The 67,984-nt window shown below is 38.1% G+C and overlaps 1 protein-coding gene across 2 annotated transcripts; it reads right to left on the bottom strand.

Moving 5' to 3' along the window:
- Window positions 1–20,244: 20,244 nt before the first annotated feature.
- On the bottom strand, window positions 20,245–42,321 carry EIF3E (eukaryotic translation initiation factor 3 subunit E). Of its 2 annotated transcripts, XM_038174812.2 has the most exons (14): window positions 42,163–42,321; window positions 40,510–40,624; window positions 38,535–38,585; window positions 37,559–37,676; window positions 34,593–34,635; window positions 34,032–34,136; window positions 32,267–32,392; window positions 30,666–30,790; window positions 29,897–30,023; window positions 27,925–28,026; window positions 26,848–26,957; window positions 21,874–21,976; window positions 21,521–21,655; window positions 20,245–20,420 (listed from the first exon to the last, which is right to left on the bottom strand). In XM_038174812.2, the coding sequence occupies exons 1-14, from the start codon at window positions 42,250–42,252 to the stop codon at window positions 20,382–20,384; spliced, it is 1,389 nt and encodes a 462-aa protein (XP_038030740.1). In that variant the 5' UTR covers window positions 42,253–42,321; the 3' UTR covers window positions 20,245–20,381. The 2 variants fall into 2 exon arrangements, with proteins under 2 accessions (XP_038030740.1, XP_038030741.1); XM_038174813.2 differs by lacking the exon at window positions 38,535–38,585.
- Window positions 42,322–67,984: the final 25,663 nt, after the last annotated feature.

Raw genomic sequence — 67,984 nt, 5'->3', positions numbered from 1 at the left:
AAAATGAACAATACCAAAGTTTATTTGACAAATATTCCTATATCACTCCATATTGCTATACCTGGGAGATTCAGCTCTCCCACACTTAAATCACAATCTGTTCCAAGACCAGAGTATCAACAATAACATGAAAGTCTACACAGCTTTATGCTGCAGTAGAGGGGATGTATCTTTTCAGTGAAAGAAATGAGTGAGCCTGATGAGCTTTATATCTAAAGTTTAAAAAGAAATAGTTACATACAACCCAGCTCTGTATTTTCAAGTCAATCTTTCTCTCCTTTAAATTCTTAAAATACACTTAATTCACAAATTCTTCAAAACGTGATCTGAAGCAATAAATAATTATACTAGAATATTGTGCTCTGTTTAATTCCTCCTGAAAACTGAGCATAGCCATGGGAGGACCACCGACATCTCTGGGGGCTGGAGCACTGTCCTGTGAAGAGACACTGAGGGAGCTGGGCTAGTTTGGCCTGGAGAACAGGTAGTTTTGGGGAGATGTAGTGGCTCCTTCTCGTACCTACAAGGAGGTTACAGGGCAGATGAACCCTTTATGGGTGTGCCAGGCAGAAGAATGGGAGACAGTGGTCACTCAATGAAACAGGAGGGGTTTGCACTGGAAACATGAGTGGAAAAAAATTTCCCTGTGAGGACAATAAGCACTGGAAGAGGTTCACCGAGAGAAGATGTGGAATCACCCTCCTTGGACAAGACCTTGAGCAACCTGCTCTGAACTCTGCCTAGCAGGAGGTTGCACTAGGGACCTCTCAAGGTCCCTGCCAATGTTAGAAAAAACATGAGTTCCCAAAATAGGGTGAGAAGTCTGTCCCATGCACCCTCCAGACACCCACAACGCTTCTCTTCAAGCCGTATCTGGCCACCTGGTTTCTCTACAACATCCATCTTTGTGTACAACAGTACACAAAGAAACAAACACTCATAAATCTGTCTCTTGGGTCTGAAGCAAAGGGAAGGATTCCAAGCAATCCATTTTTAATTTTAAGCTGCAATGAGCTTTTATTTATTTATTTATTTTGTGTAAAGCCAGTGAAGCAAAACTATCCCAAATTCTTCTGTCAGGCTATGGAGATTACAATAGTCTAGGTGGAAAACTATTTTCATTTTTAAAAAATGTTGGATCTCAGCAAAAATACCCAATGCCTTATGGAGGAAGACCATAGATATTAAGAGACTGTGACTAGAAGGAAATCTACCTAAATTCTCTTCCATATTGAGTAAGAGATCAAAGATTGTCACCCTACTGAGTCTCCAACCCCTTCAAACCACCACCAAACTTCACAGTTTTTGACCTGATTGTGCAGGCTTTCCTCAGGCAAAACTTCCAGCAGTATTCATGAGCACTTTGCCTGAGCAAGAACAAAATCATTAAAGCTCTATGTTTTCATTAAGGGTTCAGTGAAGCAAATGGAAAGAAGAGGTAACATCTCTAAAATAACTTTAATAGCTCTCTTGAGTTTAATTTCCAGCTACATCTGTTAAAAAATAAAATAAAATAAAAATAAATAGAAAAGAAACACAAAAAGTAATAAGAAAAATATGCTCTAAATTATGTGTATCCTCCTCTCCCAATTTGGACTGGCACAAGACAACCAGTTCCTGTCTGCCAGCTGTGGACACCATATTTCTCTTGGAGAGTGCATGCTCCAGTTTGCTCGTGTGTGGATATCGCATTCTTAAGGTGAGAGTTCAAATTCCAGCTCTGCAGCTGCCGATAATCCACTTCACTTGGAGAATGGTGCTTTCAGGCTGCCAGCATATAGATCAGAAAATGACTAAAAAATTAATGTATATACCAAGCCTGTCAGACTTTGTGTTTTGTGATACAATTCATCACACCCTAACTTGTAGAGTTGAGGTTTGCAACATGCATATGTGAGTTCAAATTTGCTCTAATATGGCCTCAAAAATGGCTTCACAAAGACCTGTAGAATACAAAGATGAAAAATGAACTTTTTTTTTACATATTCTTTTGCATACTTTTACGTAGATGTTACATCTTCTGCCCCCACACTTCACATGATCACTGTTTTCTGTCTTGTACATATACAAACACACCCACACAGGATCACAGAGTAACCCCATTTGGAAGGGATCTTGGAGGATCATCAAGTCTACCCTCTTGCTCAAAGCAGAGCTGACGTCAGAGTTAGGTCAGGTTGCTGAAGGCCTTGTCCCAGCTGAGTTTTGAAGATTTTCGAGAATGAAGATTCCACAGCTTTTCTGGGTGACCTCTTCCAGGACTTGTCCAACCTCATGGTGAAAAACCATTTCCATGTATCCAGAACAAGCTCTAAAGACTGCCCCTTGGCCTTTCTCTGTGCACCCCATCTTCATCTGTATATTTATATAATTGTTTATGTATTCATTTATATAACTATTTATACTTATATATCACAGGGATATTTTTAAAAATGTTTTTCTTTTATTTCTACTTTTCCACTTCCTCCATTTCTTTGTCTCCCTCCATGTCATTTTTAAATGACATTCTCGAGACTAGCCCTATATATGAGACACCTACCTTGTGTTTTCTATTTCTCTTGATAAGAAAAGAAAATAGGAGCAAGAATGATTGAATACCAATAGAAACAGAACTGTTAGAATCATGAGCACTGATAATGAGTGGCTGTGAAAACGTCAGTTTGCAGATTATTTTCTTGTAACAGAGGCGTTGTTCAGCATAGACATATTTTGTATTCAACAGCTCATCTGAATAGCCTGCTAATTTAGTAACTGCTTTTGGAGATGTCTTCCAGTACGACTTAGAGACCTTTACTATTTAATGTTAACAAATGTTAAGTGCTAAATATTGTGATGTTAAGCACATGCTTTCTCCAGCATATCTGTTTAGCAATAAAGTGATTGCAATATTTGTTGGAATATAGAAGAAGCATTTCTGCCAAATGATAATAAAGAAGGGAGTTTAAGAAGAATTTTGGACAGTTAAGAATCCCGAGATAAAATCCTAACAATTTGTGTAGTTTATCTGCAGTGAGTTTCAGAAGTAAAGTTGCCTGCATTAATACAAAAGCATGTTCAAGATACTTGTATAATCTGTAGAATATTATACTTCTCCACTGCCACCTCACTGATTACCCCTTGTCTTATTTATCTAACAAACAAAGCTGAGGGAAACAAATTAAAAGAGAACTCATTAACATCCTCTCTGAAACAGTCATCTTTTTTAGCCTAGCTGAAAAGAAAGCCTGGATCAGTAGACAACCCTACACCAGAGGAGCCAATGTGTCACACCAGTGGTGACATTAATGGGATACAGATGTAAGATCTTATTGCGCTCAGGATGCCAGCCCATGACACACTGTTGGGACAAATAACTACATACAGAAATGAAGGTTTCCAGTGAAAGGGCAAGAAAAGAGCTTACATTCAGTTTTGTCAGAGAAATTCCACAGATGCACCCAAGGAAGTGTTTTCAGAATTTGAGAGCCACAAAATACTACTTTTAATTTAAAAAGTGCACAAACCACACTATAATCCTGTTTTGTTTAGACTCTATACTCTGTTAATGACTATGGGAAGTGAATGCCAGCTTTTGCTCCATTACAAGTTTTGGAAAGGCAAATCACACCTTTCTGTCGAAACAAACATTTGACCCATTTCTGTCCTTACAGTTAGATAAAGCAAAACTACGAGAGGAAAAAGGTATGATTTTAAGGTCATCTTTCTTCAGAGTAAAATGAAATTATAAGATGGGGTGGAGGAACTGCAATGTCTGCCATTTCTACAGTCCCCCAGGGCAGAGAAGAGCACTGCTGGAGCCAAAAGGAGGAACAACAGTATGTAAGTAGCTTTAGCCTTTAACCATGCCTATCTTCTGCTGATCAGCAGAGAGCCCATAGATCATGCTCCCTAGGGACTGAAAGGCTTAAAGAAGTATTAAAGGACTCAGTCCTGCACTGGCAAAATAATACATATGGTAATCTAGTAGATGATGTCCATGATTAATTTCTACTTTCCTTTGGATTGTCCTTTTTTTTTTTTTTTTTCTCCACAGAGCCCTTTAACGCAGGAGAATAAAAAAGCCGTGCCAAACAGAGATATTTCACTTTGTTTTCCCAGAACTCAACACTGAAGTTTTATCACCTCTTTAATGGATTTTTTGGGTCAGATGGAACTCAGTGTTGATTTCCATGTTTAATGTCAGCTTCTCTCCCTGGATAAAGCACAAGGTTTGAGTTTTCAGGCAGCATGACAATTAACAAAGGGAATATAACAAATCACATGGCTTAGTCTAAAAACAGCTACTGATCATCTGCAATGCCCTCATGACACTCCCAAACCTTCCTTCACCCCAGCCCTGGTTTGGCCCACAGCTGGCAGCTGAATATTTTCTGACTGATAGCTGGCTTGGTGAACACAACTAATAATAACACTGGGCCCAAGTCCACCCCCCGCTGTTTAGTCTTTCTGTGGAACAGCATCTTGCACAGTAAGCAGTCGTTGCGGTATCAAAATCCATATTTTATCTGCCCAGCATGGGAGATGCAGAGAGATGTGGCTGGGACAGTTTCAGGCAATGGATTTTAAAAGTGAATTCAACTTGGGCAATTGCTGTCCCCATAGCGTTGTCGCTATCTTCAGAAATCTTACAATTTATTTTTTTAACAGTAGGAAAATATGAAACACTTTATATCTTATACCTTGCATACGTGTGGAATAGAAACTAGGGGCTAAACCCCTGAAGAACCTTGGTTCAAGAGGAACAGATCTGAATGTCTGCAACTAAATTTCACCCAAATTGATGCACCTAGATCCAAAAATGAACTAGCAACAATAAAATTAAAACTGCTTTAAGCTTGATCCTCACCCTGAAGGCTGTGACCTCAGAAGCAACCTTTAGATTGATTTCAAGGATACTTTAGTAGCAGAGCTTTGGAGTTACGCCTCTGCCTCAAACCAGCAAATGTGAAAGGCGGAGATCTCTCACAGCAGCATTCTCAAAGCCCAAATGCAAAACAAGCACAAAATGCGTATTGTTGTTTTCACTCTATCATCCTAGTCTTTTCAGTGTGCTTTTTTTGGATGCATTCTGAGAAAATATCTTGGAACGGTCCACTCACAGAATGCATCAGAGGAAAATGTAAACCTCCAGGCCTGAATATACAGCAGTTAGGGAAGGCAGGCGGGGGGATATAATCTCTACCTTCCTCAGTGCAGCATGCAAAACCATTTCAGAAGGGGTTGCTTGGAGTCTCCTTTACATCTGCTTTGGAGCAGTCAGACCACAAATACTCTCTTTATGGCCAATAATGATGAAGTTGCTGTGACTGAAAGAAGCAACACATCTCTTGCTAGCCTTCAGTGAGGAAAAAACATCAGGCTACCAGCCCGCTGGAGGCAGAAGTGGATATGGACACAAAGGACAGGACAAGTCTGAGTACCCTACTCTCCCTCCCTGGGTAATTTATCACACAGACAAAAGATATGAGTTCCCTGGCCTTGTTTTATAATAAAATTGTCAGATTTGAACTGTTCTTTGACAGTGTGGCTGATAGTAAGGACACATGTTGCCTGTGCTTTCCAAAGGTCTTGGCTGTCTGGGGCAGTGTCTCCCTTATGGTGGTTCTTTGGAGATCAGAAGGAACCCTGTGCTGCCTCCCTGGCACCCTCAGTCACCAGGTCACTCAGACAGCTCCACCATGACTTCAGCAATTTCCTGAGCAGCTCTTCATGCAACAGATTAGGGAAGGCTTTTAGGTTCTAATAAACAGAGCAGAGATCTCTGCAATGCTGGCTTGCAGCTACCTACAGTTTCAAGACTTTTAAAAAATACCAGACCAATAGGTTTTGTATTGATATCTGCTTATCTGGTATCATTTACTTGATATGGCAACTGCTTGCTGGGTCAGCCAAGGAGTCTGCTGTTCTGTGAAATGTTAGGTGAGCACTGGCTTGCTACCTCAGGTTAAAATTCTCATTTATCACCACAGATGTTCTGTCAGATGCTTGATGATTAAATTATGATCATCTGCAGGGAAGGGATGGAATAGAAGGGCAGGGAACAGCACAGAAATCAGTCTAGCTAGATAAGTTTTTTCACACTTTCTTTTTGTAATAAACAATGTTTGCTGTGTCTGTGTCTGCATTTCAATTCTCAAGTGTTCCACCAGGTGCTGGGATGTGACAAACTTGGAGCAAAAACAGTGGGCATGAAAGAGGCCTAGGACCAGGTTTATTGAGTCACAACGTATAGTTTTGTCAAGAAAGCCTGTCCTGCTTGCTGCTTTACCCAAACTGCTCGCTCACTGTTTGGAAGAGTCCTGGAGAAAGGCAAATGGTGCTGTCTCCAGGTGAGACACAAGCAGGAGCTAGGGCCTACCAGCAGCAGTGCACCCATCACCTGCCGAAAGAAAGCAAACCCTCAACTCACAACTGTAAAATCAGCCATAATTAAAGAGGGATGCGGAAAGAGAAGAAAACTTCTGAAGAGCTAAGCCTAAGCTTATCAGGTGGGAGGGCAGCAAATCATCTTTCTCACCAGTGGTAATATTAGCAATACCCTCTATTCTTGTTCATGCCCAGGGTATGGCTCAGATGTTCAGAGCAGAAGCAGGACATTCCTGTCTCCAGAGGACCCATCAGTGTCCTTAAAATTTCTTCTGTCAGAAGTCAGCATTGGCCAGATCCATGTCAGATTCCAGCCACACTGATATTACAGTTGTTGGGTAGGGACCAATTTATTTTAGACATTCCCAGCTATTGCCCTTGTGCAGACAGTTTGTGCTGATAGACATCTTGGACCTCCCTCCAAGACAAGAGGGGAATGCCATGTGAACCTTGAAGAATGAACACATAGCATGCTCTGTGACCCTGAGCTGGGACTTCAGTCCTGGCATAGACATCCTGACTTTAAAGAGTGGGTAAATTGTGCTATTTGGTACCAGTACATTTCCATTCAGCTGTCCCAAATATAAAGAAGATTATCACAGAATCATGGAATGGCTGAGGCTGGCAGGGATCTCTGAAGGTCCCTCTGGTCCAACCCCCTGCTCAAGCAGGGACACCCAAAGCAGGGTGCCCAGGATCCTGACCAGTCAAGTTTTGAATAGCTCTATGGATGAAGATTCCAAGACCTCTCTGGGCAAGCTGTGCCAGTGTTTGATCACCTCCTTCCCATCAGGTATTCATTTATACACTTTGATGATAATCCTCTGAGCCCTCATTTCTGCAGGCTAACCAGTCCCATCACTCTCAGCCCCTCCTTGTATGAAAGACATTCCTTAATAAACGTTGTGGACTTTCTCCCAGCTCACTTCTGTAAGCCCATCTCTCTCTCAAGTTAGGGAGATGAATGGTGGTTCTTCTGAGCTGGCATAGAAATGCAAAATAAGATTGGCAATTAGGAAGCCCAAGGACAAAAAATCTGAGCCTGGTTATGGACAACTTCAGCAGGCAGGCTGATAAGTCATCATGAACATAGCATCTACCTTGATAGCATTTGCCTGTACAGAGTCAGGAATCTGGCTGATGTAGCTGCAGCATGCCTAATTAAATCTCAAATGGTCTACAACTATTTTTGCTCTTGCATTTGATACTGCAATGTAAATGTAATATTGACTGAGAAGTTGAGTCATTTTTATGATTTGCTTTTTCAGTCTTCCAGCAAGATACTCAGGAAGCAGAGTTTTCATAAAAGCAAGCAGTACCATAGCAAATAAAATATGCCATAGCAGCTAATGAAAGTAACTTAATCATTTTAGTAAAATATATAACTATATATGTTGTACATGTCCAGGCTAAGACTGTGGACATAAGCAAAATCCTGTAATACTGTGTAAATTATTTGAAAAAGCACTAGAACAAAGCTATCCTTCCAGCCAACTAACTACCTGACGTCCTCCATTAGAATAGCTATATTAAGAATGATTCTCTTCATGGATGTCTCAGAGGCCTCCAATATCACTAGCTGATATCTCTCAGTCAAAAACATCCACTTTGTCATTGTGTTTACCCTGGTGGGGAGTTTTGGCTAAACCAGAACCTTTCCATGAACTGTACTGTCTTGTACATGAGGTATAAAAAAAGTATTTGTGGTTGGGTTACTGGCCTGTAGATTAATAGTTTGTCTTTTTCTTAGACATAGTTGTTTCACTTTGAGTAAAGCACTTAAACATTGATTGTAAGGGAATGACTATAAAACTTGCTGGAGCAGAACTGCTCTAAATAGGAGGCCTAAAAACAGTGAAAGGAAAAGCCACTCTGATGCTTTCCTGAGAGGCGAGATATTTCTGTTCAAATCCTTGTTCCAAATCAGCAAAAGGTGGACTTCTGCCTGCAGCCGAGTGTCTCAGGCATGTGCCCAGACTATACACCAGACATACCTTTCTTCGTCTGTTTTTGTTTTCCTGCTTGGCCAGATCTGAGGGCTATGCTCCTGGAGTACCCATGGTGCAGGCTGGACGCTGCGTGCACGCAGGTCACACTGTGAGCTCTTGGAAAGCTTTGCCTGCACGCATGAAGTTGGGAATTCAGCCACGTGGGAAGTTCAAGAGTCTCAAAGGTTAGATTGCAGCTGTGAAAGGTTTCACAGATTTAAATTTTGGATTTAGGCACCTGAAAGCAAAAGTAGGGTTTTCAATCACTAATTCATCCTATGGTGTCACATGGCAACACTGCTGGTGACAAATGGTGTAATGGTTATCAACGAGATTCCCAAATTAGTGTGATCCCACTGGCTGGCTGAAGAAAGATGATTGAACACTGACTGTTCTTACACATTTCTGCCTGCTAAACTAACACATATAACATAATATACTAACTAACACATTTCTCCCTTCTGGTTTCTTTATCAACAGAGTTGTGGTTAAAAACAAAAATTAAAAATGAAGAAAAAGCCATACTCTCAGTCTTACAGGATCCAAGCAAAATGTGCAGTAAATCTCTCATATACTTGACACCAGATGTAAAAGTATAGTTAGCTACACTGTTCACTTCAAAGCCAGACAGAAAATTTCAGGAATGTACAATGTGGCTAGGACAATACTGCTGTAGCAGCCTTGGCATAACCCGACTTTTTAATACGTACTGGGCAATCCTAACACTGGTATAGTTTGAAGGGTTATGGCAGGTGTTTTTAACACAGATTAAATATGCACTGCAAGCAGATTGTTTTGCCTGGCAGGCAAACATTAGAAAAGACCTTTGGGGGCTGGAACTAGGTGATCCTTAAGGTCTCTTCCAACCCAAGCCATTGCATGATCTAACAGTGTGGTCTTCACCATGGGCTGTACAAGCTGCCAAGGACGCTGGGACCTTATGTAGATACTTCATCTTTGCTGAGTCTTGAAAGGTAGCATCCACATTGCTTCTGGTATCCAGATCAGGTGTATATCAACTAGTATGGGGGTACCCTCACGCGGTATGGTTACACTTCCATTTCGTGTGTGTGCAGGGGTGACCACACAGCTATCTCATAACATTTTTATGGGCAGGTCAGGTGCATTTAAAGAACAGGCTTAGACCCTATTTTTTCAGTTAACTTTGTGCCTTTTTCATTCAGCAGTTTGGCAGATATATGTGAGAGGGCACTTGTGGAAGGATCCTAAAAGGCAGCTCTGGGGCTAGCAGATCCTGACCAAAATGACGGCTACATCTCTAGTTTGATATTCCAGGTCATTTGACAGCATCAAGACAACAAGCCACCTATAGTGCTTGGAACAACCACGCTCCATAATTTTTTATCCTCATTTCAGATCAATCTAGCAATAATAAACTGATTCTTATGGTTCCTGGCAGGCTGCCCCAGAATGAGAAGTATTCTCTCCTTTGTTCAAACCAGTGATCTCCCAGCCAGACTGCTCCTCTAGCTCTGGGAGGTTTGGACTCTGGCAACTCCTTGCTCTCAGCCATCCCCACATGATATTATTTATTTGTGGCATTTTGTACAGGAGCTCCTATGCAAATTCTAGCTTGGAGCTTTTGTCAGATTGATAGCGAGATCTGCTGTGTGCCATTCCCCCAGCGGTGAGCCTGTTTCGGTGTCACTTAATAAATCAGCCTTCCAACACGAGAGAAAAAAATACAAGTATGTTGGAAATTTAAAATTGGACCTTTTCTGTCATTCTTCTCTCATCACAAATAAACCAAAAAGGAAAGAAAGAAGCTTGTGGTACTAGAAGCCTTTGGATTGTTACAGCTACTAACCAAAACCTCCAACCAGCTGCCAGAGACTACTTTCCTCAAGCTTATTATTCCATTGCAGTTTCTGCCATTTAACTCCTCAACTGTAATATTTCCATGCAAACAGCATGGTGTGCCTAAAATATCTTATCTTACATTAGAGAGAAAACAAAGTTTTTCAAGGAGAAACTAAACTGGTTTCTCTCTTGGAAGACGGGTGGGATTCTTAATGAGCCAACACACAGAAAACGGATAAAATTAAGAGACAAACACTAGAGCCTATTTTATCCTCTCTTTTCCCATCCTGTTTTGCCCATCTCTTACAGACCCATTATTGCAACTAAAGCAGACAGAAATTTAGAAAAAATGTTGCAGTGCCACTTGCCAACAACCTCTTTACATTGGTTCAGATTTAACACTTCTGCATATCCATAGCCGTTAACAAATTTTTTAACAACTTTTTATTGTGTCCACATCTCTGCTCTGATTTCCTCCTACCATTGCCTAGTACTTTTTGATTCTTCTTATTCAACAGCTTCTTTCTTTATCTCTCTCCTCCATAACACACCTCCTGCTGTTTCATGCTGTCTTTATACTTTCCCCAGGATTCTCCATCACTTGCTGTGTCCTGTTTCTTTAGACATCCCTTTCAAACTCTCCTCTGGAACAGAGGCTTTCCCCCATGGCTTCCCTTTGCATCCTTCCTCTGGACTCACTCATACAAGTCCATAAAATTTCATCGGTTCAGGTATATCACAGAGCTGAAAAAAAATCTTAGATTCCCCACTGTGGTATAGTTGGCGATTTTGATGCAATCTACACAAATTGATGGATACCATCAGTTAAGTTGATGGATACCATTAGATAAATAGATGGATACTGCCAGTTTATAGATATCTTTTTAATATCCTATTTACTTTCCCGACACATATAGAGATAACACATAGAGGGAGCGAAAGAGACAGAGGCTGTGCTGACCTCCTCCACAGGATAAAGTCAGATTCTGGTAGAGAAAGCAAAGGTATAAAGAACACAGTGGAATACTGAAATCCATGTGTTTAAACAATGTGTACCACTTTGTGGCTTCTTCTGCCTATATGTCAAACAGTCCCATTGAGTCTAGCTCTATAAATCACTGTATGTAGATCAGGCTATAAATAATGTTTAATACAATTTTATTTTTCCCTAGGAAATTCAATTTTTAGCACTTTATCAGCATTCAGTTCTGCTGACTTCTAACAAGCCTTTTTTGGGGATTTTTTTTTTTCCTGAGATGGTTTTGGTGGTGAGTGGGAGTGAAAAAAGAAATTCAATAAGCCCAAAGGCAATTGCTGCACTGGCAGTGTGCGTTGCTTTTCATTTTAGAATTGGCATGAAGGCCCTCCAAGTAACACAAGCTGTCTTCTTTGACAAAATTGACACAAATTATATAACAAGATGCAGTCAGATATTGGTGGGGAGGGCGGGAGGAGAGGATTGCGTGAAGTCAAAATAGAAAGCTCATTTCACACCAGGGGTATTCCTTCACCTTACTATTAAATAAAGCACCTTTATCCAACATGCTCCTATGGCACTTTACACAATATAAACATGACTTGAAATGGCACGTCTGTCTGAATTAGGTTCCTCAGTCTATAGTTGGACATACCAATAATAACTTGATCACAAGTGCTTGACCTCTCACGAATTCTGTTTACTTTGTGGGTGGGTGGGGGCACTGCAAATTATTACTACCTTTGAGTTGTGTGAGTAATTATAGCTCTCAGAACTGAAACTATATATTCTTTGAAAACACCGGTTGAATTAGTACTAGAAACTAATACCTAACCATGCTGAAAGCCAAAATAGATGAGTGTCCTTGTTTTTCCTAACTTGATTTGAACCTTCTGTAGTCCCATGGAAATTGTCTGACATTTCTCATTTTTGGTAACACTCCCTTTATACTGAAATCATACAACATATTGAACTATATTTTTGGTACTAATGCTTTCCAATAAATGTTTTCAAAACTTTGGAGGCTGTCTGCCTTGAGCGAGTTTCAAATCCTTCAGGCAGTATGCAGTGAGGAATGGAGAGGAAATTACTTGAAATAAGCCTTTTCCTAAATATAAGGTAAGAAAAGCATAACACTAAACAAATAGTCCCTAGTTAGGTAAAAAGTAAACCTGCAGGAAAGAAATAAACAGGTTATTCACTGTTGTATATATTCTCAACAACCAAAATTTCCTCCATTAAAAAAAAAATTCTTTGTTCTTTCCTGAAAATCATTAGGAGAAAAGTTTTCACATCAAGGAAATTATACATCACAAGGAATAAGATAAGATAGAAGGATGAACTATAGCTTTATGTAGGATAAACTCAGTGTGTAAATTTTGTCACCATTTTTCTTAGTCAAATAAATATATCCATCTGGTGACATGGGAAGAAAAACGTTCCTTAAAGCAGTAAAATTAGTCCCCCCACCCCACATAAATAAATAAATAAATAAAAATTAAATATCATCTGAACTAATAATACCTAGCATTTCTGTGGTCCCTACAGAGTACCAGGAAATGAAAACATACTGAAATAATTAAATTAATTAACATCACAAAACTCAAAAGAGGTGCTTTAAGTGCAGACACAAAGATTCTGTGCTTCCTTTTCATCAGATTAAACAAGAAATCCATGTCAAAGCCATGTAGACGGTCTTAATCCTCTCACATCCAGTCTCATAGCTTAACCACAAGGTTGATACTTCTCTAAACACTAAGTAAGTGGCATGAGTTTTCCATAAATACTGTAACCTTTGCTCACCAAAGTACATCAAATAAGCGTTCCCAACATGGGTATAAAAAGATTGTTGTCCTAGTAACTTCCATGTATGCTGTCTATGGTCATAATTAGAGGAATACAACCTGCACTCCCCCAGCTCTTATAAGCTGCCCCAGCACAGCTTCCAGCCCGCTCAGGGCAGAGCAGCAGGGCTAGCACCTCTCTGCACTTGTACAGCTCTGGGTGCATTCCCATGCCAAATTCTTCTGTGTATATTGGCTTATTGTAACAAAAAGTTAACCTACTGAGGGAAGCTTAGACTGTGGTGTTGTTAGCACTAAAATTTCTCTGTGTAGCCACCTTAATATAAACAGGTTTGGTAACTAGTTATCCCCAGGAAGACAAGTGCCAACACCACAGCCGAATTCATACACACTTTCAGATTCCTTAAGCTATGGAATATGTTCATACTGCATCATGATTTTACCTGGTACTCAAGTTCAAATTTGTCCAGTGGCTATAACATATGAATGCAAACTCTCACAAAAGAGACATCTGGGGACACAGTGGACACAGAACTTTAGTCCATACTGTTAGAACAGTGGGGACGGGAGAGTGTACTGCCACAAAGCCTCCTTTTTTACAGGAGAAAAAGGGATTGTACACATTCTCAATTTAAAATGTCTCTGTTATTGCTTAAGGATGCACTGAGCAAGAAACAAACATCCTGCTTGTGAGGATGTGTTTGGAGTGGAATCAAGGAAGGTGCTGAGGTGCAGCTTATCACCTAGCTTGGGCTGCTGAGGTACCATCCTCTACTTCAACAACTTAAGGCATCCTCTGTGACAATTTCAGTTTCTGTAAAGCATTGCTCATTCTCATACAAAATGAAAACATTCACCAGGAGGCTTGCAGATATGCATTTTCAATTATTTAAATTATAATTTATTCAATCAGGACCAAGCAAGGAATTATACAAGCAAGGAAGTTATTTTATAGCCTGTTAGCTTGCTGCTAAGATATGCTAAAGATTAGTTTCATAACTCGGCTCCTGCTGCCAGGTGTCATCCTTTCTTAGGCTAGTGGGCTCATGTATGTGTCTGCAGGGAGCTCATGTGCCAGCAGTTTACCAGCAGTCATCTGTTCTCTGTACTTTATACCGTATAACCTGCTGTTACCCATTAGCCTTGGAAGTCTTTGCTGCATTATTCTGCTATGAGGAGGCAGGTGTTTGTAAATAAAAAAGATGGCAACAAAGAAAGTACACGAAGACAGATACAGAAGGAACAAGGGAAGCCAAATCTTCCCAGCAACAATGTGCCCACAAGTGCTTTTCATTGACTTTCTCCATTTGCTTTCTTCTGATTCCAACAATTCCAGCAGTTCTTGCTTTAGTCCTCACATTGCCAGTTAGCACGAAGGTACAGCATGATGCTGTTTCTGACAACACTGGCAAGGAACAGCCATTCCTTCCCCATTCTTACACACTCCCTGTAGCTTCCCTCAAGCTCACATTCATCCAAGGTCATGGCGAAGTCATAGAAAACCAGAAAACAATACCCAAAAATGGTGGTCACATAAACACCACCACTAACATAACAGAAAGGAATGGACAGGGTCATAAGTTAATAGCTGAGATATTAGCTGAGTAATATCAAAATGTTGCTTGTCTTGCATTTTTTGTTCCACACAGTTCAAAACCCTGAGAAGTTCTTGAAGTGATTTCATTATTTTTATATTACAATAAAAACTGTTCATGAGAAACTTCCCTGATGTGCTGGCAGCAAATGGTGCTCAACAACTAGAGTGTGAGCCTGGCAAGGATTGTGAACTCCTTGGGGGTAAAGCTCTACAGTATGGGTATTTTTGTTTGCATCCACATTTACACCTAGCTTGTGTTTAGAGTTGCTGATACTGCAATAATATAAGATGTAATGGCTTGAAAGCACCAAGTATATATATATATATATATATATATATGAAAGGCTTTTCTTACTTAATATACATCAAAAACAAGCAAGACTCGTTGCTTTCATTTACCAAGAGATACATAGGACAAGGTGCACATAGGACAACGGGCAGAGAACACTTGAGCTGCATCTCGCAGGCAAAGTAGTTCATTCTTCTGTGGGCTCCACAGTCCTGAAGCTGTTTCTTCATCTCAGGACCTCACTGAATGGTGCTGCAGCACCCTTTTGGCTGTGCAAGCTTCTGGATTTCTAACAAGGAAATGAATGACAACTGGCTTTCCACCTGCCACCCTGCCACTTCACAAGAAGTGCTGAATAATTCTCAGTGGAACATGGTGCTGAATACAAATCGGCAGCACACACCAACCCACAGCAGCAACCTTCAGAGGATCTGAATCCTCAGTTCTTGCTGGCAAAGCCAGCCACCCTCAGAACACATTTACATGGCCTTTTTTACCACATATGCAGTGCCCAAATACTTCAACATTTAAGATCTCAGCGGATTACAACTACTAAAATAGAAAGGTATACAACTCCCTAAACCATATGTATTGCATTCACATAGCTTATGTCAAAACATTTTCTTAACAACTTGATCTGTTATTTTTGTTATATGATACAAAACAGTATTTATTTATTTATTTTAATGAGATGCTGGCATAGTGGTCTTAGGCCTTAAAATGTAGCGATGACTTGAAATAAAGAATAACGTGTCTGCCTTTCCATACTTGTGTGTTGAAACCTTTATTTTAATGTACAGCTCACAGGCATCTGATTTGAATTTGCCTTCGTCTTTGATATGGAAGTCTACATCATAATTATCAGCTAAATACAGGGAAGGAATGTAACTTGCAGGCTGAAGTTCCTCACACCCTTTTTACACTTATACAAGGTATGAAAAGGAGCTCGTTATCAGAGGTATCACTGTTCCCCTTGATGCTGCCCTCCTCTTGAATAAAATGTTTTGAATGGCTTCTTCAGGTGTAATTTCTGGTGGCATTTTTACAGTAAGAATATAGAAGACTTCATGAAACTATTAAAAATTTTATTTAAAAGAGAAATAACTATTAACATTTTTATTTAAAAGATAAATGAAAATGGCATTTTATTGCCCAGAAAACTAGAGCTTTAGATTATACTTTTTAAAGAAGGAAAACTAGTCTTTCTAACAAAGAAGGAAAACTTGACAATAAAACGCTGTAAATGCTCAACAAATTTATTGGGTAAACAACAACAACAAAACTATTCAAAAAAAAAAAAGCTCTAACAGGAGTAGTAAAAGATTTCCCCATCTTGAACCTTTCCTCCATTCCTCTTTTCCCAAAAAAATAGTCTTATAATGTTCTTCCTCTCTTCCCTTTCCAAGGACTTATTTGAGTAGTTACTACAAATATTTTTCTAAAAACAAAGCCAAAACAAGACGCACAAAGTTGATCTTATCCTCATGTAATTTAAAGATGGGAGCACCTATTCCTAGATGTTTATAAAACATCACTACTAATGAGATTTCTAAAGCTTAGTCAATGGAATGTTGTGATGGAATCTGCAATTGTCGTTCTTGAAGTTTCATCTACTGCTAACCCCTCACAACACTCGTGCTCCAGACAGCTTCATCCTTTGGCTGAGAACATGTTTTGCCTTCCCTCTTCTGCTCTCTCTCCCCGACAGATTTCAATCTTAGCTCAGTTATTTTGTTAAGACCTCCTAGGTGCACAACATAAGATGTATTGCTGATACTGCAACAAGCTACATGTATACCGAGCACACTTTCACTCATGCAGCAAAGCAGTTCAGCAAGATCCAGGGCTGAGCATTGCTACAACGCTGACCACAGAATCCCATGAAGGCTCACGCTTTGAGATTTGAGTTGAACAGAATTCTCCTCTAAATAGTCATGCCAGGACATACAGAAAGTAAAGAGGGGGCCATCCAGGCCAGTGAAAGCACACATTTATTTCACCAGAGTCACCTGGGACTACAACCCTGTATAGCTTCCAGGATGCTAACACCTTGAATGTGGCATTTCCCATTCACCCATAAAAACAGGTGAGATCCATATGATTTAAGAGAATGATTTTGATAATGTACCCTCACAGCTTCAGAACAGATGCACTCCTTGTCAGTGATATAGCCACTTCCATGTTTTATTTATTTATTAAAAGGGACATGAGTAGTCTTTCACAGCTTCCCACAGCAGAGATAACCAGGTGGCTAACAGAAGTAATATGAAGTTACATAAAAACAAACAAAACATTATTCCAAAGTCAAAATTTAAAAAAATTAGGAACTACTTGCAGCATACTCGCAGGTACCTATGAAGATTCCACCAGTGAACATAGCTTGCTCTGAATTTCATTTATTTATTTATTGTTTGTAATTTCTGTTTTAGTGAACTGCCCAGTAAAATATTTCTTTTGGAAAGTGGTACCAATTGCCATTTTGAATTCCTGTACTGAAGCCTACCTGACTGCACAATGAAGTTAAAGGCTTCAGTGATCACTGCACTAGGATTGAAATGCAAGGGTGAAAGCAAGATATCACCCCTAACACCCTCAAAAATAAACAGCAGCAGCAAAATTCTGCTGTGTGATTTTTACATCTCCGGTAAGTTGGATAAACTTGACACTTTCAGCTTCCTGGAATGGACCAAAACTATCAGTCGTTTACTGTGTATGAATGTCCTAACCATGATGGGTTTTGTGAGCTGGACTGAACCCTTTAATAGGGAACCCTTTGAGACACATAGGTCCAGGTCTATCATATCTAATGTGTATGATAAAAACATTTAGGTGTACAACACGTTTACAGAACGTACTGTAATTTTGAACTGATGTTTTTCTTCAAGTTTTATATACAAAATGACTCTCAAATATCAAAACTGTCGATAAAAAGTGATGTTTCACTTAATAGCTGAGGGAAATTATCAAGAATGTAAGCAGTGCTACAATCTGCACACACCTTTTTAATGCACATGCACCTGAGACATGAAAGATTGAAAATAACAGAATTGAAAACTAACAATACTGTCTTCCCCACAAGAGAAGATGATTTTAAAACTCAGCGCCTACTCTTAAGTAAATTCTTCCCGTCAAAAGGAAAGCTGCATGTGGGCCATTTTCCTGTTGTTTACAAAAAACATTCCAATTTTATCTCATTTTAAAATTCTTTAATTATTACATAACAGTTGTTCTGTGATTGTGTTATCAAACAGGGAACATGGTTATTACACAATCTGGATTGTTCTGAAGCTAGTAGTTCAGGGCTGTAACGATATAGAATGAATCTATGGTTGAATTCAGTCTCTCTCTCGAGAAAACTTGAGAAACAGTAAGAAACTCAGCATAGACAACTCAGCCCTAGGAAACTACGCTCCAAATGCACCTTGCTAACTGCAGCTCTCTCTGACCCCTCAGCCCCATCCTAGAAACCAAACTTATTCACCAGTGAAGTGAATCCTTGTGCAGTAGAGCAGCTTTCTGTGCTGGTATGCAGTCCAGCAACAATTCACCTTTAACTATCTCCACTATGCTACCACAAGTGTTCTGACATTCATGAAATGAGAGGTATCCATAAGCACAACACAATGTTTTTTGGATCAATTCTTCCAAGGCACAAACAACTTCATAGCACAAGGGGAATGGTGTGATAGCAGGAACTGGCCAGGAAGTGCAAGAGAAACTACTGGCAGAATGGGAATGCCTACTGAGCATGCTAGTGACTGTGAGAACTCATGCTTTTAATGTAATTAAATGATACACCTACACCACACATGCCCTAATTTTAATATTATTACTCCATAATCCATTATGTAATGGTAGAACACTTCTGACAAATACCCTATGATTCTCTTAAATTATGAATGCCAGTACCATTTTTTCCTTTTTATCCTGTTTTTGGAAACACGGGCAATACAGGATTAGCCCAACACATTGATAAATGGCATTAAACTAGCTACTGGAAACCATTACAAATACTCTGCTGAATTGAAGATAGGTATATTTTAAAGTAATAAATTAGCATGAATGTTCATAGATTGGATGCATCATAACAAAAAGTAATTTACATTGGAAAAGACCTCTGTATCTGGAAGTCACTAAGTTCAACTCTGAGCTGTATGTACATCAGAACAGTCACATAATTGAGCATCTAAGGGTAGAGATTCCCCAGCCTCTCTCAGTGACTGGTTCCAGCACTTCACTATCATCATAGTAAGAAAAAAAGTAAGTTTCCCTTTAAAACTAGTTTAATTTTTTCCATGTTCTGATCTGTTCATTACCTCTCATTCTGTCCCTATGGACCTCCAAGTACATACCTGTCTATGAAGCCTCTAATTATTGAGAATAGCAATAAAAATCTGTTCACCTTTTTTCAGAGCTGAGTGTACTCAGTTCTCTCAGCTGTTTTATATCATGGGCTCTTCTTCCTCACTATTTTAGTAGACTTCCCCAGAAGATCAGTCTCTTTGTATTACAGAACCCTGAACTTGGGCACCATATTCCACCTGTGTTCTCAGAAGGAGAATAATCACTTCTCTATACCTATTCCAGTCTTCTCTAATAAAGCTCAGATAGGACTTTGTGGAAAGACATGCTTTGTGGTCCTGCCATAGGCAACTGCTGACTTGTGTTGACCTTGCTACCCATAATCCCCCCCAGGTCCTTCTCAGGAAAGTTACTTTCCATTCAGTCCATGATCCTTGATGTTCCTTGATGTTATTCCATCCCAGGTGCAGGACTTCACGCTTTGCCTTGCTGAACTTCAGTGTGGCCACAAAGTTCTGGCATATGCAAGATGAGCATGTTATGATAGAGGAGCAGGAAGAGTAGAAACACCTCAAGCTGGAACTGCTACCAAACATCCTCTAAAAATTATGATCAGGCCATAAATGTAGAAAGGTCTTCCTTCTCTTTACAGAAGAAATTCTAAAAATCAGCTTTTGCCAGCTCTGGCATCACACTAGCTGTCAAGTAACTCTTAAATGTAGCCAAAAATGCAAAACATTCTAGCCTGGAAAGTATTATAGGAGGAAGGTTGGGAAGTTGGAATAACTTGCTACATGCAAATAAGTTCCAGAACTTTAAGAGGGAAGCAAGTATAGGATTGGGGGTAAGGTGAAAGGGAGTCAGTTTTTCCTTCAATCCTAAAAGCTGAACTGTGTGCACAGGCAGTATCTCTTCCTTTTGATACTTGCATTGACTTCACAGATCCCTAAAAAGGGAGCTAGACTTTCTAGCTTGGAGGTACTACGCAGTACTCCACAGAACGAAGGTGCCAAGGAAATCTACTTCAGTGTAATCCAAAATGCTCCATACTGATAAGCCCCTTTATATCAAGGACAAAACTTATCAAATTACAGACGACACACTGTTAAAAGTAGCCAATTTTATTCAAATAATTTTTAAGAACACACGATTAGCTTTTCTCAAAAAGGTTACATTTCATATTTATCATATGCTTTTTAATCAAATGACAACTGATTCCTCCCCCTCTGCAGAATTCTCAGTAGAAGCCAGAGTCTTGAGTAGCCCAGTTAGGTGCCTAGAATAAAATAAGGATCAGAAGTTACTATCCTATCAGTAAGTTACTGAAATTTATGAGAAACGATTAAGAAATTTCTAGGACTGTGAAATAAGCATTGTTATTTAGTAAAGGAACTCTAAGTTTCAAACAAGTGTTGATATAGCAGAAGTATGCAACATAAGCCATACAGCCAGAGTCTCCCAACCTAGTAGTTTCAGAAAATGAAGTTCTAGCACATTCCAAAATAAAAATGTAAAAATTTGGTAGCTATATTCACTAAACAGTGAATTCACTAAGTTATACAAAATTTCTAATTAACTAGTTTACAATTGTTTGTTCAACTTAACATTTTAGTTAAGTAGTGAGGGATCCCAATAAAATTTAAGTTATTAGCTTTTTTGAAAAATGTATCCTACTAGGTCCTTAGTGGACCTCAGTCATCCATGCTACATTTTTCTTTTTCCTTGCAAAATTTCCTATATTGTAAGTAAGACAAAGACAAAAACCAGACTTTGCCAACTCTATTTTCACTAGTGGCCAACCTCATTATATTCTCCAGCCCTTAATGAGATAGGTCAAAACATCAGGGTTTTGCACAACTCCATGTCCCAGTCTCAAACATTGTTTATTCTTCGCCCAGTTGTACTTACCTACAAATACTTCAATTACAAGTGGCACTGCAAAAGGAACACTTGCACAAAACTCAGTATTGTCAAGGAACACCAAAGTGAGGGAGAGTGCCATTTATCTCAATGTTCAACATTTAGAATGGTTTAAGTACAACACACTTGGAAAAAAATAATGCAACTACTTTCATACGTGTTCCCCTTCAATAAGTCTTTTAAGGTAGCAAGGAAAACTACTGCAAGGAAGTACAGAATCAATTCATGACAAAAGTACTCTGGCATTCCTTTTTTTCCCTTATTATCTCTTCACATTACAAAACAAGAATCACTATCTAATGCTCACTATAAGAAATGTCCTATTTAGCTTCTGGAGCCAGAACTAGAGTTAGGTACTTCTGACAAACTTGAACTAAAGAACATTTTAGAATTATACTTTAATATTACTCACAAAAAAAGATAGCAGGAAATCAGAAAAATACAACTTATACCAACCTCAGATCTACCACTCTGATTCAGTTTCTTCTCAATGTTCATAGCCAACATTTGACTACGAAAAGACAGGCTTTTGGTTTTTTCAATCACCTGTTGATAGGGTGACACTGCGTTGTTGCCCATAACTACATGGCCCTAGAACACAATAAAGATACAGGAAATTTAACAGCCACTCAGAACGCACAACCTTTTAACGCTCTGCTTTCAAAGCTTTCACAAGTCATCTCATACAAAATCAAAACACAGTAAGTGAAGTCCACTACATTTTACTGACAAAGAAAAGTTAGAACTTGTTGCTTCTAAATAAAGAGAAATAAAACTTGATGAAAATTCAGTCACTTTGATTCACATACCAGCTTTGAATCCAACTTGGCATCTAATCGTGCATTTCGGATTAGATTGACAATCCATCTTTCTGCTTCCTCAGGAGTCATGTTTAGTTTATCTGCTAACATACTAAGAGATAACAGACTTATCAGAAACTGAAATACAATCCCTCTCACATTGGTAAATATATTCCAGGCCTACAGAACATGCACCAAAGCAACACACCGAATTTAGCACAGCACAAAGCTTGTCTTCAAGAGACATCACATACTTGGGAAGCATACCTTCTTTTGATTTAAATAACCCCAAAGCTTACATACATACACCCTTTCACATGTTCCCCTTCCCCTTTTATTTTTCTCCATCATAAAAAGGGATCTAAAAAATTCCTATCACTGCTTAAGACATGCTGAATAAGGAATTAACTTCTTGAAGTATACACCTACTTGTTGTGAATCTGTTATTTCACACTTACATCTTGGCCTGTACAGTTTTATATAGTATCTGTTTCTATTAAACCTTGCCCACATGAAACATCAACCATCACTGTAAAGCAAAACATTGAATTACTTAGTTTTATTTAAAATAACATAGCCAGTAGTCAAAGTTTAGAGAAATTACTCCAGGAAAGCATTTGACAATAACTCCATTACCAACTCTGAAGTTCCAGGAACAAGTGCCATGAGACTACACAGCTTGGTATGGAAATGTGACAAATGCATTATGCATCCAAAGATGATACACAACACTTAAACTTCTTGCAAATTCAAAGAGGAATGGGGAAGGAGGGCAAAACTGAAAGGAAAATGCTTTCTGAAGCAGGCACTCTTGTCCAGAAATAAATCCCTCTGATGGTGTTTCCTGTGGCTTTCCAGCCAACTCCTCTAGCTCCCTACTGGCATTTGGCTCCTGCAGGACATTTGTAATGCTCATTCTTCCATCAGCTTTCAGACTGACGTGACAAACATGAGGTAAGGGCTGCAAACATCACCAAAAACCCAGCTGGCTACGCTGGAGTTGCACAAGAGGTCAATTCCTCACCAGTTCACAGGATCTTGCTTACATATTTTCTGCACCTCAAAGTCATTTTCATTTTGATACTAATTACTGACAAGCTAATACTTGATAGCCTATCAGTTATTAGCTAGTCTACCTAGCCAGGCTAGGTATAGTCTTCTCTATACAATCTCTCCCACACACTTGTCTCATCCTTCTTCCAACTATAAATATAAACTCAATTCTCCTTCCCACACCCCCAACCGATGACTCTGAAGTGGCATGAACAGGGAAAAAAAACCAAGTAACTTATATACTGAACTCACTTCAGAGAAATGACAGCAAACAGACAAGGTATGTGGAGCTTGACAAAGCAAGGGGAAGTTAAGACCCAACCACAGTTGCTCCTATTCCACCAGAACTTCAATCAGTGGTTCACTTTAAGGTTGTAGAGACATAATGCAGACAAAGCAAGAGAACAGAAAATATCAGGTGTAAAAATCATTGTGGAATTATCAGTATCTTGACAGTATGAGATGGATATTTCAATAGGAAGAAGCTACAAGTTGCTTTAGCATCACTGATTCAAATGTAGTAAACGCTATGAAAAATTCCAGATTGAATGAACATGGGGCAGGAGAGCAGGAAGGTTAGGGTAGTTCTCATTTCTCTTTTGGAGGTAGCAGTTGGATTCTGATAAAGTAACAACTCTTCCAGATGACCCCAAAGGTCGCTTTTGCCACAACTTTGTAGACTAAAGTTACCTACCTTGTGATTTAAATATTGACCCTCTGCTCTTGGAAACAATCAAGAATCAGCTTGCTCAGAGTTGTAATTGGGTGCACAGGATTGAACCAGATGGCTTCCAGAGGTTCTTTCCAACCCTCAGCACCTAGATTTTGCTTTTTCCTTATCTTACAGTCCCTCTGTACACGAGGAACTGAGGGGAGCACACAGGCTTTGAGGGAAGTTATTCCAAACTAGAAAATATTAAGTGCCTTACATCATTTAGTAGATAATAGCACCTTTTCCTATTATCAAGAGCCAATGAAGATGCACTGGATAAGCTACAAACCCCTACATTAACATTTAAGTTTGGACAACAAATTCAAATCTGTCATCTTGATTTACCATGCACTGGAATACAAGTTCAGTGTAATGAGAACTATGATCAAAAACAGCCTGAAAACTAGATTCTTATGATTTCCAGTAAACTGGAAAATACACTTCAGTATGGAATGCTCTGACTACTAAGAAGGGGTCAAACCTACGTTTAGTTGAATCAGAACATGGGAGAGCATGGATGCCAGGATCCTCAGCAACAACTGTTTCTCTGTAGATTCACCTCTCACAACCCACCACTTGTTAATGTAAACACAGCCCTAGGAAGTTTTCCCACCCTGAAGATGGCTTTTGAGAAGGAATACATTCTCTACACCTACATACTATCAGTCTTGAACAGGGGATAAGCACTATAAATTGCTTTATTCATGTCTATATTTTAGTAGCTCAGCTTCTTCAGAGGTAGGCTCCCCTGTTAGCTAGAAAGTTATACAGCACGCATGACAGAAGTCACACCTCTGTACAGCTTCTGGACAGTTTTCTTGCATATGCATTTAGTAAGTTTCCATATTACAAAATGAAAGTGACAGATGGCAGAGAGGGATAAAAAAGTTCTCAGTTTTTAAACTTTGAAATGTACATGAATTTTAATATAAAATAGCTGAAGTTACCAAGTAACAAAATTTTTAGTGAAATATATACACACACCAGTATTAAAAAATTTCCATGATTCTATCAAACCTTTAAAGCAAAAGATGATCTAATTTCACCATTTGCAGTTACCAGCTTCCACCTTAAAGTCCCCTTGCAGACATTAAGACAGTACTTTCCTGGTAAAGCAACAACCAAAAATCACTCTATCTTTCAAAACTGATTACACTGAACACTCATCCTGATTATGCTTATATTTCAACAGTATTCTCCTATTGCAGTATTGATATATGTATCTAATACTCCTATCTCCCATTTCAGGCTACAGGTGGTTTGAAAAATAGTTTCAAAAGTAGTTCTCTTGATTATTTCCATCCATCTGTTTGCATAGAATTACCGAATTCCACACATCTTCATATATAAACAAATCTATTGTGTACTGTGCACAGAAGGAAAAGAGAAGAGCTCTTCAACTAAACACAGGCATATCTAACCACACTAACCAAATCACATCCTTAACTCATTTAATCTATTATTCCCTATTAAACAACACATTTCAAATAGTGAACTAATTATAGGATGATATAGCACATAGGCCACTTATCAGTTGTGATTTTACATTTGTGTCCTTCAGAAGAACACTGCCTAACAGATGTAAGTAGTTAAAATTAAACTATTCCTCTAGTTTCTATTTAACATAAGGAATAAAAGATTTCTCGTAATCATTTTCAGATTTGTTCTGAATACTTAAGCAGTACTTATCTATCAACAAGCACTGTGGTACAGTCAATTAGTTATCAACTCCAGGAACAGCAGTGGAAGGCACTTGTGGACTGAGAAATTTAAGAACTATGCCTTAAACTTAACATTTTGACTAGCCAATTCCTTCAAAATAAGTCCAGAATGCACTAAGAAATACTTACGTACACCACTTAAGCCCAAATATAATGGTTTCTACAACTTGTGCATAAATGTGTCCATCATTTAAAACACTGACCTAGTGAAAAGTCTTTTTACTGATTATTGATTCCACATACAATTACCTGAAGTGGTATATGCAAGGAATATCTATATCCAACTTAACTCAGTTTACCCTCTGCCTCAGAACATACCATAATGCTTATAAAAACACCACTACATGCATGCACTTATGACCACACAGAAGTACAGCAAGCCACACTATTTTCAGTCATACTGGAAACATACCATATATGGCACAAAGCAGTATGAACCACAAAACAAGTAACATACTAAAACAGCAACCATCTACCACAGACCTTGATTTGTTAAATAAAGCTTGCTAATTTTGCCTAATGAATCATTTGTTGTCCACAGTCTATCAGTATCTTCCAACGGACAGTTAAAGCATACTTAAGATGCATATACTAGGTTCTCTACATATTGCTTCTATGATAAACACTGTATTTCTCATAGATATTTAGTCTTTAGTTAAATAAAACTTATACATCTTTATAAAAACTTGTGCTTTCACAGAACAAAGATTTACAGCAAAAGTGAGAAACTATGTAGTTTTATATTACATAGAAACTCCTCCTTGAGAGCTTCATTTTATATTTTTTCTAAATACTTATCCAAAATCCTTTTATCCCCAAATGCGCAGTACTTTGCCTAAGGTAATTTTTAAGATTAAGATTTTAAAATATTAGCCCACAAGTGAAAGGATACTCATAGAAGTATAGAAAACATTTGTTCAGAGCATTTAGTTCATTCATATTACAAGTGTATATGCTTAAAACATACTTCTGTTAATTAAAATCCCCCCCCAAAATTCATTGTTTTCTACCAACTTGGGTATTGAAGTCATTAATAACTTTTACTGTGATGCAAATAAAACATCCTATCATTTTGCAGATGCATTTGAAGACAACTGTCACACGTGAACAGGAATAGATTCTTTTGCCTTTCTCCTACTATAAATATTCATGAAAAAATAATCCTTTCAGTAAGTTTCCAAAACTCTTGACAATTTTATGCCAAATCTTTTTGTTTTGAAATCAAGTAGCATTAAAATGCTTTTTCAGAGGGCCACTCACATACATGTATTTGCTCTGGACACAAGCTAATAACAAGATGTCATTGAATTTCATTAATTTACCAGCTTTGGTACCTGCTGTCTCAGATCTCTGCAATGTTCTCTAGAGATTTAAGTGATGTAGAACTATGGGGAACAGAAGTATAGTATAAATAAAATACACTTAGAAGTTTATGCTGTTTGTCAAACTCATCTGCAACTGATTTTTCTGAACCGCAGTTCTAAAAAGTTATCTTACCCAATGCTGATACATTGATGGATGCGACAGAAAGTCTCAAATATAAAGAGACGGGCATTCTCAATGAAGTCTTCAAGGCATGCCACTAAGAAAAAATCATTCACAAGCACCTGCAAGTGTAAGGAGAAAGGCAACACTTAGAACAAACATGGAAAGAGCAGGTATGTACATGTATATTGCTTCAATACACATGATCAGGGAACAGTCCATTTAAGAACAGTTCTTGGCATATTCCAAGATGTGGACAGAAACCTACAGATTTAACAGAAAATTTTATAGTTCTGTAGTCTGCTAAATTGAGGTCATACAATGTAACTGGGGTTGGACTCAAAAAAGAGAAAAGTCTACAGTTCTTGTAAGTCTACTGAAGACCTCCCTTAGTAATGCATAAAATTTAAGTACTGCCCTCATAATCTAAGCATATTCTCATACTCTCATTGGGCACTTTTATCAGCATTCTCAGCATACAAAACAGCTTACTTAGTACTGCAAATGCACCTATTAAGTTTAGATTACAGGGCCTTTGGCCCTTTGCAGTGAATAGAACAAACCTGATTTACCCCATTAGGTGACCAATACCAATGAAAAGAGCTAAAACAAAAGCTGTAAGAATTGGTAACAGCTTTCAGCTATAAGTATTAACCTTTACACTAGTCAACCCAAGCATAACCCAACCCAAGATAACTATGTTCATTCATTCCAAGAAATGCACTCAAATATCTTTGGTTATTTCATATTGTTTTTCAACATCACAATTCAAAGGTGCAACATCTTTCAGAACAAGAAGTAGATACAAGCTTTTCTTCAAACACTTCTCAAACAAATAGGAAAGCTGAAACTCAGATAAACAATCACTTATTCCCTTTTTGTTCTAAAAACTGATTAAATACAACTTTAAAGGCATACCCTGAACAGTAAGTCTTGTTTAAGTGTTACAAAATGAGTTGATCAAAATGCATGATTTAATGCTTATCAGGAGACACAGGCAATGAAATCAAGTACCACTTCAAACAAATTAGCTGACCATTGCTGATTTTAGAGATCATACTTAAATGAAGAAAGTGTTGCAAAGCTTACTGTTTCACACTCTCTCAGCTTCTTCTGTGCACCATCAAAATCAAAATTAACATACAGGCATTCCACAAATTCTGTGATGGGGTCCCTGTACGTGTAGGACTCCTGTCAAAAATAAGTAAAAATCAGGCAATATAGGAAGCCAAGGCCACAAGATCACTTGATCACTGTATCACATGTAACAAAATTTAATACTTGAAAAAAGTCTATACAGTCTCATAAGAGCCATAAACGCCTATTTTTAATAATCTCATTAAATAATCAGGAGTGCAGTTTCTCTTTCAGCATTTAGCAGGTTAGAAGTACTGTTACTGAACAGAACTGATTTTGTGTCAAACATGCTATTTTCTTGAAGTGTTAGAACATTCTTCCTCAATTTGGATTAGTTTTTGCAATTGGAATAGTCACTTTCAATTGTATCAGCACTCAATATACACAAATAAGTCATGGTTAATACAAAATGCTACCTCTTATACAAAATACTTAACTTTATTTTGACATTACAGAAAAAACTCTTAAGAGGCAAGAATAGATTTATACACATCTGTGTAAATTAATTTGGTATATTCCTAAATGTACATTTTAAGGCAGCTTAATTCAATAGCTGTCATTATCAGCTTCAGTATCCAAAGAGGATGAGCAGATAAAGTAATTACTAAGGCAGCTCTTTTTGTCAAAGATTTGAGTCTGATTTCCTTGGAATCTCATTTATGTTTAACATTCAGTTTTATGGGTCATTTTACAGATCAAAATTGCACTTGTTAACCAAGAAATTAACACTCATTATGTGAAAGTCTTGGATAACATTTCCAGTGTAATAGAGATGAACATACAACTGCTTAACTATTAGTTCAATACTTGCACAGAACATTAGTGTCTTAGTGTTTAGAGAATGGACTGACTTGCCTCTTACCAAGAGTCTACCATGCAACACTGCAATTGCCTTTTATCATGTCTGAAACACTTTCAAATATATAAATACATATCCTCTACCATTCAACAATGATACAATGAACCATACAGAGAAGAGTAAGAAAAATCTTTTAATGGGCATTTCAAAACCAACAGAATTGTTACTTTCAAAAGGAATATGCTACTGATCCTTTCTTCTCATATTGAATGGGAAAGATAAAATTAAAACAAGAAACACTGTAGAAATGTTAATTTTCTTCAAATACTAGAGATGTGTATTACAATTCAATCCTAAAGTAAAGATTTTCCTCAAGACACGTTTTGACACTTGAACTTCTTTACAGTTGCTTATGCTACTTCTGCTGTAAAGATTAACACTTAGAAGGATTAAGATGCTTAAAATTTAAATTTTGAATTGATTGCACTTAACAGTGAGTTGTATCATTGCTTAAAGTGGACACAAATGCTAGCCTCTAATAAATGCACTATCACATATATACCAGTTTTATTCACCATGTATGCTATTATTACTTCGTGTTTGAAGGCTGATGGCTTTTATAACAAGTTGCATACCAATTTCAGCAAAGAATCTTTGTGATCAACTGCTTAACTGCTATTATCAAGCACCTTTATTCTTTTCTAACTCCTATCAATGGCTACATCCTCTCTAACTGTGATAAAACATTTAAGCAACACATATGAATTTGAACATAAAACAGGGTACACTGTTCAGTTGTCCTGAAACGCAAGCAAGATTTTACTTGTACAACAATTCCTTGTAGGGATAGCTGAAAAAGAATCAGATCGAGAACAATTCCAAGGATCTTGCTGAAATTTTCTGCATTGATCATACAGGGGGGGGAAAAAGCAAAACTGACAGCACATTGTGCTTCATTCATTATTTTGCCCTTCCAGTAAACAATATACATTTTACTTCACAATGAACAAAAAATTCAGTGACAGAGTTAGGACTGAAATATGTAAGAAGTCCCAGAACAGGCACGTTAAAGTTATAGTCCCAGTATAAAAATATGAACAGGAAAAAGCAGATTTCAGTCCTTACCTGTTGAATAACCTTGACTAGATCTTTCAGCACTTGTCTACGTTTTCGAACATCCTTATTTGTTATGACTGCAGTAGTGAGGTATCTGAGGATATGTGGGCACATTGTCTGAATTGCATTGAGATACCTGAAAAGTCCAGACAGAGCTCAGGAAATCCACTTTTGCATCAAAACAATACTTACAATAGCTCATGTATATATGTGCAATACTATAGCACATTTATTCAAATACAGAACATTTGTATTTGGTAATTTATATTTGTTAACAATGATGACCTCTGGTAAGGAAAGAGAAGAGGCAGCAGTGCAGTAGTAGAGAAGGGAGTTTGCACTGCAAAAAGAACAGTCCATGTAATACTGATAATTTCTGGTGTAAAAGCTGTTCCAGATGTCATATAGCTCTACATCTCAATTCACATTTTTATTCTTCTCAGATTTTCCTCAAATTCTTCTCAAACAGATCTTGTAAAGTCAAACCAGATTTTACAAGAACCTTCCCCACCACCCTGAAAGATGTTGTAGGAATCAATACATAAAGTTATTCCACACCCTTCAACATGGGGGAAAAAAAGGCCAGTTCTTCCTGTTTTACCATCTGCCTCCTTGAAGGGGAATTATAGCCACAAAGAAAAACAAATTATAAACAAAAACCCAGAAAATGAAGTGCTAGTATCATTGGAACTCCTGAAACAGTGGATCAAAAACACTGAATGAGCTTGTGTATTTATTTTTTCACTAACCCCCAAAAATACAGCACAAAACAACTTACTGTGGTTGATAGAGAAAGAGATCAATGATATTGTCTCTCCCTTTAGGATGATTAAAAAACACAAACAGAGACCAGTGGATGAGCCATGTTCTTTGTTGAAGCGACTGCAGCGGAGAGCTTACTGACTACAAGGAAACAACACTAGGTTAAACCAAAGTAACAAAAGACAGTTCACATGAATACCAATACATGGAAAAGTATAACTAATTTTCCATTGACTCCTCTTAGTTATCACTTTAAGGCAGAATTTAACCTCCAGCTTTTTAACTTATCTGGAAAGTACAGATGAGCTGAAAGCTATGACCAAGGTAACATTTTTTCCAGCATTATATTTCAAATTGTTTGCCAAAACTCATTCTGTTACCACAGGAGCATAGCCGTTAGTTCTCAGAAGACCACCATACTAACAAAGTAATTACTTCCCTTTTTAATCCTGAATTTCAGCTCTTGTGTCTTCACATATGATCTGATGAACTTGCTTCTCTAGCTTTTCAGTTTCTTTTAAGCATCACAAATATTTTTGTGATACTCTCAGACAGTGATGAAATGCCACAAACATTTCCAATGAAAAAATGCAAACCTAACTTCACAGAATCTCTAGGTTCGAAGAGACCTCAAGCTCATCGAGTCCAACCTCTCACCTAACACTAACAAGTCCTCCACTAAACAACTTTCTTCATTTAAACCAACCGATACAGCAGAAATAGGGATTCAGTTCTATGCTTACCTGGATTTGCTCCAAATTTAACAGCACTTCAAAGAGGTTGCGAAGCAACATATTGAAAAACAATGGATATAGCAAGTAATAATCACTCACAGGATCAGGACAACTATTATGATTCAACCCCCTACTAAAAGACATGGAGTCTCATGACTAAACCAGATGTAATAGTCTATTATAAGCATATAGGTTCATAGAGATTAGAAAATTTGACAAGAAAAATTGTTAACATTTGTTATCTGCCATGTAAAATAAAGAACAATTGGGGAAAGAGGGGAGCAAAGTATTTCAAATACAGACACTAAAGTTCTACAGATATTTAAGACTAAGACTGAGAGGTCCTTAATCACTTCAGCTGCTTTGAATTAATACTGCATCCCCATTCTTTCCCTTCATGTTCCTGGTAGTCATCTGAACTCACATGGTAAGGAAACTGAATTGACTGAAACTGGTTTCCACTAACAAGCCTTACATTTTCTGTTAAAAATATTTTCATGCAAAAAGAATATAGTTTAGATACATGCATTTAATTCTTTACAGAAAAGTACAGCTATCTGAAATTTAAGTAGCAAGCAGTTTCTCATATAGAAACCTTGCTTTCAAACTCATCCTTGAGCCAGGTTTTTTTTGTGGTTGTTTTGGAAATACCTTAAAAGTTCTCAGCTTCATTTCTAAGCCTAAAGAAAAAGCAAAACATTTGAAAAAGACTGGATAACTCTTCAACATTTCTTGAGCATCCTTCTACTTTCCTGCTACCACTTAGGAAATGCATTTAATCATGCTTTTGCTAAGGATGTGCTCTTAAGTAGTAATTCATAGCAGAACTTGAATACTAACAACTAACTTCTCACCTTACTAACATGACCAAGATTTCACTTACATTATTATCTATTGTCTCCTTCAGTCTTGTGAGATCTTCCATGGCTGCATCCCAATTCTGCATCAGAATTTCAGATGCAAGTTTCCCCCACAGAGAACTCAGAGCATTTCTGTCTGTAGCTGGAACCTAATTCAACAACAGCAATAAGTCATCTTATTCTTAAACAGAAGATTTTAATTTCTAAAGATATTAAAAGAAAATTTCTTCTATTTTTAACTTACAGGATGTCAAACTAAATCCTATCTTTCTAAGTTACATGTACATACACGTTAAATACTAAAAGCAATTTAGGTACAGAAGGTGAAAGAGCAGTAAAACTTCTAAAGTAGAAACTAGAAAATCCTGTAAGACAAAGCTCCCAGCTGCTGCAGTTTTAACTTACAAAAGAAAAAATAACTATAACTATATGCCTGAGATGACACTAGTTCCAAATCTATACTATGTAAGAATGCTTCTGACCTATTAGAACAAATGCCTCTTTCAAAGCAGGTGCCCAAAACAATTTGGGACAGCAGATAACCATATCACCAAATCTAAGACTCAAGTTTTCTGCTAATGCTGTAGAGGAAACAGACTTCTTACATAAGTGTTCAGTAAAACTACAGCTTTGCAGTAGTGAGTGTTTCCTACAAGGATAGTTCTAAGGTCAAGCCATCTTAATTTGATAAAAGAATGTGTTACACTAGGTCATTCAGTGTCAAGTCCTACTCCCAAATTAGTTATAGTTTTCATCAATTTGGTTCATCACACAAACCTTAAATAAAAAATAAGATCTTCTCCTGGAGTTAGTAACAAACCCTACACCAAGCTATTACCAACACAAAAGCAATACTTCATGTTTTTAAATTCATTAACCTAAGAATATAATGTTAAGCCCAGAGTTAAAGTGCAATTAAGGACAGCTGCCCACAAACCTATGCAAGTTAGGAGTTTCCTCTCTCAGAGCATTAAATTCTGAATACTGAAGAGTCATACAGAAGAATTCCACTTTATCAACATTTGACTATGAAATCAACTCATTCTTACTCTCAACCCTATTCTCATTAGGGATTCATTTCATAAATTTGCTTTTTGAATTATAGCAGTAATTTTTGTAGTTGACTAGTTAATCTAGCAGAAAGTTTAGGGTCTTTCTAGATGGGACTAGAAAGTAGATATTCACTGAACAACAGTAAGTTGACTGTATTGAGAGTCTCACAAGACACTCTCTCAAAATTCATTCCTACACTTCACAAATGAGATGAGTTACAATAACATGAGAAGAGTTGCTTAAGGAGCAATAGATCTCATTCTATAAATCTCATTTACTGCTTACATTTCCTGGGTACATGACTTAGTCTTAAAGCTGTCATAAAATTCACAAAAAGACAGATTGAGTCCAAATAAGAAGTTAGTTCACCATTACCAGTGATTACCTTCAACCTACCTGTAAGCTTTTTACCCATGCACAAAAGCAACTATTTTTCTGTTTTTAAGTTTTTCTCTAGGATTCAGTTACAGTGGGGAAACATATGAAACAAGAAATACTGCAAAATTTAATCTTATCACAAGACCCACAAATGTAAAGAACAAATTTGAAGAAGTTTCACATGAAACCAATTGCTGGACAACAGTCATTAAGAATATTAATAATGAGTCTGATAAGTCTTTTCAGTTTTTCCTTGGTGCACAGTAACTGTCTCAAAGCAGCTCATATTGTATTTTAACAATTAATACAGACAATAGAGGACTAAACATTTCACTAAAAAACACAACCAAAACTTACCAGAACCCTAAAGAAGTATAGATATTCTGCAGCTCCAGAGTAATTGCCACATTCATACTGGAATTTTGCATACCTGTAGAGTGTATCTAGGTACTCCTGCCTAAACTGTAAAGAAAAAAAGTTTTCACTAGTAAAACAAAATGTTATTAGAAGTCCATTTCAATAGTAACCCTTAACAGCCCTTCTCAAAAAGTTGAGTAACTTTTCCAAAGTTATTTGAAAGATGTTGTAGACTCTATAGACAATGCAAAAACTACGCAACTTACATCACTGAATTAGTGACTGAAGTAATACTCTAGAAAAAACATTTTGCATTGCAAAGTAAAGCACAACTTAGTTACAAGGACATTGCTAATATTAAGCTCCAGCTTTATTTTTTTTTGGTATTATTGTATGAGCTCAAAGGCATTCAAATAAAATGTTTCAGCACTAGGAGTTCCATCCGTAAGCTACAGTTAAGTGAGCCAGGCCAGAACACTGGTTCAGAGTTGTTGGCTGTGGGAGAGGTGGAATGGAAATGTTTAGACCCGAGTTCCAACAGATAGAGCAATTAAAACTTACACCATGTTTCTCAGCTAAGTAGTCAAACAGCATTCGACCATCCCTATAATGAAAAGATAAAAACCACTGTTTTTACAAAACAAACTGATTGTCACCATGCAACACACTACAGAACACAATCTTTAGCTGTTAAAAGTACCCAAACAGTACATGAATTTAGAATACTTCTCCAGTTGTTGTGCAATAGTAACTACAGAAACAGCAAGCCAATTATTTCCTAAGTAAAATTAATGTAATTTAAATAATGATTGCCACCTGCAACAACAGATACACTCAAGAAAAGGTGGGAAAATGTTTTAAATTTGACAGCATCCCCAGTGTTCAATATGAAAATTGAATTCTAACAGAATTCTCACTTTTTCCAATTCCACAGCAATTATTCTAGTCAAGTACAAATTTAATAGAAGATGAGAAAAAATTGCAATGACTCAAACCACTGGAAACAAAACTTATCACACTCAACACTGGGACACAGTGGTTAGCAAGGACACCCTTATGACAGAAGTACCTGAAAAGTACACAACTAGAATCAATAATCACACTTGGTAGGTTGTGTTTAATTTACATATGAACACATTAATGAAGCTTTTTGGATTCAACATACATAATAGAAGATCAACCACCATTATCATGATCAAAGATAAGTTCAAGCCTCCAGGAGGCAGACACAGGATGACCAACCACCAGTGTCACACAACTGCCCATAAAATTTTATACACCTGTGGTATTTTAAACAACTGTTGATTTTGTGAATGATTTTTTTATCCAGTATTTGCAATAAATTAGAAAACATTACTGAAAATAGTCTCAATTTGAGACTTTGACCATATGAACCACCTTTCTACAATACTGAAAGAACATCACTTTTTTTCTATTCTAATGCCTACTGTACCCTCTGAGAATTCAGATTTCTTTTAATAATGAGGGATGGACACAAGGACTCAAATGTAGTTCTCCAGAAAAATCCCTTCCTGTTTGATCAACTCTGTTCAACTGCATCCTATTTCACAAAACCTGCATGCTAGCTGTTCTTCCTGAGATTGACTACATTTTTGCTATTTGCTAATTCAAAGAGAACAATGGCAAACAAGTTGAATTTCATATATTACATAAGTAAATCCATATGTAAATCCACTTCCATACTCTAACATACCCAAGATTTCAATGCAGAAAAGAGCACCAAGGTATAAGTTACTCTGTGGACAAAGATATAATGAAAATGCACACAGGAGGCAACTTCCTCAATCATTCTGAAATCAACTGACCACAAAGCTGTAAGACTGTAACTAGAACTTAGGGTATCTGAGTCAAGTTCATACAGGGAAATGGCACACTGTCAAGGCAGGGAAGAATGTTCTTCAGTACCTCAGTAATACCTGAGGTACTGAGAGTCTCATGTGTTTCTTCCACTGGAAGATACTGCAAGGTGGAGGCATACTATTTCTCTATACTTTTTAAAACTTTAAAGGCCTTTCTCCAACAACTACATGGGGAAAAAAAACTAGATATTTTGGCTTACTCTTGAAAGAGCTGCCAGTTGCAAAGTCTTTCACACATCTTCCACTATTTCCCAGACTTAGACATTCTAAACGGCATTGCTATGGTTCAAAAGCTGTGATCTAGAGCCCTGATGATACATAGCTGAGTTTGATACAGGTTACAAGTCACCAGCAGAAATTCATAGAAGCCAAGGAAGCAAAAATTCTTATCTACTTATCTGAAGACCACTACTCAGTTCTAGACTGATTTACACCTTTCAGGCTGATTCATCCCATTACTGTAGGATCCCAACAATCCCAATCACGACTCCCATTGAGCCAATAACCAAAACCACTATTTCCGAGTGGCAAAGCTTTCAGAAATTTCAAAAATAAAGGAAAGCAGTTAATTACAATTGGGCTTTTTACATTCAAAGCTGTATTTCCAAGTGCTCTTAAATGGCTCCCTTCTTCCCATAACCACTCACGCAAACAATTCCTTCTCTTATCAGAATGGACTTATATGCATATTCATGCAGAAATCAGATATAAAGGTACTTTACTTACCCTGACAGTGCTTTTTACAGCAGAAGCTTAAGCACTTTCTGAACAGTAAATACAAGCTTTTTCTGAACTGCTGGAAAGCTAACTAGTTTCAGTATTCCTATTACATACATAGTGGTACACTATTTGAAATCTTAAAGCAATAAAGGCTGAATAAGGGATCTAATTAATCTTCTACCAAAAGAGAGACTTTCACAATTGTAATAACAATATTGCTAATGTAAAGACAACAAGCAATAACTTCAACTAAGTGTTTACCCACCCCTCTCTGTTGAAGGGAGGCAGTTACTTCCTCAACTACTACAGCTGAATCCTTTAACTCAGGCTTAATCATAAGAAAACTGTCTAAACACTGTATCTAAGATGCAACAGACTCATTCTACTTTAATTACTTCAATTCAAGCAAAAAGTAATTGGACACATCTTCAAAAAGACAATTGCTAGCACTACCTCATATCAACAATTTGGTCAGTCCATTGTGGGAAGCAGAGGGTGAAAGGACATTGTATGCCTGAAAGAAAGAATTGCTATGAGGCTGAAAGGATGTTTATCCACCAGGCCTCCCAGAATATGACAGACAACATTCCCTAATCCTCTGCAAAAGATACAGGGAGAGAAGGCAGACATCTACAAAAGAGGAATCCAAAAGTTGTTTCAACTCCTATTTCCCATCCCCCAAAACATAATGTACTGAATAACAGGAATCACTTGTCTGCAGCTGAGCACTAAAGACAGAAATACCTTGTGTACAACAGGTAAAATCACTTAAAAGAATAGATTGGGTATACCAATTGTAGTAAACTGTCCACACAACTTAAATACTGGTTAGAAACACAAATGCCTTTCTTGCAGTTGCTACAGACAGCCATCATCAATGCTTAAGAGGTACCAGCAAGCCTTTGAGAAAGTTATGTTAAAAATTACCTAGTGGACTGCATTTGCCTCGTAGTCTCTGGATCCTCAAACATCTTGACAATAGGTTCAGTTTCAGCCTGAAGTTGTTTCAGCTGTGCAACAACAGTTGTTCTCTTCTCACGCAGAGCTAAACACAAGCAAATCCATGTAATGCTTTATTTTTTTTTTTTTGCAGAAATCAAGCTGTAATTACATGGTGCCAACAGCACATGTAAACATGTTCTTCCAATCCCTACCTAGCTTGTCCTCTCAGTCACTTCTACACAAGAGGAAAGGTACCAAACAAGAAATAGAGGCTTTTTATTAAGTTAATGTCTCAAACCACCTGAGGAGCAGCTAGCTCAAGCCAAGGCTGTATTAACCAAGGTATCTCCAAGCTTCCACTGTGGAAGAAAAACTTTTAAGTAACTTCACATATTCCAATTGAACTTTGAAAAAAGTAAACAATGCTATTATAGCAGTTAAATTAATTTTCCTCTGACCAGGTTCTAGAAGCATACTTTTAGCACTAAATATGCTATTTAGCTGAAAGTTAGAGACTTTAAAGCGGTTTGACCTGCAAGACTGCCATCTGAAACATTATGCATGATTATTCAGAATATTAACTCTTTATTAAAAAAACATTAAGAAACAGAAAGGCTTCAGGATGATGGTTTTACAGACCCAAGCTTTTCCACCCAGTGCTACCATGTGCAACAAAACCAACACAAAGTGCAGCCCTTGTGTTTTAAGAAAAAAGCTACAGAAAATAATAGCATTTTAAGACTAGGAATATGAACAAAAAAATTATGGGATCAGAGAACCCAAGAACAAATACCAGGAGAGAACAGAATCTAGAAAAACCATGACCAAGGACCACGCACCAGGGCATTGAACAACACTACAGTGAGTTCGTTAGACTTGTGTTCATGATTTCTTTGGCAAAGGACCTCCTAAGGGGAAAACACCATAATAGTGACACAACCAAGGTCTATGAACAACTTGCCTGACAGGAAATACTCCAATAAGGAGCAACTATCTCCAACTTCAGATGAATCTTGAAGTTACAGAAGGGGAGACAGATGTCAGAAACAACTATTGTTAACTTACTAGGAGTACAGATTTTTTTTTCCTGTAACATCTTCTGTCTATGGAATTGATCACAGAAGACAAGAAACAGAACTATAAACAGTGCACAGACATTTCTAAATATAAGTTTAAGTAACAGTTACACTTTTATTAAGGCCTTACTGGTTTAAGTTATCAAAGTTAATATATAATTTAATGAAACCAGCAATTTTGCAAGCAAAAAGACCCTGCCTGTACATACATTTTGGTAGTGTTGCTTCATGAAGAAGAGACATCTGCATGTGTCATGAAAGCCATAAAAGAAATCTGAACTCTTAAGTGAAAGTACTACTTATGCTAGTTTCATATTGTTGAATGAAAGCCAGAGATCAAACAATAAGTCATATTAAAAGAGTTTCATACCTCCAAAATGATTATTTAAAAACTAGTAGTTTTAAAAGTATGCAATACAAAATTATAAGGGTGGAAGCTGCTGGACTTTATGAAAGCAGACCTCTCCCAGTGGCCAAGTTAATTCAACTTACACACAGCTAAGAGCTTTTAAAATTTATGCAGTTTGGCAACCTAATTAAATAACTGGCTGTAATCAGATTTAAAACAAACTAGTTATTTTGTTAACATGTACAAGGATTGCTACTTCTTGTGCTGTCACTTTACTATTCTTTTATTACTGATACTGTAATATGCTTCAGTAGTTTAGAAACTCTGGAAAAAGAGGAAAAACATGTTCAGCTCTAAGATATTTTTTTTTTTACAGCCCTGAAACTAACTCTTGCAACCTACAGCACCAAAAGTAACTTCACAGTAAAGCTATCAATACAACTGTTTTAATGAGTAAAGTGAAAGCTCCGGGGGTCTCATGACTGGAATTATCAGTCCCATGCATCATTGCATATGCACCTGTACTCAGTATCTGATGATGGAACATGTTTTGACAAAAAGTTAAATTCAACATCCACAACTCAGTTCTTCTGCCCATATGCAGAAGTGTAATAACTGGATCTTGCACCTGATTAAGGAGTACATGAGTCTCTCCTAAGCTGCACAGGAGAAACAAACTGCAGTCCCACTACAGTTTAGGAAAAGGTAATTAATTCCATAGAATTAAATAAGATATGGGAATAGGGAGAAAGCAAATATTCAAAGATTAATGTCAACAAGGAAAAAAACACAACCAAAGAAACAGCAAAAGGAAAAAAGCCACAAAGGATAGAAATTACAGGAAGTATGATCACCTACTTTTTCCTCCCCCTCTCAAGACATTATGCAGGAAGATAGAAGTTGAAGAATAAGAAAGCTTCCAAAAACATGAAGACAATGAGACTAAATTTCAGTTACATATTCACAGTATTAATCATCATTGATTTTCATATATCTCTAATGATTTCATTTGGAGTTACTCCTTCTAAAGAAGCAGCAATTTATCCATTGACACAATTGGTCAAAACATGTAGTTCCAAAAATGACTACCCCCTCAGGATCTGACAATCAACTACTGATCAATAGAATTACTTATAAGGAAGATCTAGCCTTAAATATAAGGGATGTTTTAAAGAAAAAGTTACACTAGCCCCAAATCATTTTGCAATAGTATCTAATTTGACAGATGAAAAATAGATAACACTTTAAGGCTATACCACTGAAGTGTTTGGATTAACCAAATCAGCACTGAAATATGTGCCACATTGAAAGACTAGGTTCCTGATTGTCCCAGTGTCCCAGGATTAGGTACTCATTTCAGTATTGCATATCATTTCTTTAAGACCAAAACTGAACAGCTTTGTAGTTTGATTGCAATATGCAAATTACTAACTGCTAATTATTATTTCAGATAGGTTTCAAAGCAATACATAAAATTTGTTTCAAAACTTTGTGTTAACTGAGCAGCTTACCATGTGGAATTTCATCAGAATACAGGTTTTTGTACACATCCATAGCAAAATCCACCATGTTGGTATCACTGAGGAGATCCAGCTTTCCTTGAAGGAGTTCTTTTTCATTGTATATCTGAAACAGTAATCAGATTTCTCTGAATATCCCTAAATAGTTTCCAATAAATATTACACAGTTAACTTTACGGTAAGGTTCAGTTTATGAATTTTATCCACTTAAGTTACTTCACACATCAAGACCCACACCTTTACATTGTATCACAGCTCTGTCACTTAGTGTAGATACCATACAGCCTGCCTATTTCCAGTCCTAGCAAGATAGTTCCAATTCCCTACTATCCATGAACACTTGAACTTAAGAATAGTCACAGGACAAGTAACATTTTTAGATGATTATTTCTAATGAAGGTAAGTTAGTTACTTAGTAAGCCAAAGTAAGCAACACTTCATGTGGTGAAAGGGGGTATGGTATAAAACAGGAAATTTGGCAAAGATTTAAAAAGTTTTGAACCCAGAATTTAGAGATGCATCACAGACAGGAAGCTCAGTGAATGATTTCCACAAAATAGCATTCTGAACCATGCAGACATATCAAATACTTTAAAGTGGATCTCTGAAGAGACACTCAAGATTAGACTTCACATGCAATTGTAACACAGCTTAATCTAAGACACTATTAAGTCTACAGCATAAAAAGTACATTTAGTTGAGCTTCTGTAATTAGTTCACTGTCTTTAAGCTTGTTTGATTATTTCTTAAAGGTCCTAATAATTTAGCTTTCAGTTGCAAACTGCTGTTAGATCATCAAGATGCAGGTGGGGGGTAAACTAGCACATCTCAAAAATATGCCTGCATGAAGAGCACATTACAGTTAACCACACCACATACAGACCTTACACATATAAAACCTTCAGAAGCTGAATTTAGCTCTAAACACTATGCTATTCAAGATAATACACTGCCAGAAGTAACCATTTAATTATCTGGAGCTGGTTTACAAACACCAAAATACAACTAATGCACTCATGATGAGTGACACCAAACAAAATCCACATAGTAGATACAAAAGTTCGTTACAATGTATGTTTGTTACAATGAAAGTTATTGCAATGTACACACGCTTCACTGTTTTGTTTCTGACAACTTAAAAATTCAAAGTTTATGAAACCTGGCATGTTTTGCTCAGGTTTTTAAAGAGACCAACTGAGTACCTTGGGTAACTGATTGACAAGAGCTGAGCCTCGAGCACTTCTGACATCACTGGTCTTCCCCCACTGACCTAGTTTTACATAAATACAACAAACCAGCGGGGATTTGGAGCACGCAGGACCTGCCCCTGCCCTACACGGCTCGGAAGGCCAGCTGCGTGCTTACACCGCCCCCCCAAAGGGTGACAGTCCGGGGCCGGCAGGTCGAGCCGCGGCAGCGCGGGCCGTTTCCTCCCCAAAACAGCGAAGCCGAGGAAGCCCCGAGCAGCCCCCCCTGCCCCTTCCACCCGCCTCCCCCCGGCCAGCCCCTGCCCGCCGCTCCCCGCATGGCGCCGCGCACCCCCCCCCCCCCCCGCACCGGGAGCGGGCCCCGGGCCGCCCGACCGAGGCGCCGGCAGCCCCCCGGTGCCGACCCCGAACCCTCCCCGCCGCAGCGGGCACTCACCTCCTTGACGGAGAGGAACTCGAGCAGAGGGAAGACAAGGTGGCGGTCCAAGAAGTGCGCGATGCGGGTGGTCAGGTCGTACTCCGCCATCTTGGTGCGGGAGGCGGGGAAGAGGAAGGGCCGCGGCTTTTATCGGCCTGAGCGCCTGCGCGGGGCCGACGCATGCGCAGATTCGCCCGCACGCTATGGCCGGGGCGCGTGCGCAGAGGGGGGGATGTGGTGCTTGAGTGTTGGGTGCTCATAGTCGTTAGGATTGGAAGAGACCTCCGAGAGCATCCAACCATCCCCTGACACCAGTGTCACCCAATACCCATGTCCCCAAACACCACGTCCAACCTCTCCTTGAACACCCCCAGGGACGGTGACTCCACCACCTCCCTGGGCAACCCATCCCAGTGCCTGACTGCTCCTTCTGACAGAAATGTCTCCTCATGTCCTACCTGAACCTCCCCTGGCACAACTTGAGGCTATTCCCTCTAGTCCTATCACTAGTTATCTGTGAGAAGAGGCCAACCCCCAGCTCCCCACACCTTCTTTTCAGGTAGTTGTAGAGAGCAATAAGGTCTCCTGAGTCTCCTCCAGATCAATCAGCCCCAGTTCCCTCAGCCACTCCTCATAGGACTTAAAAATTAAGAATTTTCTTCTGAAGTGTAGTTTCTTTTGAACTGTCTCTCACTCTAAACACATTGTATGACATGCCTCTCGTCATAACTTTTTATATTGAGAAAAATCCACGTGGATTTGTAACATATTTTTTAAAATGTCATAGCTGGAGAGACCATGTTTTATCGCTCCTGTTTTCTGCAATGTAGGCTTTATTGAAGCATCAGGTACAATGATAGTGAATTCTTCTTTTTACAGTAATAAAATAAAGAAATGCAGTTAAAGGAAAGAAACAAATGTAACGAATAAAGCACCTCTGTGGGGAATGTCATTGGAAAATAAATAAATAAATACATAAATAAACAATCAAATAAGTAAGGTCATATTTCCCAATGGCCAGAGATTCAAGCTGTTGAAGTTCTGCACTCAAATTGCCCAATAAATCGGACAGAGGGTATCTGAAGTATGACGCATAACTGTATCTTTGTGGCTAGGCCACTCACCTGAGTCAGTGATTGTAAATTCTATTGTTGTTTTTTTTGTTGTTGTTGTTGTTGTCGTTGTTGTTTGTTTGTTTTTGTTTTGTTTTGTTTTTGTTTTTTTCCCAACACTCAATTTTGAGAATTGATGTGATCTTATTCAGAGCAGGGGCTGTATTTTGAATTTGTTTATAAAGGTCTATGCATTGTGTTTTAAAAGGAAAACTTTTTTTTTTTTTTTTTTTTTTTTTCTGAAACAGGTTTTGGGACAATGCTGGAAAGATATTGTCCATCTAACACTATCTTGTCATGCTGGATGGATCTCATTAGCACTTTTCCTAGAGTCCACTATGAAGTTGGGGTGGACAGTACACATTTGGGATCCAAAATTCTTCATCTTCACTAGAATCTTTGGAACAGAATTTGGTATTCAGAGTGTCACTAGTGCCTTTCCAATATAGTGTAATGGATTTTTTGGTAGCCAAACAACCTCAAAAAGAATTTTTAACATTCACAAGACAAACTTCCTAGTTTGTTTTTAAGACATGAAAGTACTTTACTAAGTCATACCCAATTCAGCTATTAGGGATTGGGAAGATGGCTTTAAAAAACAAGATGAATATCTTGAGAAGATCATCTGATTTTCAGATCTTTCAAATTTTTTACTTTTGGTTGGTGACTTACATGAACCCCCATTTTTTAGTTTTCTGATTTTAAAAGAGGTTGGTGGAAGTATCACCCACCAGTAAGCAGCATACAATGTCTAATAGTAGTCTAATAGTCTACTAGTAGTCTAATAGGTCTTTCTCAAACTGAAAAGAATTGCCTTGTAACATCTTGAAGGATTATATTTTTGTTTGAATGCTCGAAATATGTCCCTAATTTCTTAGTTATGGTAGATTAATAATACATTTAATTTCAGCTGTGCGAAATGTTACAGCTTTTCCTTTTGTATAGAATTGCTTTTTGTTTTTCTTTAAAAACATCAGTCATGTTTTCCATGTATTGTCAGAAACAATCTGTGGCTGCTCTCTGGAGGTTGAGCAAAGAAAAGGACATCTAACTATTAAGATTGAACAAGAATGTGTTAATAGGATTCATTTTTAAAGCTCTGTCTCATTCTGAACTTGTGAACGAGCTGCATGAATTAACTTTTCTAAATTGTGCATAATAAATGTATGAAGTTGCTGCATGGGAACACTCCACTGATTTTTATCAGGACACAGTTGAGCTCATTCAAGCTCATTCTTCACATAAAGCATGACTCCAGTGTTTGTCACAAGGTACAAGACCTTTTCCTTCCTTGTGAAGAGGCACAAATCATTTGCTTAGGGAATCATGTAACTACAGATTATGTCTGTGGCGGCTACAGTTGCTGTTTATGTTGGAAAAGTGAGTTAATATAGTTGTATTACAGGCTAGTTTTACAGCTTGGTTTGTTTTAAAAGTCACAGAGAAATAAGAAATAAGGAGGTAGTACATTTAGTAAGTCATTCTTCGGACTGTTAGTGGTGTACTCCCTGTCTTGGTAGAGAGATATAAAGGCAGCACAATTAAGGTTACGACACTCTGGTTTTTAGAGGTCAGTCTTTGGAGCAGCTCAAAGATTACAATAGTAGAAGGTGTCCTGTAAGATAAGAGTGTTTATGCAGGATGAATGAAGTCAGTTCTTTACAGGATCCTGTTTTGACACTTTTATATAAATCTATGGTATGGGTAGTTTTGCGTATGGTAACACTCTTCCCAGTACATCAGCCATGGAAATGGCTTTTTATCTGCAAGACAAGCCTATATTTTTCATAGTAACTGTAGAAACCATTTCCTGTAAATGATATCTAGATGATATCACTGATGGCATGCATCAATGCTAGTGATGAAAGCTGTCCCCCTGTAATATTTTTCATGTGGTGATCATCAGGACCTGATCAAACTCTCTGATGGCTGTTCCTGCTTATGCGCCTAGTGAGTGATGGTTGGAGCATGCTTTGGGGCAAGTGCTGTGGGCTCATAGGTTGCTAAGTGTTGTTCGGGCCTATGCTCTAACGCAAACCAAAAGGGGCAGCCAGTGGTTAGGACGATGGGGAATAGGAAGGGTTGTGACACTGGTGGCAGTCTCCTGCTGTGAGAGCCTGCCCAGCCAGCAGAATCTGGTTTTTCAGGGAAAAGGCTGTTACAATAGCATCAGTTATGACAATAACAGAAAACAACAGCATTAGAACAATTAGGGGAAAATAGTGGCATGGCAGCTGAGGAAATAGGCTGCAGACCTGCCCGTGGAAAACAGGCCCTGGAGGTACGGATGAAAGGCCTGTAGCCATGCAGAAGCTTCTGCATTCAAGGCACTGTGCAGAACTGGCACCTTGTTTATCAACGATTGTCTGCCAGAAATAAGTACAGTAATGAATGAAAAGGTGTAAAGAGCAGGCTGAGGAGGGCATTTCAGCAGGCAGTTGGGACAATGCTGTGCAGGAGGAGCTGTTGGGACAACTGTTGTAAATCCACCAAGTGAAACACACTATGGTGAGGACTGTTGCTCTAAAAAAAGTCTGACTTCTTAAGACGTATCACCTAGTGAAATAACTAAATCCCCCTTGGTGAAAATTATTCTAAAATACACTTTCATGGCAAAGCAGTTTTAGCTAGTTTTAACTGTAGAACTGGAAATCTGGATTTGTTTTCAATTCTTCTACAAACACCTGACTGAGGAATACCATGAGGCATGGTAACAGCTAGGCAAGCTTTCATATTTGGTGTAGACCAGACTTGAAGTCAGAGTGCTTTGACCTAGTGGACCATTTCTCTTCTGGAAATACATCTCAATGTACTTAAGATACTTAATGTACCAGTGTGCTTAAAATCTCTGTTTTTCTTGATGAAATAAAAGCCATTTGGCTAGAAGTACCTAGATGAATATCTTAAGAAAATTAACCAGGGTGTATCTTGTTCAGGCTGTCTATTTTTATTCCCTAAATCTTAGTGAGCAATTTTTGTCTTAAAGATTCCAATTTTGTAATTGGTTGTCATTTAACTTATTGTTATCACAACAGTGAAATCCAACATTCTTTGAATTGCTAGAATTAAGTAATCATAGCAAAATATTTTTCCTCTTTTATTATCAAGAGGATATCGAACCTATTAACTTCATGCACATCTTTTGACAGCAGGGAAAGAGCATATTATTAAAATCTTATATAACTTGTCTATTGTACTGCTTTCCATAACTATTTAGTTTGTTAAAATGAAAATATTCCTGAAGTCAAGAATGTGACATAAGAATTCTCTATTGTCAACTATTTCTGAACAGATCATAATTCTGTGGAGTCATCCACATTCATGAAACAGAAGATGAATATGTTGACTTGCTATTGAAAGTATTTGGAAATAAAACAACTAAGGAAACACAAGAGACCAAAATAGAATACTGTGTAAAAATTTTGTAATTATTTGATATACTTTTTCCGGTGCAAGAATGTTAGTAAGGAAGATGACTGAAGATGCAGACCAAGACAGGAATGATAACTTACTCAGTGGAGTTACTCTGCGTTTATACTGGTGGAACTGGTACTGCAGGGTTTGTTCTCTTTGTAGGGAGGCTGCCTTAAAAAGCTGAGGGCAGCAATGCTCACCTAATTTGGCTTTACTTATGGGCGGTGGTAGGTTCTGTCCACAACTTTCAAGTAATGTTTTCTATATGTTTAAAGTATTTCTCTTATTTAAAAAAAAAAAAAATAAGTAAATGAATTATGGAACTCTGTTGTGCTGCAAAATTCACGTAGTAATGTGAATCAAGTGAATATTTGAATAGAAGCCAGTCAGTTCTAAGACATTTTCTCTCTGGGTTATAGCTGGACTTGAGTTTTTCTGAAACAGGCAGATGGAATGCTTATTCTGTTGGGTTTTCTTCTTCCACAAAGGTGATGAAGAACAGAGAAAGCAAGAGGATATTTATATGTATATTCCACTTGCAGGGAAAAATGTTCCTTTTCTCCCATGCTTGCCTGTCAGGGAAAAAGGCTTATGGGTTGAAACTCTAATATATGTAGATGTCTCCAGCAACTGACATCCTCATAAAGGATACACCATGTATCATAATATACTGGCAGATGATAGGGTTACAATTATAATTGCTAGGAAACTTGTATGACTTGTAGCATTGAGCCTCTTCATAGTCTGTTGCTTTGCTTTGTTTAGGGAATGTAATAAGTCACAGGAATGGTGGGGTGGGAAGAACCATTTGCACAAAGGAGTCCCTATCTTTTCCACCCTTTTTCCACAATTTTGATTTTGCTTGTGAAGCTAACAAGAAAACAATAAATTCATCTTCGGTGTTTCTGGTTTGTCCAATCCTCTGCCTTCAAGAGAGATTTGGAAGGCCTGTTAGAAGGCAGAACTAGAACTGGGATTTACAGAAGACTTCAGTGAGCTTAGTTGGATTGCTTAGGAATAAATGAATTTGGCTCTGTAAGTATGACATAGTATACTTTAAATATACAAAACAAGGCAAAGGAAATTGTAAGTAAAGCTTTTTATCCCAGAGTATTGGAATCAGTGCGGAAGGGCATAATTCAATCTCAAATCTTTATTATTGGTGATGACGGATGGGCATGAAAGAAACCAGTTTTGCTTTGCAATCCCAAAATGTTAGCAGGCAAGAGATCTGGAGAAAGACCTGAGTTCAAGAAAACTTCTACTCAGGATCAGTGGAACAAATGAGCTTTTTCAGAATATGCATATCCTAAAGTTATTTTTCAAAATAGCATTGCCAGATTGTAAGTTAATATTATAATTAAATATAAATTATAAATAAATATTGTGAAAGTAACTTGAAATTCATTAGGAAGACTCTTTTTTTTTGGGGGGGGGTGCAGGGAGGGAAGAGGGAGGTTGGGGAGAAAAAAAAATCCCAGTGAGAAATTATTTTTGACATGTTTTATCTTCTGGAAGTATTTGGGAAAGCATAATAGGTTATTATGGGAAAAGTTCTAATGTAATGATTGTACAAAATCTTGTAGTAAATACTCTTTTATAAGTTTATATATGGGAAGAAGGCCTAACTCTTCATGACAGAAAACAGCTCTTATTTTACCTTCTTTCCACCCTTGGCTGTTTTTTGAGTTTTAGATTGAGTTATAAAAAAAAAGATTTTTAAATATCCGAACAGAAGTGGTACTGAGATCTAAATGCTGTGCTTGCCCTGCTTGCTCTCTAGGTTCACTAGAACCCAGTAAGCTCTGATCCAGACGACTAAAGCTCCATGTGAACTCTTCACTACCTCCTTAAAAGTCCTGCTAACTGGAGCACAAGTAGACAGATCAACCCCACAATAAATTAATGGTCAAGTAATCTGCCTTGTGAGTTTAAGGGGAAGAGTTGGGGAAAGATGCATAATGCTTGATACATGTTCCATTGTTTTATGTTTAAAATTCATAGCTTTCTAATCAGTGATTCAAACACATCAGAAGAACAGTTCAGGGTCAGTACTGGGTGGAAGGGAGCTGTGGCTCTTCCATTTCTCACTTTCTCACATCCACTTTTTTCATAAACCAGCCCACTCTGTTACCTCTGGGAAGGATAGGATAGCATTCCCTAGCATCAAGACAAAATTCGAGAAGAACAGGGACTTGGGGTGGTGTCCACCTGCTGGGCAGATGGAGAAGGCAGGCATGGTAGATAAGGGGAGAATGTTCCTCTATCCAAACCATAAATGTTACAGTAAGCAGATGGACTGGACATTGGTTTGGGGCATTTCAGGAAGAGTTTTGGGGCATTAAAAACAGGGGCACTCCTTCAAGAGCTGGTTTGCTGGCAGCTGCATATTTACCTGCTCTTTTCTAAAGAAATAATCTGTCATTCCGCAGGACTGGTTGTTAACCACCCCTCTGTCAACTTGCCTTATTATTTGTGGCTTAGGCTGGCCCCAGTAAGTTAGAGGATGGGGTGTCTTAGATGCCAGCCCCATACTTGTGCTCCTTCCCTGTGCTCTTATGGGACAGGACTTGGGCAAACCTTGCCCTGCCTGATTTCAGGAGGTTCTCAGGAGTGAGTAGCGCAGGAGGGGGTGGTGGTGAACGCTTGCAGGTTGTGCTAGGTGCCTTTGCTGTGGGAGCAGGCTGGGGACCTGCTGTGAGTGAGCTGTATAAATGCAGGCAGGATGCTTCAGCTTTGGGTGCCTTTATTTTACCTACCCTTGGGGGTAGCAGAGATACAGCTGCAGAGTGATCCATGACCACAGTCACCACAGCAGATCCTACCAGAGAGCTATGTTTGGGTTGGTCTGTACATCCGTGGCCTTGTGCATCGGTGCTGAACAGACAGCGTTTGCTCAGAAAGGCTGATGGATGTGAGCATGTAGCTTGCATGGGTGAGGCAGAGTAACCAACAGCCCAATATGTAGGTCTGGGCTTCCCTTCCCAGCAGGGAGGTCACTGCTGGCCTGGGAGCTCTGGAGACGAAGTCGTGCTGGGTTGTGCTTGGCTGCTGCAGGCAGTGACCAGCCTCAGGTGTTACAGGGCAAGGTCCCTGAGTGCCCTGGCAGCTGTTTCCACACATCACCCCTGACCCCCACGATTATCTCCCACTTCCAGAATCTTTACTCCAGCTGAGATTTTCACCACCACGTTTCCAGGCCCCTTTCTTCTTTCCAATACCATGTCTTCTTTTTGGGGAACGCTGCTGTGAGGTGCCGAACCTCTCGTTTTCCCAATCTAAGCAAGCAGTGTGCAGAAACACAATGAGTGATCAGGCTCCTGATAAAGAGAGCCTTCAGCATCTTTATTAATTGGAGGATTTGGTAGGTGCAACACTGCAGGCCCAGTTTTATGGAAATGTACAGCCAGGCCATGGCAATAGCAGCTCAGAAGGAGCAGTCTTCTGAGAGTTCAGAAGTTCAGTTCTGGACGTTCACCCCCACACAGGTGTAGACCCAATTATCAGCTGCCTGCTAGCAGTTAAACTTTTTTTTTTTTTTTTTTTGTATACAATGGTAATGCATCAAAGATGCCAGAAAATGCAAAGTGAAACTGGCTGCTCTGGGGCTTTGTCCCTGAGAAGTGGGCTGAGTCACTGTGCTGACTGTGACAAAAACAGCCCAGCCTTAAAGTTCTCCCCGTGCTCATCTCAAATCAGCTTCTCCAGGAGGGATGGCATTGTAGGCACAGTTGATGAGGAGGAAAATTTGAAGCAGAGGGATGATAAAGACTTACTCAGAGCTAACACAATAGATTGGTGGCAGAAGCAAGGAAAGAGGGAAAGATCTGACCTCAGTTTGGTCTCTTCTAGCAGTACTTAATTGTTGTGGGGGCCTCCAGTCGGTAATGAGTCTAAGACAGTGGAAAGGCAAAGTTTCTCACGGGGCGGGGGGTTGTGGTGAAGATGTTCATTCCTTTTCTTTTGTTCAAGAGCTGTCTTTGAAGGCATTGTTCTTCCACAGCTGCAGTAGCCTACATTCATTGTGATAATTGTGGGACAATATGTAGGATGGGTGATTGATACATGAGATAAAGTTGTGTAAGACTATTACTAGAAAATCATATGGAGATAATAAATTATGCAAAGGCAGCTCAAATGCTAAGGACAATTTTAGTGGGGTGCAATAAGGGAAAGGATGCAGCAGATCCAAACAAGGCTAAAAATGGGTCAGAGAAAGAAAGTACAACAGTCCCTGTAACTAATTATGTAACAGGACATGGGTTGAAGTATTACAGTCAGGTAAGGCAGAAGAAATACAGTAACTACCTCACGGACAGAAAACGCTCTTGACTGAAATGCTGCTGCACTCCCTGTGCACCTTACCTCTTTTTCCGTATCAGAACAAGGACTGAGTGTGCTGTCTTCCTTTGGTAGGGAATCCAGGCATGCGGGCAGGGTCTGGCTCTCTGGGAGGCTGGCACCACAAGGCACACGGCAGGGCTTGCAGAGCAGCCTGCATGCAGCTGAAGAGGCAGCAAGATGCAAAGGTGGAGGGACTGCCGGCTTCTCAAATGTGAGATGGACTCAGAACATTTGAAGCAGAGGACAGGTAGGTAGGAGGTCATTCGTACTCCTGAAGGGTGTGGGATGCAGGCAGTAGCAAGCAGGAAAAGACTTTTTTTTTTTTTTTAAACCTTTGTAAATTAGTTACCAGCTCTGTGCTAAGATGTTTTGGGAGCCAGGTATTCTCACATTTCCAAACTCTTCTATTCTCACTGTTAAACAGTTGTGCAGTTGTTCTGGGCAGTTTGAACTCTCAGTGAATTTAGCTTTAAGAACATTTTGAAGGATTTTATAACAAAATTAAAGAAGTGGATAGAAAGGTGAAGATGCAACCTGCAGTGAGGACAAATTGTTGTTATTATTAACAGAATATATGAGGTCAAGATACTTGCTGTTAACAACCGTCTACCAAGTCCACCAATTTACACTGTCTTTTTAGCAGATGCTGTAAGAAATGAAGACCCGTTTGGCTGCCTTGGGGTAGGAGCAAGCAGTGGAAGGAGGAATGGTATGGGCAGTCCTGTCAGGTATTAACTTCTTCACCCCGTGGTAGTGGGCTTCTCTCCCTTGGATGATAATGGGAGAGTAGCTGCTGACTAAGAGGCTGCGATTGCCTCCTCTGGTACAAACTTGCTCAGAATCCCTGCTCTAAATGCAGCCTCAGAAAGGATGGAGAAGGGAGAGCTGCCTTGCCTTTCTCACTGTTGTATGCATAGTACAGTACTGATCTGCACAACTTGTATTAGCATTTCAGTCAATGGTAGGTGATGTCTTTGCAATAGTTCTATGCTGTCCTAATAAGGCTTCTATATCTAAATTTGTGGAAATGTAGAAAAGCCTCATGTGGCATGACATAATCTTCGGGAATTTGATGCAAAGCCTGTTGAAGGTGGTGGAACGAATCTATTGATTTCAGTGGATTTTAGAGGATTGGAAACAGATATGTGATTTGGACCAGAGCATTAGCCTAACTGATAATATTATTGTCTGTAGCAGCACAGCACTTCCTATGCTGTGCTAGATCACCTTAAGATGTTTAGGGAAATATAAGAGGTTCGATTTTCCTTTTACCTCCCAAAATACTTTAAACATTTCAGTTGCTTAAGTTAATCTTTTACAATATTGCATTTGAGAAATACAGGCAGCACAATATACACACAGGCACATGATGTATATGAAACTGTGAAAATCTTGTTTTAAGTTGTGGAAACAATCTTTATTCATGATGCTACACATTATGTTTCAGTCCACAGGGAAGGTGATTTTTAATTATTATTATTATTTTCATTATTTTTTTCTAGTCTGAGTTGTTAGCTCCTGAAAAATGGAAGTGCTGATATAATCTGAAATAGTATTTCCTGAAGGGCCATGTTGGAGCAATATTCTAGGAATTTAATAAGTCCCATTGTGAGAGTCATTTGTCATTTTAACCCTAGAGGGAAATTTGTAAAGGTTAGTGAAGGCTATTTGTCAAAGTTAAATCAGCAGCTTAAAATGTTTTTTCTAAAATGAGTAGCTTGAAAATAATACTAGTTGTTGTTTTCAGATTATTTTGGTTTATAAAACAAGGTTTTGGATAGGGCAGATGGAAAAAAATATCTAAACCAAAATTGTTTATACATTTGCTTAATTATGAAATCATTTTCTATGTAAATACAGAAAGCAAACAGCACAGCTGAGGCTGCATTGTTTTTGAAAATTAGGATGGTCCCTCTGTAAAAACTCCCTATGTCAATGGCCAGTACTCAATGCAGATATTTTGAGTGGGAGTGGTTTAAGAGGGGAACCTAATGTATGGTTAAATTGTATGAATTGTTTATCCTGATATTTTGTCCTTCTCTAAATGCAAATGACTTGTAATTCCAAAATGTCCTTCTCAGTATGCAATTCAAATGGTTATAGTTGTTAGATGCAAATTAAGTTTCCAGTCTAGCAAGTTCTCCCTACTTAAAATCTATTAAACCATACAAACCATATATAAACCAGTTATATAAACTATTTGGAATACCAGCAAAAAAGGCTGATATATAAACTTTGCCTTTGCAGTGGCAAAAGGATTTGTAGTTATTGCTTTTTAACATTTATTTTAAAGCATAATTATATGAAAATGCTTATTATTGAAATGCATCTTCCACTTAGTTACAGCATTACAGCTCTGCAGGTAGTTGTGTAAGACCCTTTCTTCTTTTAAGTTAGGGGAATTTAGGGTTTTCTTTGTATTTTTCATCAAGTTACTTTTTATTATTTTCTGGCAATGCATAAACAGAGAGTTTAGGTAGCTGAGTTCACAGTAAGCTTGTTGTAGGCTTACAGGGCTTGATTTAATTAAAATAGCCTTTAGTTAGGCAATAGCTCTTCCACATAGCTTTATAGTCAGTTACCCCAATTAGTAAAACAAATACTGAAACAAAAAGGGGAGTGCTTGTTTTACTAAACTTTTTAATCAGGAAACTCTTCCCAAAAGATGGATCAAATTCTCTTTTTTAATTTGTTCAGCATAAATGAATTAAATTGAAAACTGATTAGCTCACAGTTGGGAGAATCTTCCTGCAATGACTTGGAACGCTTGCTAGGGATTAACCCTAAATCCCAGGCCCTGTATTCTTCTGCACTGCTTTTTCTAGTTGCATCATTTGTTCATGGACCTTACAGCCTCTCTTTTGGAGTTTGCTGAAAGACTTATGTGCCTTTCACCTGTGTTTTAAAGTGCTTATATGTTAATATTGTACTCAAGAATTCTTCAGTAAGAATTTCCCGAGAATCAATCAATGAATAAGTGTTTATGAAGTTCTTAGCTACACAGAGGTATTGTTATATTATTTGAAGCAGTTGAGGAACTGCCATGACTCTAAAGTAGTAATTCCATTAGTTTGATGTCAAAACTATGCCTGCTTCTTTTCTGTTAAAGACAAAAGCTCTTGTGAAAGTGCTTGCTCATTATCGAGAAATAATAGGATAATACTGTGCAGTTAGAATAAAACTTTTCATGCTTACATCAACAATATGCTAATGATGAGCATAGCATTAGCCTATTGACATATTGAATGCTTTAGAATAATCGTTATGTCAAATGTTTTTAAGTTTTACAAAGAAGTCATATTTTTAAGTCCAGATCATAGCCAAAAGGTGGCAGTATTCTATTCAATATTCATTTACAAAACAGTAAAAAATGCATGTATTTATTGATGCTTCATCTCCTTCTCATATCAGATTGAACAGGATGATTGTGTCTTGCAAATAACATTGGTTTATTAAAAGGACTTGTTTAGAATAAAATAATGAATGAAATTTCTTGTTTACACCTGAAATGTTGCAAAAAATAACCTGTATTGCATAATTTATATATATTAGGTGCGTGGTGTTTCATGTGATAAATACATTTTCACTAAAAAATATTTTTTTATGGAGTTCTCAAGAGGATCAGAAATTTATCTTAAAGTGTTAACAGAGTTAACTCCTTTTACCTTCAAAACCAGAAATTAATCTCCACATGCTTTTAATATGAGCCTAAACTGCTGCATTAAAGGCAATTTATTTATTATACCCTAGAGACTTTGTAGTGTTTTTCATAAAGTGAGTATGAGCTTTTTTTGTGCTGAGATGGCAATAAGTTGAAGAATTGTTGAAATACCTCTTCTTCTGACTGCCAGGTTGCTTAGCCATACATCAGTGGTTTGTCTTAGCATGCTTGGAAATAAAAGCCTAGATGTTAATGGGGGAGAATGTGTGCAAGTGCAGTTATATTCAAGCGAATGTTTCCATATAAATTTTGATCCATAGTTGTATCAGCTGTAAATATAAAATTATTGTACTTACAGAAGAAGTCCCATGCAGGAAGTACTTCTTTTTTTACATAAAGTTCTTATAAAAATCACTTTTTGTGACAGCCTTTTAGAAATATTAAAAATCAAACTGTTTCCCTAGTCTCTTTCCAAGTGAATGTATTTCATCCTTTTCAGTGTCAAAAAGTTTTGATAAATATTGAATGTGGGATAGAAGAAAAGACGATTCAAAGGGCAGGACCTGGGAAATCTGGTTGCAGTGGTACTGTTCTTTTAATATATTTCCATATTCAGCTCCAACAGAGTACAAAAGACAAATAGGTATGAATTATCATGTCAAGCAAAACACAATTGATACAGTTCCTAAGGGAATTGGAATCTCTCTTTTGCCACCATAGTTTCTGTAATAGCTCACTCACTCATCACATCACTAATGGCTGTTCCTTCAAAAAAGACCAGGAGAGTTTTTAAAGTATATTGTTGTTCGTGCATCAACAAGAAGGTGTTAGGAAAACTAGTTAATTATTTGATCAAGTAAGACAGACTATTGAATCACTTGCATACACTTGGGAAATGTCATGAATATAAGCAGGATGAAGATAACGGACAAATATAGTTAGATACAAGAGAATTAACTGAGACTATTCAGAAGACCAAAATGAGTGATGTTAGTTTTTCACCAATAACTCTTCACTTCCTAACAAAAAGAAAAGTCCTAAGGAAGTACAAGTGTGTGCTTAATTGCTGGATTTGCTAACAATTTGTTTCCTGCTGGGGTCTTGTGTTTGTGATCTATCTGCTTCTGGAGTCTATTTCCACAGGGTATTTTAGAAATGATAATTATTCAGAAAGGCCTAGAAATTTCCTGAAATTATTCTGGGAACAAATCCAGCAGATAGTGGAAACTCTGGAACATGTTCCTGCATATGGATATTGAAAAAAACTGTTGCTTGGGGCAATGTATTCCCAAGATATTTCATATATCTCCAGGGCTGGTGAGGGGAAGTCTCTTCACTGTATGCATCACATTTTAAGGAAATTTGGTCAGCAAGCAAAGCATGACTGTGGCAATAATACTTACATCATATTTCAAATGCTGTGATCACATCTAAATTGAAAACCAATGGCATACACTTCAAATAAAACGTAACTGTCATAGCTGTATGTAGGCTAAGGGCCTTCTTATGCGTAAGTATAAAAAGAGGGCAAATTGTACTCAGTTTTCTTGTGATTAATCTGTTATTGTTGTGTGTTCTTTGTTTTGTGTGGTTTTTTTTTTTTGTTGTTTTCTTTTGTCTTGTTTTGTTTTTCCCCGTATTCAAGTATTGTGCTTAACAATAAACTTGACCACATGAAATCAGAGCTTTGGGTTGAAGTTTATTTGCTAAGAGAAAGACGAGCTCCCTGAACAAAACTGAACAAGTGGCGGAAGCATTAGGGAGATTTCTGTAAGCCACATTCATGTGTGGGAGGAGGTTTGCATCTGCTGGATGCATGTGTGCTATATGCTGTGTATTTACTGCTCTGCCTGCCCTGTGCCTATGCACTTGTTTCTTGGGGCTGCTATCTCCGCTCTTGAGAGAGGTTGTGGTTTCCTCTTGAACTTTTCTGCTTCTGCCAACACCCTCTGTTTTGTCTTGCTGCCAAATGCAGCAGTAGGCGGAATGGGGGAGGCCGTGCGAATGTACGGCTTCTCCTGATGTGCATGTGCTGCATCACGTTGCGCTGGTCGGGAAAGGCTGCGCTGCTGGGACCCTATGTCGTGCTGACGCTGCTCTTACAACATAACCAGCACACAAATTTTGTCCTCTGGTCTTCCAAGAAAAGTTTGCAGTCTGCAATAAATCAACACTTTTTTTTTTTTTTTATGCTATAGCAACTGGTTTGACCTGTCCATGTTAATTGTGGATATTAATGTACTATTTGCTCTTTCCCACTTGATTCCTTTTTTTTTTTTTTTTTTTTTTTTTTTTTTTTTTTGTAGTGTTTCAATAGTAGACCTTTTATTAGCTAGCTTCCAAGCTCTTTTTCCAAGCTTCGGTTTTCATTGAGCATACTTGCTGTACTTTTATTATCTTCAATAAATAAATCAATAAATAAATGTTTAACCAATGGGTAAAATTTGCCAAAAGCTCACTCATTAGATTTGCTTGCCTCTACTCAGGATTGCTTTTCAGGAATAAACTCCGAGCAAGAAGTAAGTTCTAGCAAGTTTTGTATCTATTAGGGGTTTTGGTATTTAACTCAGGCACAAAATGCAAGTCAGTCTACAAGATAAATATAATTCATATAAAACTATGTCCAGCTTTCTTGGAAGTCATAAGGAGACATTTCAGGAATTAAAATGAAGTTGGTATCTCCTTTGAAGATACTGTTAATGAGAGCATTGCTAAAGAAGATGAAGACGGGGGACTACAGTTACTGTGAAATAATAGAAACTACGGGTTTGTAATTTTCCTGACGTTTACTTGAAGACACTCATGGGTACTGAGTGCATTTCTTACGTGGTGTGCAAGCAAATATTGCTTTCTCAAGAAACTGCTGCTTCCATTGAACACTTTTGGGAGATTATTTTTTAGATTCTGTGGCACTAGTATCCTGTATTTTAATTAGTTTATTTATTTTAATTAATTATTGATTTTGGTGAATATCATCATGCATTTAAGCAATATACATTTCTCTCTAGGGACTTTGTTATAAGGGCTGCTTATTGTTTGGAATGCATTATTGCATTTTTTTATTTGATTTACTACTTTTCTACATAAAATTTAGAACATTTTAGTATGCAATTTCCTATTTTAGGAGAAATTTCTAACTTGCATATTTCCATCATGTTACATAAAGGATAAACATTCCATTCTTCCTTCAAATATGGACTGGGAGCACTTGTAGGATGACTTTCGAATACATAAGGTTATTCTTTGTCAGAGTTTTGAAGTGACATACCATTGTGGAACCATTTGCATCAGGCTTGGTGGTTTTAGAGGATTTGAAACAGTGGAAACTGGTAGGTAGCAAGACAGTAGGCAAAAGGGAGCATTAACAATTTGCCCATGAGCATGATCTTGCTTTAGTTTAACTGCTCCCATGAATAGTTGGTTATTCTTGCACTTAAGAGCCACTGCTTCACATGTTGTTATTCCATAGGTCAGGTGTGAGTTGTTTTTCAGCCTAGTTTGCTGAGGAAGTGAGGCTCTGCAGTCCTGCTGCAGGTACCTGTGTTAGTCCCTCTGCAGCAGTTCAACCTGCAGGATGGTTCAGTCAAGCTTAAAAGTAGGGTAGAGAGCTCAGAAGACAAAACCTTCCGTAGTAGTCCCAGGGACAAAATACAGCCCCTGAACCTATTTGTTTATCTACCAGAAGATGAGAGACTTGGCTGCCAGGAAAGCCAACTGAAAATCAGCATTTACAGGTATGTATTTAGCAGGAAACAAATACAAGCAAATAGGGAGAACTTGACAATGCAACTGCAAAAAGTGTGTGTGTTGAGGGTCAGGTGGTTGGTGTTACAGTTCAGCCATGAAACATGAAGACAAAGAAATGCAGCTGTAACAAGAGGTGTTTGATTGCAGTGTACAACAAACCTTAAACTCTATTAACAAATTGTTACTTAGTGTATCTGCAGTTGAAAGTATAATCATGCAAGTTAAAGAAATTTAACGACAAAGCTATTCTGGGTTGTTGCCGTGAGTTTTGTGACTGAGTCAGTCATCCTTATTTTATTCGAAAGTATTATAAATTTTACTTAATATAGTAGAACTTTAAAATGCTGGAAATCATCAGGGAAAAATACATCCTCTAAAAAAGAAAAGGCCCATCCATATGGTTGATGAAGCTTAAAATCTTATTTGATCTTTTTGGCAACCAGCCTACATGCAGTCTCTAACAAGACCTTTCTATGTATCAGACTTGAAGAACTGCTGAAATACTGAGAAACACAAAAGAAGAAATGAACTTGCTCATATTTCTTTTCCCACAGTGATGAAGTAAAGATATAATACTCATGCTTTAAAAATGAGGTTGACTAAATGATGTGAGTGAAGGGAAAGGTGTGTGCAGCACTGTCTGAAATCACAACCCTGAGGGCCTTGCCCTTCTGGGCTCAGGTCAAGATCGCAGCAAAAATGACATTCTCTCCCCCCTCAAAAGGATGCACGTCTTGCTAACCTAGCCCCTTGGGGGTATGATTAGTTACTTGGAGGAAAATGCTTGTCCTCCCATTGGCAAAATACGTGTAGGAATCACAGCTGTTACTACAAATCCTGAAAATGTCTTCAATAGCTGAATGCTCTGAGCTCAAATGAAAACTGACTGGCACTAGCTATTGTTACGGAATCTGAAATTTCTTTTCATCTATATATTGCTTGGCCCTGCCTAAGGATAATTGTATGTAGATTTTAAAAACATTCAAACATATATGTAAGTACAAAGTTTAATGATATCCTTTAATGAAAATGTTCAAGGTAATTTAAACAATGTTGACATAAATAAAGACACTGTTTTTCGTAGAAAAGCCAATAAGATGACTGCTGACTGCTTATCTTGATACCAGAAGCTCATATGAAATAGCCCAAAGCAGAACTTCTTGCAGATGCTAGCTCTCTAGAGTTCACAGTACAACTCAGTTTGCAAAGACTTCAAAGCAACAATAGGCTGTCTTAAAGGGTATTTTCATATTTGCATGCATATTAGTAGCTATTTCATTGAATTTACATATATTGAATTAACAGAAATTGTAATTAAAAGCGTGCTTGGGCCACTCCTGAAACTGAAGGCTTGGCAGCAAGGGATGATTCAACATGCTGCCTTATAAGCATACATGCCACTTCAGCTCACTTTTCCAGTTTTTAGTCATATAGAGTCCGAATTAACTTGGAATGCAGTTCAGTTTATGTGTATTTCAGATTTCACTGCTCAGAGCACAGTATATTTTCTTATTTATGTTAGTTATACCGAGATTAAAAGAGATACTGTTGCAGGCTCTGGATCAAGTCATAGCTAGAACGTTATCTTTTTTCATCTATTTTAATGGAGCTACACCCTGAACGACTAGTAAGTGTGAACAAGACTAGTTAATGTGAATTTAAAAGAAATCCATGAGCTTATTAAGTGTGACAACTTTCATTGACAGAAGGAAAATCGTTACGTTTCTGCAGATCTTTACATCAGTGTTATAAATGGGGAAATCAGGGTGTGTGATAGGATGAGTGGTAATGGTTTTAAACTAAATGAGGATAGATTTAGATGAGATATTAGGAGGAAATTCTTCACTCAGAGGATAGTGAGGCACTGGAACAGGTTGCCTAGTGAAGCTGTGGATGCCCCGTCCCTGGAGGTGTTCAAGGACAGGTTGGATGGTCCTTCAGTTCACAAATATAAAATTCACAAATGTAAAGTTAAACAAACTTAAGTACAGGCTAGCTCAAGCCTTAATTTTGTAGTGAGTGAACAACAACAGTGTTCTTTTTGTTTGTTTTGTTTTAATCTTTGCAGAAAATATGTAGACATTAGAAAGAAGTTTAGACATTAGAAAGAAATTCTTCACTCAGAGGGTGGTGAGGCACTGGAGCAGGTTGCCCAGAGAAATTGTGAATGCCCCATCTCTGTAGGAATTCAAGGCCCATCCAAACGGGTCTTTGCGCAACCTGGGCTGGTGGCAGGTATCCCTGGCCATGGCATGGGGGTTGGAACAAGGTGATCTTTAAGGCCACTTCCAACCCAAGCTAACTTCAGGGTATATAATTTAAGATTAAAAAAAAATAATAATAAAAATCCATATGTATTTCAAATTATATAAAGGGAATTGTCACATAGATTGAGAAGAGAGCACAACCATTTTTTCCTCCAATAAGTACTTTTTGTACAATATTTTGAAAAAATTTTGAACAATAAGTTCTCTTTTTAGAAAAGCAGAAATATTTATCTAGAAAGCATTTGCCGGTATTTCACTGAGCCTTACGGAGCTAAGAAATAATGCAGCAGATTTGTTGCTCTGTAAAATATTACATATTATCAGCATTGTGGTGATGAGCATCTAATCTCTGAGAGAATACCAGCCTGTTAGCACAGTGATTAGGGAAGGTATCTATACAATCTGCCCAAAGTGAAATAGTAGAAAGAAGCATCCTGCAGTTCCTGCTTCTCTCTAGTTCTGGAAGCTCTGTCTGTGCTTCCCACATGTCTTTAGAGGTGGCTTAATTCTTATCTACAGGCCAGTGTGTATCCCAGCATAGGCTAACCTTTTTAAAAGCAGTGATAATACCTGTGCTCTCCTCAGTGACTGTGGGAATGTGATTTTGAGCTTTGGACATGCTCCAAAATAGCTCTTGCATGCTTTAAGTACAAAAATGCAGCTTACTCTTGGAAATATGGGAGAGCAATCCTGGGTCAGGTTTCATCTTCTACATTGGTTTTGAATTTTAAGTGCTCTAATCACCATAGTTGTTTTCAATATTGTTGGCACTACCACCGTTGTGGTTTTTAGCAGTAAAAGAGCAGCAAATTTCTGAATTCCAACAAGGCCTGTCAACGTGAACCTAAGTAGTCATGTCCAGCTCTGTGGCCCAGTTTAACATGCCACTGCATGTCATCAGTTTGACACCTGAAGTTTATGTGACAGATTTTTAGGAATACTTGTGGTATTACCATTGAGCCAGAAAGAGAATCATAGAATCATAGAATATCCCGAGTTGAAAGGGACCCATAAGGATCATTGAGTCCAGCTCCTAGCACCACACAGGTCTACCCAAAAATTCAGACCATGAAGACTAATTCCAGGAGTACTTGTGGTAAAACAACTTTCAATGTAGCACTGATCATTTTTTTTTTTGAAAGACAAAATATCAAGTGACTCTGGTCAGCTGCCCTTGTTCCCCAGTCCTGTAGATCTTTTTGGATCTAACCATCATCAACAACAAATTGCCTTTAAACCGAAGAAGGTAATTCTTGTTAGCTTGCACTTAGAGAGAATTGGTCATCACAGAGAATGATAAAGCTCCTGTAAATAGCAGCTTGAATAATTTAAGTCACTGAAAATTCACTGAGGTGCAGAGAATGCAAGTAAAAATTGTTTTAACCATTACTCATTAACTAAAGACAAATGACAGATGTGAAAGATAGCTGGCTGAAGTAGCAGCTCTTGGTTTGCTTTGCAAGTAAAATTATCTTGTTTTCCCCTTTGTTTTAAACTACATTTCATTTTACATTGTATTGTTCCAAAGAGGCATCATTAATTTTTTCTGTTATTCTGCTATCATCTCCATGACCCCTGTGGCTTTGGGTTGCAGTTCGTGATTATTTATTGGGAAAGCTCCTGGTGTCAGTGCATCTGTGCAGGACTGTGATTGGAAAGAAAAAAAAATCTGTGGTGGTGCTGTGAGATGTCCAGAAGTTCTCTGGATGTTCAGGCTGCAAATTCCATAAAGCAGCTTGCCAAACATACACAGCAAAACTGGAAACTTTGGTGAATTTCCATCAGCTGCACTGAAAGGAAAAAAAATAAAAAATAAAAAATAAAAAAAAATTAATGGTCCTGTAGGCATAATGGGCTGGAAGGTACATTGCAATATACAGCAACTAACTCTGTGTCCTCTAAACTCTTTCTTTCCTTTGCATGGGTAGTTAAACACTGTTGTCAGAAGTCTGGCACAGTTCATGAGCAGGATTCCTTCTGTCGTCCACTCATCAGTTGCTGGCTCTTACGAGGTGCTGCCAGGAGAGAAGGAAATTACTTGCAGTCGGTACAAAAGCACTCTGGCCCTGGCACCCAGCCCACCAAGCAGACGCGGGAGAGGTGTGCCTGCACAGGGGAGCGTGGCTGCTTGGGCACAGCAGTGACGGTCCCAGTCCTGTGTATTTGCACAGTTTTCCATCAGTCTTTGAAATTCAAGGGACACTTGAAGTCGAGAGCTGGCTCATCCCTTAACAGCACAGATCCAGTAACTTGTGCAACCTCTGTTAAAATCTCCTGGTAAAATCTCGACTGTGTCGCAATCGATGGGAAGGTTTGAAGGCATTGCTGGAGACTTGAGCAGGATTAATTTTGTCTTGTGGGCCTACACTTGGCATAAAATAAAAAATTTCCAAATTGCTTTAAAGATGCTGAAAATGCATTGTGCCTGTTGACTTGTGTAGGACATTGATTGGATGTTCACATTTCTTTTTATTTGCTAACTTAGATGAGAATTTAAGAGCAATTTAAGACTCTCAAACTTGAGCTTTCACCTACCTCATTAATGTAAGGAAAGCAGTAGCACCTGCCCTAGAAATACGTAGCTATTCTTTAGGTGAGCACATAGAAATCCAAGAACATTGTATAGCCATCTAAAACTCTCCTAGAAGTGCACGTTTTCTGTTGCTTACCAGTGCCAGTGGGCAGTCAGCTGTGACTTTCTTTTGTGTGCCATATTATTCCCTGCTTGCTTTCTTTGCCCTTGGTGTTTATAAAAAGCTGAATACAAAAATAGAACTTAGTGGAAATCAGAATTCATGCATGAATGTGGCATTCAGAAGGGTTTTTTTCTTTGTTTTAAAGCAATACTTCTTTGATGTAACCCATATTGTTTTGGCTTTGTGACTGTGCATACCAGTGAATGTTTTTGAGTCCTTTTGCAATGAACTAGAGGATCATATGTTTAGCTTTTGTGATTCCAGAATCTTAACACCACCTCCCAGCCAGTGACCCTGTAATGCATGTTCCATGTACATAACCAAATCTCATAGCTGTGTGTCTGTGTATGCCGTGGGGTTGAGAACAGTGAAGACTGCTGTAGTTAGGTGTGCGAGATGAGATGAAATGAAACACAACTCCAAGAGTTAGACAAGGAATTTCTGCAAAAATGATGTTTAAGGATACAGTTACTGAGGAGAAACTAATATGAACTGTGAAATTAGCTTGCTTTATAAGACTAAGCAAAAGATATTTCCCTTTTTTTTTTTTTTTTAATGTACACACTTAGTGAACATTAGCAGCTAGTAGCTGTACAAGCAGAGAGTTTTATTAATTGATATGGTGCATTCTTTTAAATAAAGCTTTGTAGGTGTTTTATATAAGTGCTTTGAGGAGATAGTTATTTTTTTCTTTTTGTTTGTTTGTTTCCTTCAGAATGATTACTGACAAAGGATATTTAGACAGACAGGTTGACTTTAAGGATGAGTCATTCATATACAAATGGTAAGTAAAACCGGTTATTTGCACAGTGCTTTTTTGAAATTTTTGCTTAATATACAATGTAACATGGACAAATTTTTGGTCTAACATATATAGTTTCCTTTTTTAAGCCTTACAGGTTACCATTCTGACAGTGACATTTTTTTCATCTCCTAAAAACACTTACTGAAGAAGATTTCCATTTAGAATCTATTGCATGCCTTTAAAGACTTTTATATATGCATGTATACACACTCTGTCATGTGAGAAAGATGGCAAGGAACTGCCTCTGTACAAAGTTGACTGATTCTACTGAAAGTGCTTAATTATTCAGTACAAGAACACTTTGACTGCAGGGTAATTTATTATAATATATTCACAGATGGAAGGTTGAAATGTTTCAAGGGATAACACCACTTTCTTCAGAAGACTCTTGATAATCAAATAGGAACAACAGAAAGAACTTTCACTGATTCATGGCCTACTTTCTATCAGCCCATTTTCTTCTAAACTGCTTTTATAAGGAAAGACAAATTATTTGATTCTACTGCTCTTCTGTTCCTCCATCCATCCATCTGCTTGTCTAACAGTCCTATAGTAATTTCTGAACCTGGTAGTCAATTTTAACTAAATTTGACTGAGGATTAGAGGTCTCAGAACTATTAAAGTCTTGCATATTTCATGAAAATTGATACTAAAGAAGAGAGACTTAAATCAGTGCCCCTGCTGAGTGAAGTTCAGTTGCTGCTTGCCACGGGGAATCTGCTTAACTGATTGCAAGTTCACAAACGTAAAGTTAAACAAACTTAAGTACAGGCTAGCTCAAGCCTTAATTTGGCAGTGAGTGTATAACACTGGTGGTTGGTGTTCTTTTTGTTTGTTTTGTTTTAATTTTGCAGAAAATGTTTAGACATTAGAAAGAAGTTTAGACATTAGAAAGAAATTCTTCACTCAGGGGGTGGTGAGGCACTGGAACAGGTTTCCCAGAGAAGTTGTGAATGCCCCATCCCTGGAGGTGCTCAAGGCCAGGCTGGATGGGGCTTTGAGCAACCTGATCTAGTTGGAGGTGTCTCTGCCCATGGCAGGGGAGTTGGAACAAGGTGATCTTTGAGGTCACTTCCAGCCCAAACTATTCCGTGATTCTGTAAGTTTCTCTTTGCATTTGACCCTCCCTTGGCTTTTCATCATGGCAATGGAGTTTCTTGCTTTTTCAGCAAGAAACTGGAAAGGGGGTTTTAATACTGTGCTGGAATAGATGTCTGCTGAGTTTCAGACACTGTTGAGGTAGTAGCCTATATGGTAAGCTTGCAGTTCAGAGATAACTAACATAATATTCTGTGACTAGTTATGAGAAATCTGCAGAAGTTATGCTTTGGTTCACTTTCATTTTAGATTCTCATAAATTTTTTTATTGGATAACTGAAATGATTTGTTTCGGAGGGAGTTAATGAAATCCCTCCTGGTAATGTGATAGGATAATTAAGGTTTTCTACTATTGCAATTTATATTGCTTTAAATATTTTCAACATGGCTTAATTTCATTTCTTGCCAAAGAACACTCTTGTTTTCACAGCAGCTGCTGGTTTTATCTGTAAAAGCGCATGGTAGTGTAGTTTGGAGTCCATCTTTACTCAGGCAAAAGTCCCATTCTTTTCAGGATTAAGCTTTTATTTTTGTTAATAATAATGAGTTTTAATCTCAGTTAGTCCTCAGTGGGAATACAGAGATAAATATTTGAACAAATCTCTTTATTAAGCCGTTTGTTCTGCTGGAATTGAAACATCTGACAGTCACCCGAATGATGCCAATGAACCTGACTGATGTGCGCTTCCAACTTGCAGAAGGAAACTGGTATTCATAATCCTGTATTCACAGGCTTTCAGGCTGGTACTCTGCTGCCAGATAAAACAATTTATAGCTACCTGGCACCAAACTCACTGCCCTGCCTTGAATCTTAGCTTCCTAGAACTTGGCACATCACCCTGTGGCTGATGCTCCTCTCTATGTGCGGTCTGCAGCTATCTGTGTTGTCTGGCATGGGCAGTGCAGGTAAACGTGCAATAAGGGTTATGAGGGCAGTGGCGTGGTGGAAGGAGTAGCTGTTTAAACTCTGCTTTTCCCTCCTGATGTTCAATCTGTGTCTCGAGACACTATGCTCTTCTAAGGTTTGCAAGTTTTTCCTGAATGTGTAGCTCAAACTCAATGGTCAACATATGCCATCCATTGGACACGCAGCTATTGCATCTTTGAGAAGCTGTGCGAACTCTTCCAGAGTTGGCTCAGAGGTGTCTTCTTTACAGTGGTGTGCCTGCTGATGCAATCATACAATTTCTTTTCACTTTCCTCCATTGAAATTACAGATCCAAGGAGGGGCTTAGTCCTTCTATCTCTCCTTTGATAACTTCTTAAATATCAGGAGTTTCCTATAAAGAAACTAAGATACACTTAGTACATTTATGCTGTTAGATGTATCTACTGTACACACTAGTGCCCGGTCCATAGACTGTCTGATACAGAAGTTTTTCAGAGCTACTGCACCCTGAAACAGACTGGTCATGTCCGTAGTGTTTGATTCTTCTGAGCCTCATATGGTGATTTGTAGCCAACAAGTAACTATTTTTTGTGTGTTTTTCTGATCAAGTGCAATGCGTAGGTTGAACTGAGCCCTGCAGAGTGGTTGTTTCATTATGGGAATGTCAAGGTATGGGTTGCAGGCTCTGGGGTATGACATAGAGCAGTGTGGGGTTATTTGGAATAGGGGTGGAGGACTACATGAAGCAGGACCCAAGGAGTGCTGGCTAGCCCGTGCTGTCCTCTGGGACAGTTCCTAGTGAACTATCCACACAGGTGCTCTTGTGTTTTGATTTGAAGGGAGCTAACTGATCTTTTCCAAACAAAAGCTAGAGAGTAAGTTATCATTTATTCAGTGCGGGTTGTCAGTTTACCTCTACCTGGGAGTTTATCGAGGAGCTAAACATAGCAAAGACAGGTCCCCATGTGATGTATTTTGTCTACTGGAACGTATGATTTCATACTGCGGTATTGCATGATACAAAGCAGAATACCTAGCTCCAGGGGCAGTTTCTAGAGTGGTTAGTGCTTCGACTATAAATCACCAGATTTCAACAGGTCTGGAACTTGCAGCCTTTGCTATTTTCATAGCCTCGATCATGATCCTAACCATAAGGAAAATACTGCATGGCTTAAGGCAGCACAAGAAAGTTAGAGAACATTTTCCTTAGCTTGAAACAACTCTTCTCTCTTTTTTTTTTTTTTTTTTTTTTGTAACATCTCTTTGCTTATGATCATCATTTTATGTCATTTTCACATGTCATTCTCTTTTGTGATTTTGTAGTATCATACAGAATTGCCTGCAGTATTTATATATATATATATATATATATATATTAAAACAAAACAAAAACATCAGTTCATTTCTTTCACCATTGTTGAATGTAGCTGTTGTTTCAGATAATGGAAAATAAGATCCATTGGGTATTTGGATGCTTCTGGATACTAAAATGTTTTCTGTCATCACTTGAAGCACAGAACTATTGACTAAGCATCATACTGGGGTCTGAGTCACAGAGGACTATACTAATGTCTGAATTCATACGTGCTTCCCTGGAAGTATCTACACAGTAATTTTGTGAAGCTTTCCCAATTGTAGGTTCATTAATCTGTCCACACATGGAAGAAGTGAGAATTAGGTACTTTTTCTAAGTTTTATTCTTTTTCCTTGAGAAAAATTTAGAAGGCATAGTTCATCAGCTTAAGTAATTTTTCTGCTCCTTCACAGTATATGCATATGTTAACATTGTAATGGAAATTAGGAGTGC

This window comes from Anas platyrhynchos, chromosome 2 (genome assembly GCF_047663525.1).
Source record: "Anas platyrhynchos isolate ZD024472 breed Pekin duck chromosome 2, IASCAAS_PekinDuck_T2T, whole genome shotgun sequence".
In the NCBI taxonomy this organism is placed as follows: Eukaryota; Metazoa; Chordata; class Aves; order Anseriformes; family Anatidae; genus Anas; species Anas platyrhynchos.
Note: the sequence above shows the minus strand (reverse complement) of the source record. Positions and strands in the feature narration are given on the sequence as shown.

Coding starts and splice junctions, on each gene's coding strand:
- EIF3E (XM_038174812.2), bottom strand. CDS start 42,252: ATGGCGGAGTACGACCTGACCACCCGCATCGCGCACTTCTTGGACCGC. Junction 26,958..27,924: donor AGCTGAGAGAGTGTGAAACA/GTAAGCTTTGCA, acceptor TTACACTTGCAG/GTGCTTGTGAATGATTTTTT. Junction 21,656..21,873: donor CCAAGTTGGATTCAAAGCTG/GTATGTGAATCA, acceptor ATTGTGTTCTAG/GGCCATGTAGTTATGGGCAA.